The following is a 72,089-nucleotide window of genomic DNA, read 5'->3' on the forward strand; positions in this document are numbered from 1 at the left end:
CAGTTTAATCTCTGTCCCTCGTGCCCGAGAGAAGTAGATGGAGCGAGCACGAGTGTTTGCATGAATTGCAGGCTTCCCTATGCAGGGTGCCATTGAGTGCATGCACATTGCCTTGCATGCTCCTCATGTGAACTCTGCCATTTTCATGAACCAAAAGGGATTCTACTCCCACAATGTGCAGTTGGTGTGTGACCACAGGCAAGTCATCATGCAGGTGAATGCCCGTTATCCTGGCGGTAGTCACGATTCCTGCAGCAGTTCCACAAGATGCACTGCAGCAACTTGCCAAAGCTCCTTCAACAGCACCTTCCAAACCCGCGACCTCTACCACTTAGAAGGACAAGGGCAGCAGACGCATGAGAATATCACCACCTACAAGTTCCCCTCCAAGCCACACACCATCCTGACTTGGACCTGTATCGCCGTTCCTTCACTGTCGCTGGGCCAAAATCCTGGAACTCCCTTCCTAACAGCATTGTGGGTGTACCTACACCATATGGACTGCAGCGGTTCAAGAAGGCGGCTCACCACCATCTTCTCAAGGGCAATTAGCGATGGGCACTAAATGCAGGCCTAGCCAGCGACGCCCACATCCCATCAATGTATAAAAAAAAGTCCTCTGTGGCAGCTGTATTTGACCCACCACAGCATGTCAAAGGCTGGCTACTGGGCAGCAAGGATTATTCACTCATGGCATGGCTCATGACCCCAGTCCAGAAAACATGCACACGTGCACAGCAGGCCTACAATGAGAGCCATGCTGTCACAAGGAACATTATAGAGCACAGCATCGGCATCCTCAAGCAACACTTCTGCTGCCTGGACCCCCTGGAGGAGCCCTGCTGTACTCGGCTGAACATTTATCAAGATTTGTGGTAGTATGGTGCATGCTACAGAACCTGGCCATTATGAGAGAACAGCCCTTGCCACCACCTATCAGGTGAGAAGATACGGAGCAGGAGCACGAGGAAGAGGAGGAGGAGGAGGAGGAAGTGGAGGAGGTGGAGGAGGAGGGAGTGCAACAGGAAGTGGAGGAGAGGAAGAGGAAAGGAGGCTACATCATAGACAACCCCTTTCTGCCCGAGATCTAGGTGATCAAATAATTCATGAGCGCTATCCGTAACCTCAACCAAACCTCCCCACACTCCTTACCTTTCCTCTATCACTGACCATCACATTGTCCTCTTTCCGACATGAAAATAAAGACCAGAAAATTCCAATCACATTTTATAAATTCAATCATTATATAATGCATACAAAACCTTTATCACCCTTGTGCATTTCCTTGGTGCCTGTCTTCTGTGTGCCTTTGCCTCTCCTGCTCCTATGAGGTGCAGCCCCAGTGGCTGCAGCGCTGGTATTGGAAAACTGCTGCCCTACAATTAATGAGACTGCAGATGACCTTGTAGGAGGACCTAGAGCAGCTCTAGGCCTGTAAGGCTGAGCTTCAGACTGGAACAGCTCGGCCTGGGCTGCAGCCGTCTAGGCTGGCTAGCTGACAAGCAACAGTAAGCAACACCTCCCAAACCCATGACCTCTACCACCTAGAAGGACAAGGGCAGCAGGCGCATGGGAACACTATCACCTCCAAGTTCCCCTCCAAATCACATACCATCTTGGAACTATATCGGCGTTCCTTCATAGTCGCTGGGCTAAAATCCTGGAACTCCCTCCGTAACAGCACTATGGGAGTACCTTCACCACACGGACTGCAGCGGTTCAAGAACACGGCTCACCACCACCTTCTCGAGGGCAATTAGGGATTGACAATAAATGCTGGCCTTGCCAGTGACACGTACATCCCAGGAACGAATAAAAAAAAGGGCACTGGTGGGTGGCAGGGATGGAAGTTGAAATGCTCGCATCATGAGAGAGGACAGCAGGTTAGTGCTCCATGGAACCTCTACCACGGTCCTGGGTCGGCGCCTCAACAATTCTACTGATCTGATGGAGAACAGATTGATGGATTGCTGTGATGCCCTGGAAGCCCCTTTGAACAGTGGTATCCAGAGCCATGATGGCAGCAGCCTCAGCTTGCAAGGCAGCAAGCTGAGCTTCCATTACAGCACTCAGACCTTTGATAGAAGCTATTTATGCTGCAATGGAAGCTGTTTGTGCTGCAATACAAGCTGTGACATCAGCCATCAGACGCTGCATCGTGGTCGGTTCCACAGGTGTGCTGATGGAGGTGACCACCTGTTCTATGTTGGAAAGGATGAGCTCCAAGTTCTGCGCAAAGCCCTGTGCCAAGTTAGTGCTGGACTCCTCCATGCTCCTTGATATCATGCGTAGGCTTTCTGGCAGGCTTTCCAGTGCACCAAGCATTTGGCTTAGTACACCCAGCAGCCTTCTTCTGTAGCCTGGCCCATCAAAGTCCTCATCAGATTTCACTGCAGCAGAACTAATGTGCAACCTTGCCTTCCGGCGAGCTGGGACCTACGCTATCCTTTCCCCTCCACCTTGGCTCCTGTGCATTTGTGCCTGGAGTCACACCATGTGCAGATCCCTCTGCTATCCGAGACTTTAAAATACGGGCAGTGTCCGTCCCTGAGCTGCTGGCTGCGAGTGTAAGATCGAGTGACGGTGTCTCTTCATCTTCACTATCTTCTTCATCGTCCTCCTCTGGCATGGACGTTTCGCGTTCTTGGGTATCTGAAACGAAAAAGGGACATGGTTTGGGTTGTGGTGAGTGGAGAGGAAAAAGTGAGTAGTGTGTGCTTCCACCCTCTGTAGCTTGTGAGTCAGAAAAGATTGTGGGATGAGAGAGAAGTGGGATGAAAGAAGGAGGATTAGGTATGCAGATACCCTCATCATCGATTCCTCGAGCCCCGCCAGTGGTCACTGTAAAGTCTGTGGGTTGTACAGTTAATAACGGCACAGGCTTCAGGAATAACAAACAAACAGGTCTTTACTATTCGAAGGTCAGGGCGAATCTGCCCAAGGAATCATGCCACAACACTTATATACCGGTGTGGTCACCGTTGGTATTACAGTATACAGAAGCCAAACAAGTAGTGCCACACCTAAAGTAGTTCTCTTAAAGGTGAACGGTTACATACAATAGTTCTCTTAAAGGTAGATGGGTACATACACTACAATCCTCCCTTTTTAGCTTATTACATACAGAGTCCCCATTAAACATAACATATCTTCAACTTCATATAAAACAATTTACAGACATAGTCTCGGTGGGAAACAGTTCACAGGTTCAGTCTCTGCGGGAACAGTTCACAGATTCAGTCTCTGATCTTGACTCGGTCCGAACAACATCTCTTTGGTGTAGATGGTTCACATTGCTAGCGTGACTCCTCCATATCCTTTTCTTGACGTAACAGCTTGAACTTTCATCCTGCTGAACCAGCAGTGCTGACTTTTACAACAACTGGGTTGCCTTGATATTTTCCTACTTCCCAACTGATTTAACTCCTTTTGTAGGGTCCACGCATGATCTGGTAGAAGTGATAATATTTGCGATAGTTATCATCTTCTGCTTCTTCTTTTTCTTTTCTGCTTTTTGGAGACTCTCGGGGCTCCCTTATCAGCTGCCAGCTGTAGCACCACCAACTCTCTATGTTCCTTCGACTTTAAGTGCTTCATCCTGATTTCGGCACTTTGGGAGTTTTCATCACAAACTGGGCAGACCACATCCTCGTAATATTCAGTGTCACTCAACAGGTCATGGTAATATTCGGGTTTGTCCTGAGTTAGGCCAGCGAGAGGGCCTTCTACTTCCTCCTTACCCATCTGGACGTTAGCTGACTGTGGTTCGTTCCCTAGACATCTTTCTTGAAAAGACTTCTTCATGCATTCATCTTCATCCCGCTCTTCCTGGGTTTCCTGCAAATCCTTCACTAATGACCTCATTTGTGATTTCAACACTTCCCCTTCCCTCGGGGATTGATTGATCGGGCTATTCAATCCTTCTACTGGAGCAGCTGTTTCAACATTCTGTTGTTCACATAGACGTGATTCAGCGTACTTTTGGCATCCCAGTAAAGTCTGTTTTGCAACCTCAGCTATTTCCCAAACTTTTGAGAGCTCTGAACTCCTTCCCGTTGAAGATTGAAGCTCGTGTTCAGATTGTTCCCATTGCAGAGTCTTTTCCCTCAGCATATGAAGGAGTTGGCTGACCGTTAACTCTTCCACGGGAACACTGTGGATCAGAGTCTTCTCCATTTCATCCAACTTTTCCTCCAATGCTTCCACCTTCTGTTCCTCTTGTACTTTGGCTTTCAGCGCTCGGAAAAGTTGCGCCCTGATGCTCTCTAGCTCATGTTCAGGGACCATTCTTACAGTCTCTGTGTTTCTTACAGTTTCCTTTTCTTCCACTGAAAGGATTCCCAGTTGAATCTGTTCTTCAAGTTGTTGAACCTCGGACATTGCCGCCTCATATTTGTCTTGGGTTTCCTTCAATATTTTTATGAGTTCTTGGACATCTTGTCTTTCATGTTCTGCCATGTCTTTCACCTCTAATTTCTCATCTATGGATGGAACTTCTACCGATGAGTCTTTCTTGGCCTTGAGCTCATCAAGAATTTCCTGCAGCCTTTGGACTTCTTGCTCATGTTCAACCTTTAGTTGTTCATATGCTTCTACTGAAACTAGCTTTTCGGAGGTTGCCGAGTTAACCCCCTCCAGAATTGTAGCCTGGGCCTGTTCATGCTGTTCTTTCAACTTCTCACACTCTGCTTGTAAGGAGTCGTAGAGAAGAACTGGAATAACATCCTGGCTTCCTGAAGATTCCTCTTCATTTGCTTCTTTCGCAATTTCCTGTTGGAGTTCAGCCAAGGCTGCTATGCTATCTGCCTCTCGAAGTCTCACTGCCATCAAATCTTCTTTATTCTTGCAGTCTATCTCAGCCATTTTCCGATTACTTTCATTTAACTGAGTGAGTAGTCCCTTATTCTGGGCTGAGAGATATTGCACCTTCTCATGTAGACCATAGCACTCCTTCTCTGCTCGACATAGCTGGTTACTGCTGATTTGGTTCTGTGTTTCAAGTTCCAACATCCTTTGCTTAGCTTCTTTCAGTTTCGCCCCTATAAGCTCCTCTTGCAACATGGCCACATTATTCACATCAGGTAAAGAAGCGTTTCTCTTTTCCATGTCCAAGATTTTTTTCTGCATATCTTTAAGTGCACACTGCGATTCAGCTTCTCTTAACCTTGCTTGCACTAGCTCTGTCTCCAATTGCAGAACAAAATCCTCAGTGTAGCGTGGTTTGCCTTTATGCTGTATCTCTAGATCATGCAAATATTCTAACTCCTGAACATCATAAGGGAGATGTGATCGGTAATTGGTCACGATGGCTCTATGGTCGCTCTTTGCTTGAGCTAGCTGCCTCTGCTGTCTTTCCAGGTTCTCCCATTCGGTGTCCCAGAACTTTTCCATTGTTTTCATCTCTTGTACGAGACGGTAACTCAACTGTTCTAATTGTTGTCGTACTTTGAAATAAGTTTGAGTCCGAGTTCGGTGTTCTTCCGTCGTGGATAAGTCCTTAACTTGAACAGGCTCAGAATTCTCTGTCAAACTGGAGTTCTGCTCTGAAGCTTTATTCTTCTCGGTAGCATAAGCCTTTATGCATGTCTTCGTTTTCTCCACCATAGTCGGCAAGTTCATTTTAGCCTTGTCTTCCATATTTGAGTTGGTCTTATCGTCATCCATTTCAGAATCTGAGCTGATAGCTTGCACCGAGTCCTCACTCATTATGGCTTTTAGATAGTGCCATTCCATGTCTATTTTCTTGATCCACTCTCGTCCTAGAAGTGGTGGTCCCCCCTCAGATAATACGTACAAGTTCATTCTTGGGTGTTCTTTACCCCTATCGCTCACCTTGACTCTTATCTTCCCCATGGGGTATACCTTATGCCCCGTGTATGTCTGCAATACGAACTTGGTATTTCTTAAGGGTATGTGAGAGAATAGCCGGTGGTAGTCCCTTCGATTTATGACTGATAGAGCTGATCCAGTGTCCAACTCCATTCTTACTTGGACTCCAGCTATTTTTAGTATGACCCAGATAGTTTGTAGGTCAGCTTCCTTACTCACATTGTGAATTCTCAGACTACCCAGCTCCTGGCTGTTTGGGTCTGAGTCTGAATTCTGTTCGTCTGAACTCTTCTCAGCCACCTTGTGTACCTTGTTGTACTTTTCTTGTGGTGGCTTCCTTTGGTTGTTGGTCTTCTTCCCTGACCGGCATACCTTAGCGTTGTGACCCAGTTTGCCACATTTCCTACATTCTTGGTTCTTAAACCAGCATTGATTCTGGTCGTGTGTTGTCTTCCCACAACGATAGCATTTTGTTGTACTTGAGGAAATTTGGTCCACCCCGAGTGCCGCCGCCTTGAGCTGCATTTCCGCCGTTCCTTTCGCTGCGGCTTCGTGCGATGCGGCTATAAGGACAGCCCTGTCAAGTATGAGGTCGTTCTCTTCGAGTAGTCGCTTTTGTGTCCCTTCCTTGGACAATCCGCATACGAACTTGTCTCGCAGTGCCTCTGTCAGATTCCCTCCGAACTGGCAGCATTTCGCTAGCCTACGCAGTTCGACCAAATATTCCGCGTTGCTTTCGTCTTTCCGTTGCGTTCTTGCATAGAATTTGAATCGTTCAGCCAACATCAACGGTGTGGGGTTCAAGTGGTCCTTCAGAACAGCCACAATCCCTTCGAAAGTCTGATCCGCCGGTTTAGCTGGTGCTAGTCGATGCTTCAAGAGCCTGTATGTCTTTGCGCCCATCGAGTTTAGCAATGCTATCGCTTTGTCGTCTTCCTCTATTTTGTTGGCTTCACAATAGATCTCGATGCGTTCCACGTACGTGGCCCAGTCTTCTATCTCAGAATTAAAATCGTTAATATTCCCTCGCTTAGGCATCTTCCTTTCCTTGGGAGCAGCACAAGTATTTCTTTAAATTCTTATTTATTATTTATTTATTTCTAAGATGGCGGTTTTTCCCGCGAAAATGGCGGTTTCCCGCTCTTTCCTTCTCTCCCCGCCCCTTCAATGGCGGTCTCCCGCGTCTGTCGTCTTCTCCGCCTAATGGCGGCTTCCTGCGTTTCTTCCCTGGTGGGAGGGGTACGCTTTCCCCACAGCGGACAGGTTCAGCCGCTGGGCTGGCTTCCGCACAGCTCCCCTTACTCGGCTCTGTCTTTCTCTCCCGCTCGCACGGCTCTACCGGCGCTGGGTACCCCGTTCACGGAGAACAGTTCAGCCGCTGGACTGGCTCTCACGCAGCCTCCTTTGGTCGGCTCTGCCTCTCCCACACGCCCGGCTCCCGTTCGCCTCCCAGCCCTCACGCAGTCCGATGCTTCCCTCCCCGGCTGCGGCTGAGTTTCTCTCTTCCCGCGCCTGCTCCCGGTCTCAGCGCTTCGTGGCTTCGGTCGCTGCCCAGCTTTTCCCGCCGATCGCGGTCCGGCTATCTCACGACGCCGTTGGACCCGCCTTCCTGACCAGCTCTGCTCCCCCTCGACCGTGGTCGAGTGCACAGCCCTTATCCTCCGGATTTCGTTACACTTTTCCCTACTCACAGTCTCCACGGCCGCCTTGTTTCCTGCTGATCGGCTCACTCCGCACCGTGGTAGAAGGGTAGTCAGTGCCTGTTGCTGATGGAAGCTTTTGTTGCTAAGTCTTCCTCCTTTCTATTGCTGCAGCCTCGTGTTTTCTTCCAGCAGAACGACGAGGGCGGTTGCCTCTCTTCGACGCTCTTTAGTTGCTTTGGTAGTCTTGCCGCAGGGTATGATTGGACTCGTCGCCACGGTAAAGTCTGTGGGTTGTACAGTTAATAACGACACAGACTTCAGGAATAACAAACAAACAGGTCTTTACTATTCGAAGGTCAGGGCGAATCTGCCCAAGGAATCATGCCACAACACTTATATACCGGTGTGGTCACCGTCGGTATTACAGTATACAGAAGCCAAACAAGTAGCGCCACACCTAAAGTAGTTCTCTTAAAGGTGAACGGTTACATACAATAGTTCTCTTAAAGGTAGACGGGTACATACACTACAGTCACGGCCTCACTGATTCCCATGATGGCCAGCACTGTGTTCTACATGCAGGTTAAAACATGCAGATCCTCTCATCCTCCTCCAGATCTTTCCTGCTGCCTCCTGTTATGCACCACCTTCTCTTGCAAGAAAGAAGGAAGTATGTCAGTGAGTGTGCTGCAATACATTTGGGTGGTGTGGCTGTCATGGTTGAATAGCTGCCAGTGTGTGCGAGTTGTGAGTGTGAGGCTTGCAACAGTGCTAAGTGTGTGAGGGTGAGATAAAGCACATGAATTGAGGACTTGAGTACTGACTGATAGAGATTGTTGATAGGTGGGTGATGGGGTGTAGTGAATTGAGCAGTTGGTAGGATATGCCATTTGAAGGTGAACTCGCTCACCTTGGCAACTTCTTCCTGCACTGCATCCATGTTCTTGGAGCTACACTCCTGGCATTGACCTCCGCCGTTGCTTCTTCCCACTGCCTCCTGAGCATCTGACTGGAGGGCCTCCTGCTCCCGCTGTGGATACAAGAAGTCTCTCCTTCTCTCCATGTCTTGCAACAAGACCGCCAGTGCATTGTCAGAAAACCTTGGTGCTCACTCTCTCACGTGTTTAGCCATTCCTCAAAGTATCACAGCCCAAATTCACTTTTCAAAAAATTCTCACCACTTCTTGCAGCTGCAATGCGCCTGCCCTTTGAGAGGTGCAGGTTGTCTTTAAGTAGCGTTAGCCACTCGCGATATCAGGACTCCTGCTGATGCGTGCAGCCAATGAACAGTATGGGTAATGCTGGCTGCACGCTGCAATCATTTAAAACAGCAGGCAGCACAAATTGAATGTTCTCCCTGCAACGCAATGAATGTGTGCGGGTTAATCGCGTACCGCAATTCCCACACCTGTTTGCTGGGGTTATCCAATTTAACCCCCTATAGGTAGAGTTAAGGAAGAGCAAAGGATGCAAGACTCAGGAGTTGCCTACAGACCTCCTGATTATCGTGATGTGGTGAGGTGATGTATAAATATGGAGATTCGGCCATCATGTCGCAAAAACAATATGGTTGTAATAGGAGATTTTAATTTCCACTTAGACTGGGAGAAGCAGAACAGCTCGTAGTGAGCACAATAAATTTCTAGAATGTTTGCGGGACAGTTTTCTAGAACATTGAGCCAAAATTTACCGTCAAAATAACAGTGAGGCTAACGACGCTCGCTGTTATTTATGCACAAATTCGCACAGATCAGGTGAGCACAGATGCGTGGCTTACCACGAAAATCCAGAAGTTGCTGTCTGAGTTGCGCCACTCCACCTTCGTGAAAATAGCATTTCATTGTCTGATTCACCATTCAAATGAATTGAACGGTGTGAAGTTGCTGTATTTGCGCGATAGATACAAACTAAACTCATCACCAAAAGCCAGGGCTTGTCCATTTCAGTCTACGTACCCTTTTCAAAAGCATGATCGGTCTTAATTACTGCCAAACAACCTCGATGGTGTATAAAATTAACTTTTACAAGCGTGGAGTCTGATTCAGATTTTATTTTTGTTTGAGATTTTAAAATAAATTAGTTTTTTAAAACTTTTTCTTTTGGTCTCTTTTCTCTTTCTCTCTCTTTATTTTGCTTTCTGTGCCTGATTTGACATTGAATTCATTATTCTAACTTACACTTCCTGGTTCAGACTCTGCACTGTTCATTAACAATACTTTAATCTGATTGGTTGAAGAGATACACAGTTGCTTTTCCTGTTCACATGGGTCCCAGATGGTCTGTAGAGGGTGCTGGGCTGTTTCAAACTCACACTGCCAGTGCAAATGCTCATGGAAATAAAATGGGCAAGGGCAAGTCTAATGAATGGCAGGTGTCACTCATTCACTGGCTACAGTAAATTCTGGCTCAATGTGTTTTAGAACTGACAAGGGAAGAGGACAAACTAGATTAAGTGCTGAGTAACAAGCCAGAATTAGTGAACAATATGACGGTAAGGGTGCATGTTGCAAAATAGTGACCGTATTATGATTGAATTTGATATTAAGTTTGAGAACATAAGAACATAAGAAATAGGAGCAGGAGTAGGCCAATCGGCCCCTCGAGCCTGCTCCGCCATTCAATAAGATCATGGCTGATCTGATCCTAACTGCCAATCCACTATCACAGAACCATCTCCTGAATCTAACAGAATTAGATACACGAAATAGGAGCAGGATCAGGCTACACGGCCCCTGGGCCCGCTCCGCTTCCCACAGGGCCATGACCGATCCGAACCTAGACTCATATCCAAATTCCTGCCCGCTCCCCGTAACCCTTAATTCCCTTTACTTCTAGGAAACTGTCTATTTCTGTTTTAAATTTATGTAATGATGTAGCTTCTACAGCTTTTTGGGGCAGCATATTCCATGGACCTACCACCCTCTGAGTGAAGTAGTTCCTCCTCATCTCAGTTTTGAGAGAGCAGCCCCTTATTCTAAGACTATGCCCCCTAGTTCTAGTTTCACCCATCATCGGGAACATCTTCCCCGCATCCACCCGATCCAACCCCTTCACAATCTTATATGTTTTAATAAGATCGCCTCTCATTCTTCTGAACTCCAATGAGTAGAGTCCCAATCTGCTCAACCTCTCCTCATATGTCCATCCCCTCATCCCCGGGATTAACCGAGTGAACCTTCTTTGTACTGACTCGAGAGCAAGTATGTCCTTTCTTAAGTATGGACACCAAAACTGTACGCAGTATTCCAGGTGCAGTCTCACCAATACCTTGTACAACTGAAGCAATACCTCCCTATTTTTATATTCTATCCCCCTAGCAATGAAAGCCAACATTCCATTGGCCTTCTTAATCACATGCTGCACCTGCATACTAACCTTTTGAGTTTCGTGCACCAGGACCCCCAGATCCCTTTGTACTTCAGTACTTTCCAGTTTCTTGCCATTAAGATAATAACTTGCTCTACGATTTTTCCTGCCAAAGTGCATAACCTCACTCTTTCCAGTATTGTATTCCATCTGCCAAATCTCTGCCCACTTACTTAGCCTGTCGATGTCCCCTTGCAGGTTTTTTATGTCCTCCTCACTCACTACTTTCCCTCCCATCTTAGTATCATCTTCAAACTTTGAGAGGGAGGAAGGAGAGACACAAGCCAAGGTTTTAAATTTAAGTAAGACCAACTTCAAAGGGATGAGAAATAAACTGACCAATGTAAACAGGCCTGACCTGTTGGGTAAACCTACAGATAAACAAAGAGAAGTATTCAAAGAAGTACTTGGTACAATGCAAAACCAGTACATACAACTAAAAAGCAAAGGATCCACTTGTGTAGATAAGCAACTAGGTTCAACAAATCAGGCAACAGACAGTATCAAGCTAAAAGAAAAGGCTTACATAAATGCAGGAAAGATGTGAATCCAATGGACTGTGAGAGCTATAAAAAGCAACAAAGGGATACAAAAAAATTAATAGGTGCAAAAAGGAATATTAAAAAATTGTAAGGGGTATTAAAGCTAACAGCAAATGTTTTTTATAAATATAGTAAGAGAAAGAGAGTGGTAAATATAGATGCAGGCAAGACTATAATAAGTAAATAGCAGACTTGTTAAATGAGTACTTTGTATCCATTTTCACAGTTGAGGAAGAGGAAAAGTGTCATTAGTAAAGCAGAATTTAGTGATTTTAATATAAGTAAAACAGTGGTAATAGAGAAAATAATGGGACTTAAGATAAACATATCTCCAGAACCTGAAGGTTTAACTCCAGGGTAGTAAAATAAATAAGTGAGGAAATTACAGATGCAGTAGTCATCATCTTCCTAAGATCTCTAGATTCAGGAATTGTGCTTTTGGATTGGATAATTGCAAATGTTACTTCATTATTTAAGATTAGAGGGAGAGAGGAACTAGCAAACTACAGACCTGCCAGTTTAACATTGTGGGGAAATTACTAGTCAGTCAGAGATAGAGTGACTGAGCACTTGGACAAGTATGAATTGATCAAAGAAAGTCAGCATGCATCATGAAGGGTAGGTCATGTCTGACTAAAGTAATTGAATTTTGTGAGCAGGTCATTAGTAAGGTGGATAGGAGAGTGTCTATGGATATTGTTTATATGGACTTCTAGAAAACATTTGCGAAGACATTTCTGGGCAAGTGATTATTAGCAAATATAAGAGCGCACGGAATTGGAGGTAATCTTGTGTCATGGGTCAGTCATTGGTTTGGAGGTAGGAAACAGAGAATAGGGTAAGGGATTTGTTTTCTGATTGGCGGGATATGACATGTGGTGTTCCCCAGGGATCTATACTGGTGCCTCAGCTTTTCACCATATATGTTAATGGCTTGGAAGAAGAAGTAGAGAAATAGCTCCAAGTTTGCAGATAACACTAAATTAGGAGGCACTGTAAATTACGTGGATTATCCCCTCCCTGTACTGATATGGTTCTTAATTTTGTTAGTAGTCTTTCGTGTGGACCATTGAAAAATCTTTCAGAAAATTGAGATAAATTAATTATTTTGTTTATAACATCTTTGAAGAAGTTGACAAAGTTAATCAAGAAAGATTGTCCTCTTCTAAATCCATAGTGGTTGCTTATTATTAAGTGATTGTTAAATAGGTATTCTTACAGCTCCACTTCTTAGCTTGGCTCAGTTGGAAGCACTATCAGCTCTGAGCCAGGAGGTCGTGGGTTCACATCAGAATGTGATCTAGGCTGAAACTCCAGTGTTGTACTGAGGAAGTGCTGCATTGTTAGAGGTGGTGTTCTGTGGATGAGATGTTAACCTGACATCCTGCCTGCTTGCTTTGATGGTTCAAGTGGATGTTAAAAATCCTACAGCAATACTCATAGAAGTGCTGGCTAACACCCTCCCTCAAAGAATAGCACCAAAAGTAGATTAACTGTTCATTCAGGTTATTTCATGAGTGGGATTTTACTCTGCACAAAATGGCTGCTCTGTTTGCTTAAACAACAACTATCACTACACTTCAAAGTAATTAATAGTTTGAAGCATTTTAATAATGGCTATATAAATTCAAGTCATTTTTGTTTGAATGGTATTCATTATGTTAACTATTATAGATGCTAAGCAAATTGGCCAATAGTAGCCTGGGTCAGACTATTCTCTTTGTTTAAATATAGCAAAGCATTTATATGTTTCCAACTCCAGAGAACTTCACCTGTCCCTAATGATTCTTCCCTAATTCTAACCAGTGACTTACAAATTCCCTTCCAAGTCTCATCCAGCGTCCAAGGATATATACCTTTTTCAATTCTTCCATTACTTTTACCTCCAGAGTTTAGCTTCTATCCTAACTACTGATATGATACTGAAAAAATATTTTGTTACTCTGCTTAAATTCTTGTGCTATGTTCATATCCCCTTTCCCCCCCTAATAATACTTTAGCCTGTTTCATTATTTCCTATACACCCAAAACATTGCCCATTTTTTTCCCTGTGGATTTTATAGATTGTTTTTCTTTCACTTCCATTTGAAATGAAGCTCTTTACCCATTTTGAAAATTGCTTGTTAACCATATCCACAACTCACAGTGCAGTCTCCTCCACATTGGGGAAATCAATCAAGATTCTGCAAAAGCTTTGTCGCACATTCTGTCTGCAGGTGTGACCCCAAACTCTCTCTCCAACTCGTTCTGTCTCTGACCTCTCTATCTTTGTCCTGTAAGGGGTTTTCCTTGAGAGATGTCCCTGATGTTTCTCTCTCTAGAGGCCTCTCTCTCTTGCACAGTAAAACCTTGAGTGGTTCAACCCACTCGCCCCTTAGATTCTATACTCTGGCCTTAGGCGCAGGAACTACAATGTAGAGAAAACTATTGTAGACCAAGTTTGATGAAACAAAATGAAATTTTATTGCATAAGGAAAAATATCAAATCAAATGCAAGCAGGTAAGAGAGTACATGGGAGGGAAAAACACAAAACAAATCATAACGACACAGTACTAACTAAGGCAAATACAGGCATCTTATATTCTACAAAGATCATCATGAAATAAGGAAACACACGGAACATCGAGGGACAACAACTCATGTTAATTGTACCCTTAAATCCACCCCCTTATTAAACCTATCTAGATCTGATTGTGAAGGGCCAGAAACATGCTCACCAATCCCATTAGGAAGTGCAAGGTTTTGAAATCGAGTCCGTGTTTGGTCCTTTCAGGCGTTTCGTCTCCACGTGGATCGTGGAGCCCCTGCGAGCTGCGCCACACCTCTCTCCTGAGGTGGGGGTCGGGGGCGGCTGGACACCGGCAGGCCTGGATGTCAGCGGGGTCGAGGATCGTCGGCTCGACCCTGGTTAGAGGAGCCTTGTGCTGGCTCCCATCGCTTCTTCAGTTTGTTTTTATCTCTTCTCCTTCCAACCGGGGTGGCTGGAAGGTTTCTTCTCTTGGGACTTTTATTTTTCTGTTTCTTCTCCCAAGTTGGGTTGATGGCCTCTCGTTCCGGCAACGGCCCGGGGATGGTCAATGATCTCCCGATGTGTTTCCCCGGGGCGGGACGCCGGCTTCGAGACGGCCTTCTCGATGTTGGCTTTCTTCTTCCTCCTGCGAGTGCCCGCTTCTTCTTCTGGCTGTGATTCAAACTCTCGTCAAGCTGCCACTGTCTCCAAGCTTGCCCCAACTGCCGAAAAGTCTCTCTGATATACCTTTCTCCCAGAAACTTCCGTCTCCCGCCCAAAATCAGATTAGTCTTTGTTTTACTTTTGGCGGCGGGTTAGTTATTATATTTTTTAATGTTTTAAATGGCCGGTAAAGGCCCATCTCTGGTCTGGAATGACCTCCATTGTTTTTAATGTCCTGCTGATCTCGTTATCTAGTCCTGGGTGCTGTTCTCATGAATATGAAATTGTCCCCTTTTGTCTGGGTCAACATTTAGATGGTCTCTGTCTCCAGGTCGATCTTGACTGGATCTACATCTAATCCATATGCATACGTGTGGATCTGGTTTCGTTCTCTCAGAAACGGCTTCCAGAACTTGCTGTAGGTTGAATCCATAAAGCTGTCTGAGGTTGCGCAGGAACCATTTTAAAGTGTCCCTATAAGCTGGTCACATGGTATGGTGGCCATTTTGTATGCCCCTTTTTCTGGACTTCTTTTAAAACAGTCTTTAAAAACACAGCCTCTTCTGCCATTTGACACTTATTAATACAAAGTCCAATTTTGCGAATCCTACATTCCTTCTACACTGTTCCAATGAAGTTCAATGCAAGCTCAAGGAACAGCACCTTTTCATTCTATTAGGCATTTTGCAGCCCTCGAGCCTTAACATTCACTTTTAATAATTTCATAAGAACATAAGAAATAGGAGCAAGAGTAGGCCATTCGGCCCTTCGAGCCTGTTCTGTCATTCAATAAGATCATGGCTGATCATCTACCTCAACTCCACCTTCCCACATTTCAAGCCTTAACTGTAGCTCCCACTTTCTGTATGGCATGGGATGTTGGTGATGTAAGGTGGGTATGTTGGCATATCTGGAACGGAGAGAGGTGGAAGGTTTACACCTAAAATGTTAACTTGCCTCTCCACTGATGTTGACTGAACTGCTGAGTGTTTCCAGCATTTTCTATTTTCTTTTGGATTTCCAGCATTTCCAGTTTTTGGGGTAGAAATTGGTCACCTTTGTGCCCATTTTCTTGATGGAAAATAGGGGCAAAAATGACCAAGAACGCCTGCTAAATGTCCAATGCCATATTGGCCTTGAACACTTTTCAGGCGTCTGGGGTGGTCACCTATAACAGGCATTAGGCCCCTTGCATATGCTATTGAGGGGCCGAGCACCTGTTTTAGTACTCTTCTGCGAAAGAGGCATGTTCATTCTGGGTCTGAAAATGGGCCCAGACAAAGTTCTGCCCATTTTACATTTTATTGGTACCACAACATTGGCCCCGAATTTCTGGCCGCCGTCGGGCGGCTTTTCATGCGGCCGGGGGCCGAAAATTGGTGAAAAAGCGGGCCGGGACCACCCCCCCCCGCCTGATTCTCCGCCTCGTCCGACTTTCGGACCGCTGATTCCACGCGCCCCGCTTCAGTCCCGGCCACCGTTGGCGGGACTGCTCGTCGGAGCACTAATTACCAATGATCACCTTGTTAAGGAAGATTTTCCGGGGCTGTTGCGACTTTGGAGCTTTCCCCACATGAAACACGCCTGCGGGGAACCCCGCCGATGAGAGCTGGCGTGAAAACAGCTGGCTTGCTTGCTTGCAGCAGCAGGTCGCTGAGGGCTGAAGAGATTTAAATAGGCAGCATTTGCAGGCTGCAGGACCTTGTTGATCAAGGCTTGGGGGAACTTTTTGAAGCCTTAGCAGCAGCTGTAGAAAGTTGGAGCCTCGCACACTTCTCCACAGGCCAGAAGGGGCCAGCGCTTAGAAGTGGCTTGAGAGCACCTTGCTGCGCTTTAGGGGGCCAGTGGGACCCGTTTCTGCACTGGCAGTCCTACTCAGGAGGACTTCCATGAAGATCTGGTTTCTCTGTTCAACAGATGGCCAACGCTCCTCAGGAGATGTCATTCTCTTATGAGCACTCACCATGTTTTCCGTACCCTGGCGAGTTATCTCCTGCATGGAGGTTGCCAACCTTTCCATGGTGATGCTTTCCTGCGCCAATGACTCCACAAAGGCTCTGCTCATGGTCGCTATGGACTCCTCCATTCGCTGCGATCCTGGAGACAAAACCTGCCAGAGACTCCTGCATCTGTGCATGGAGATCCATCACCTCTTCTCTTGCGGATTGACCCAGAGGCAGAGGGTCGACATGCAGCGCAGCTGAGCTGGCAGAGTCCTGCGCCCTCCGAAGAGGACTCTCCACTGCTGTCCCTGTCTCCAGAATCTGCTGAGGCTCACTTGTGAGCTGTGAAACACCAGGTGACAACACTACTCTATGTCCCGAAGGTCCCCCCAAGGTGTGAGTGTCTGCGCTGGTGCTGGGTGCGCTTGCTTCTGCTGACGCTGCGCCCTCAGAGGTTGGAGCTTCCTCTGAGGAGTCTGGCTGCACAGCCTCTTCCTCCTCCACAGTGAGGACGGGGGCTCTGGATGGTACTGTGGGGGGAGTAAAGGAAGGAGTTAGAGATGTAATGCCAAGGTTCTTCTGGTGACTCCCAGCGAGTTGGCATCTGCTGACACCTACATCCATGCAGCATTGGTCTCAGTGGGAGGCCTCTTCCTCCCTGACCTAGGGAAGACGACCTCCCTGTGGGCCCTAACCCCATCCAATAATGCCTGCAGTAAAGCCTCGTCGAATTTGGAGGCAGCTCGGGGTCTGGCACTGGCCACAGCTGCTGCAGGCTCCTCTGCCATCCTGTATGGTTCGTTTGGAAGCCTTCAGAGGATGCAGTGCTTGCTATGGACATTGAAAGCACCACAAATGATGACATCATACTGTGGGGATTTCTGACTCGAATTGGACAATTAGCAAGGCTTCCCACATGCTGGGAATTAATTGGCCACTTGAGGGAAAATTGCATGGAGCTGGCTGACACTTTTTTATGTGTCAGAAACCCCACATTCGGGGAAACCCGACCATTCCCCACACAAGCTGAAAATCGGGGCCATTATCTTTAAACCTAAGAATCCCCACAAAGTGCACCACCACAGTCTCACAGTTTCGATTACTGCCTCATTTCAGCCCGAAGACTCGACACTGATTCAGCCCCATTGACAATTTGGAGAAGGGTTATCTCTGACCACAGCCCTGATTGAGCTGAGCCGGGTTATCTCTGACCACAGCTCTGATTGAGCTGAGCCAAACTGAGCTGAAGCAACAGAGATTAGGGATGAGCTTTGTGAGACTGTGTCAATCATTATCAGGGACTTACTGGATACAGGAAAGGTAGATTGGAAACAGGCTAACACAGTGCCCATATGCAAAAAGAGTAACAATATAGACACAGACAACTAAAGACCCATTAGTCTTAATTAAATTCCTTGTAAAATAATGGGATTGGTTATCAGGAGTACATTTGGGAATTTTCAATACAATAATAACCTAATAAACAACAGTAAACATGGATTCGGAAGGGAAAGACTCTGTCTGACCAACCTCCTAAGGGAGTTACTGCAGGATTTGGACGTGAGAATATGCAAATGTACTCGCAAATGGGGTTGACATTGTGCTGTGCAATATGAATGAATGTTTCAATACATCTGAATGAAATTCCTCTGTCCATTATTTAACAAAGGCATCAAACCCTTTGAAAATGTATTAGTGCATATATTTTCAAACAGCACATTCCACAGTACACAACATCTTGCATCAATGCATCCAATCACTAAGCCCCAGTTTACTCCAGTGCATTTATTTTCCATAAGGAATCCTTTATTATTGTGCTTCCTTCATTCACAGTGGATATACAAATGCTCTCTCAGATGCCACAATAATTGACAGCATTCATGATGTGTGCTAATAAGACATTCTTATTGAAGCAGGTTTCTAAGGAAGCAATCACATGAATTGCTAAGCTGAAGCTTTTATACAGTGTTTTTTTTAAACAATGAACAGATTGCTTAATTAATAGGGGCCGTAGCCTTGGGAAGGTGTCATCACTTGGGGCACAGGGAAGGTGATCGGTCGAGGGAAATTACTTGTTGCCTTGGAGACACAGAATAGCAATGCTTATGCAGAACAGCAAGGTTCAAAGAATGGACATTTCCAAAGTGGGAGGTAATAAAAAAGCAGATGGAGGGAAGCCAGCAATGCTTTCAATTAGGCATGCAAATGAATTGTGAACCTTGTCTTTCAACTTTAGCATTTGTTAGCAATTTGGAATTAAACCGTGCACACAAACCTAGAAATAGCTGTCAGTGTGCTATTCAGCTATAAACAGCAGATTGCTAGTTGTTTCTGGGAGAATTTATTCCTTTTGGTTTACTCGCATTATTGCAGTTTTCGGTCTGTGGACAAAACTTTAGGAATTCTCTCCCGCAGAGTAAGCCAGCAAGTGCGAACTGAGCAGCACAGATCCTCTGCATCAGCTGCGAGCTGCAATATATCTTTTCCCATTTCTTCCACAGTGTCAAAAGAAAAGAAAGACTTGCATTAATATAGCACTTTTCACAACCTCAGGACGTCCCAAAGTGCTTTACAGCCAATTCAGTACTTTTGAAGCATAGGATCTGTTGTAACATAAGAAATGTGGCAGCCAATTTGCGCATAGCAAGGCCCCACAAACAGCAAGGTGATAATGACCAGATAATCTGTTTTTTAGCGCTGTTGGTTGAGGGATAAATATTGGACCGGACACTAAGGATAACTTCCCTGCTCTTCTTCGAAACAGTGCCATGTGGTCTTTTACGTCCACCTGAGTGGACAGATGGGGCGTTGGTTTAAAGTCTCATCTGAAAGATGGATGTCTTACGTGTGCTTACGTGTGAAGTTCTCATCCTCAAATTTGTTACTGTAGCTGGACGTACCACCATTGCCATTGCTATTTGTGAAGTCTCCACCCTGGCACATAAAGCCAGGAATTATTCGATGGATAATTGATGCTTTGTAGCCTTTACCTGTTTCCCTGGTGCACAGTACATGGTAGTTATCTGCAGTCTTTGGAGCCACATCTTTTCTTAGCTCAAAATTGATATGGCACATGGGCTGGTAGTTAAATCCAATGTCGAAAAAGACTCCAGGGTTTCCCCTTGCCGGCAGCTTGAAATGAGACAAAACCACTTAGAGTCTGGGAGTACTGCAAAAGAGATTAAGCATCTGAAATATCACTGGAGAGGTAACGCTAGGTGATTATTCACTGAATTGCTATTGGTTTGAGTATTACTGGTGGAGAAAAACTGCTTTGATCAGGGAGATGTCTAATGACACTGGAATCCCAGCAGGCTGCCAGTGAAAGCTGTAACCAGACAGCAAATTTAGTCCTTCCGCATGAGAATCACATAGGAGATGTGGAAGCAAAGTACAAGCACTAAAGACAGTATTGGATGGACTCAAGCTGCCAACATTCACATACTGTACAACAGAGGAAATAAAAGCCCTGCCCTTGATCAGACCAGCATATTTTTCTGTAATTTTCCCACTCCTTCCCTCCCCCCCCCTGCTTTCCTTTTGTTTCTCTCACACCTGGCAGCTATCTCTTGCCCTGCCAGTACACTTTACACCTAATCTCAGCCTATTACCATCTCGTCTAGCTTCTAATACCTTTTATTGTCTCTTTTACTTCTTTTGTTTCTTTTATTCTTTTGTCCGATCGCAGCCCTGCCTTCGATTTATTTTATTTTCTTTCCAGTTTTGAAGAAGGGTTCGACCCGAAACGTCAACTCAAGTTTCTCTCCATGGATTTTGCCTGACCTGCTGAGTTTTTCCAGCATTTTCTGTTGTTATTTCGGATTTCCAACATCTGCAGTATTTTGCTATCGTATAAGATGGCAAGAGTTTGTATCTGAAGAACTGAATATGTAGAGAGACTTGCATTTATATAGTGGGCCAGAAATTCGGGTCCCCACGGGTGAGTACGCGTTGTGTACTCACGTGTAGGGCCAATGAAAGTGCCGGTTTCGTGCATGCACTGCGCATGTGCTGGAAACCAGAACTTCCATTCCCTTGAAGGAAGGGGTTCACAGGTCAAACGCGTGTGCCGGAGAGGCAGCGCGTACGCCTGGAACTTCTGTTATTTTACAGGTTTCTCCGGGAGGGTAAGTCTCTAGCAACTACGCTTTTAAAAAGCAGTCGCAAGGATTGCTTTTAACAGGGTAAGTGGTGAATTAAGTAAAATTAAAACATTTTTTCCACAGGTTTATTATTTTTAAATACTTTAAAGAAAGGTAAGTTTATTTTTAGCCCCATTCAAAACTGTAATTAATTTTTGCAAAAATTTAAATTATTGTTTAAAATAGTTATTTTATGTAATTTATAGTTATTTAAAAAATGTGATTTAAAAAAAAAATTATTTGAAGTTTAAGTTAGGTTTTGGGGCCGATCTCTATTCATAGATTTGACAGGTCTTCCTATCAAAACTATGAATAGAGATTCCCTGCTCCGATTGGCTCGCCATGGTCCACGTGATCCCAAGGGATGCTTCGAACTAACTGCGCCCCTGGGATACGCGAGCACTGCACGCCAGCAGCTGGAGGAGGCCCAGGATCGGAATCCCACGCGGGCCCACAGCACAACGGCAGGTGTGCTATGTAAGTGCACGTCGGGGGCTTGCACCCGCGGGAAGCCGCCGACCCGAATTTCTGGGCCATTGTCTTTCATGGCCTCAGGACATGCCAAAGCGCTTTACAGTGATGTTCTTTTGCAGTGTAGTCACTGTTGTTATGTAGGAAACGCGGCAGCCAATGTGATAATGACCAGATAATCTGTTTTAGTGATGTTGGTTGAGAAATAAGTATTTAACCAGGACACCGGAGAGAACTCCCCTGCTCTTCTTTGAAATAGTGCAAAGGGATCTTTTACGTCCACCTGAGAGGACAGGCAGGGCTTCAGTTTAATGTCTCATCAGAAAGGTAGTTTGGGCACTAAGCAGATGTGGTCTGCCTCTTAAAGAAATGGTGCAGCACTGTTACCCTGTGAAAGGAATTGGCACTAGTTGCACCAGACTTCTTGCTGCACTGCTGATGTTGCTACTAATTCTTCAGTACATTTTCATCATCCTACCGTACCATGGCTTTGACATCCTGGTCATCAAAATATATGCTGAGGTTCCATTTCAGGAACACTTAGCAGATAGCAGTCATACTGGAATATTCATTTTAAGGGGGGGGATGTATTGTAAGGCTGCCTACAATCAGCTCAACCATGTGAAGCACTACCTCAAGATACCAATGGTATTTGCGGATTCTGGTAGGACAGGGGCTTTGTTGCACATGCTGTGCGCTTCTGCCTGTGGTTGGTGCATGGGTATCATGAGCCACAAATATATAGGCTAGCCTTTAGACCATCTTTGCATTCATTATTCTTTCTTCAAATAAGGATGTCACAGATGGGTAGCCTTAAAAGGCATCATGAGGGCTTTTGAGGAAGCAGACATTAATTACCCTACATGATTCTCTGTTGGTGGGTGTATTCCTTGTCAACATTCAATTAAAGAAATCTGTTTGGGCTCAAATGCCAACAAAGGTCCAGGTAGTGACCCTCTGGACTCTGGAACAGGCAGCAGTTAAGCAGAGTTGTGCTGGGCTCTCATATCACTGCTGTTGGCTAGTTGCAAATGCAATGAAGTATTTGGCCATATTGAATAATGCATCTGCGACCTCGATGGGAAACAAACTGTATGATACTGAAGTTGCCCCGTGCTAGACTGAGAGGTGCCTGTGCTTAAAAATTGGGTACCATGCTCACTTTGGCACTACCGGCAGTGCAGTTCTGATGTGCATGTGTTTTTGTGCAGGGACAGCTTTGTCACAATAGAGGTCTGAATCTAGCCCCCATAATGGATAGAAGTTTAAAAACATCAGTAAAAATTTCAGTCACCTTACTTTTAAATAAAGATTTCTTCTTGCAGCCTTTCCCTTAATGCTTGTTTAATCTGAGTGAGATGAATATATAAACACTAGTGATGCATTCCAACAGCAATATAAAATACTCTTAAATACCTTATCTGCACCCCGTAATTAGTTGACCTCACAATTCTGCACACATTACTGCCCACACTTGATTTTTGGTTCCTGGCAACATTTGGATTGGGAAACGTGTGTTACCCGAGCAACACTGCATCCCCCTCATTCAATTGCTGCCAGTATTGCCCTTTGTGCCAACTGTAATTCCAAGGTTATAGATTCTGGAGAAATGTTTTTTATCCCAAAGGCATTGTCCTCACAGAATTTCCTTTGAGCAAGGATAGTAAATGAGCTTGAAAAGCAGTTACATTGGACACGAAAGTGTATCAAATCTGCAGATTAGGAACCAGACAATGAAATGTGTCACATGCATCTGATTAATAAACAAAGGACAATGGGTAAGAAACAAACCCAGAAGAAAAGATATTTCCATCAAACAAGATTCGGTTATTGTCTCATTTAAGGCATTAACTAATTAAACATTTCTCTTTTTATTCATTTTCTTTTCCGTTAGGAAGTACTATCCACCTGATTAACTGCTCAGTGCCCCAGTCGCATAATTACTAATTCAAGAAATCCTGTGCTGCTAACACTGATTATTCAGCAAAAGAGCAAATGTAACTCAGTTGTGACTGGAGCTTGTTCCATTGGGATACTGGTAACCGAATCAGCAATAAGTGGAGTCAGTGTATCTGGGGAAGGTAGGTAACTAAATGCAAGTGCTCCATATGGCAAGCATGTTGAAGGTGCAATATTCAATATGAGGGCACAATAGAGGAATCCTAGCATTAATCACTGAGCATAAAGAGCATGTCAAATGAGCTATTTCATTAATCAAACCATTCTATTACAGCAGAAGATAATAGCCATGATATTAATCAAGAGGGTTTAAGGATAAACCTTGTGAACATAAGAACATAAGAACTAGGAGCAGGAGTAGGCCATACAGGCCCTCGAGCCTGCTCCACCATTCAATAAGATCATGGCTGATCTACGACCTCAACTCCACTTTCCTGCCCTATCCCCATTACCCTTGATTCCCCTAGAGTCCAAAAATCTATCTAGCTCAACCTTGAATAAACTCAAAGACTCAGCATGCACAGCCCTTTGGGGTAGAGAATTCCAAAGATTCACAACCCTCTGAGTGAAGAAGTTCCTCCTTATCTCAGTCTTAAAAGGCCGACCCCTTATCCTGAGACTATGCCCCTTAGTTCTGGACTCTCCAGCCAGGGGAAACTATTTCTCAGCATCTATCCTGTAAATCGCCCTCAGAATCTTATATGCTTCAATGAGATCTTCTCTCATTCTTCTAAATTCCAGAGAGTGTAGGCCTAATCTACTCAATCTCTCCTCATAGAACAACCCTCTCATCCCAGGGATTAGTTTAGTAAACCTTTGTTGAACCGCTTCTAAGGCAAGTGTATCCTTCCTTAAATAACGAGACCAAAACTGACCACACAGGTGTGCTCTCACCAAAGCCCTGTACAATTGTAGCAAGGCTTCCCTACTCTTGTACTCTAACCACCTAGTAATAAAGTCCAACATGCCATTTGCCGTCCTAATTGCTTGCTGTACCTGTATGCTAACTCTGTGTTTCCTGTATGAGAACACCTAAATCGCTCTGAATACCAACATTTAATAGTTTCACTATTTTAAAAATATTCTATTTTTCTATTCTTCCTACCAAAGTGAATAACCTCACATTTCCCCACATTATACTCCATCTGCCACCTTATTGCCCACTCACTTAACCTGTCTATATCCCTTTGCAGGCTCTTTGTATCCTCCTCACAGCTTACTTTCCCACCTAGTGTTGTATCATCAGCAAACTTGGATAGATTACACACTGTCCCTTCATCTAAGTCAATAACGTAGCTTGTAAATAGCTGAGGCCCAAGCACTGATCCTTGCGGCACCCCACTAGTTACAGCTTGCCAATCTGAAAATGACCCGTTTATCCCAACTCTCTGCTTTCTGTCCATTAACCAATCCTCTATCCATGCTAATACATTACCTCCAATCCCATGAGCCCTTATTTTGTGTAATAACCTTTTATGTGGCACCTTATCGACTGCCCTTTTGAAATCCAAATATACTACATCCACTGGTTTCACTTTATCTACCCTGCTAGTTAAATCCTCAAAAACTCTAATAAATTTGTCAAACACGATTTCCCTTTCATAAAAACATGCTGACTCTACCTAAATGCCCTGTTACCACTTCCTTAATAATGGAGATAGCCAGGTCAGGATACTGAAGATATCTAAAACTTAGCTCCTTCAGTTTGATACAATATTGCATTGCACAGAGTCAAAATCAAGCAAAGCAGCAGCAAAGAGTTACATCATTTAAAATAAAGTCAATTTATTTATACAAGCTAAGTTTTACATTGTGTATTAATAAAGAAGCAAATTTTCAAAAGTAAAAATTAAGCAAAATTCATTTTTTTTCATTCATTCATAGTAAATTTCCAAAACATTCATTAAAAATCTTAGTCTCCCACCCCATCATAATACTTTTTGGGTGGAAACAAATAATTTGCCAGAGCGGCACATCGAGAGGCATGCCCCATGAGTTGCATTGTTTTCCTCACCCTTCAGCTCAAATATATGTTGTGCTGCTAATTGCTGGAAGTGCGAGCTGATAACGGTGCAGCGAGGCTAACGGGGCATCTGGGACCTTGGTGAACAATGGGAGAAAGAGCCATCTCCTTAACCAATGAGATAAAGGATAGAGAAAGAAATAGAGTGAATGACAGAGAAGAAATTAGAGTGAATTAGAGTCAATTTAGGAACAAAAAGAGAAATAAAGAGAGGGAAAAAAATATTGGATTAAGGGAGAGAAAAATGATACAGAAAGGAAAAGTATTTTAAAAAATTTTAATTTAAAATTTAAAAAGCCTCTATTTAAAAAGTCTCATTGCGGCAATTTACTACTTTCTGCAATGAGACTTTACACTTCCACTTATACCCATTCTGGGTCTCCGAGGTTGAATGGCAGTGCAGGAACATAAATCTCGTCATTAAAAGGATCTTTACTCCATTAAATACCAGCCCTAACTCTCTATGGTGAGTTTAATTGGTACTTACAGTGGAAATCCAACAATATCTTGACACTCATGGGCAGGTTGAAGGCGAGCTCTCGTTCCTGCGAGGGTAACAGCGGAGCGGCGCAAATCGTTCAGCAATTCGCAACTCACACCGTATCCCTTCCTCACCACAAATTATTGGGTTTTTTGTGTACTAATAACAGCATGCGCATTTATCTCGCCATTATTGTCCCAGCAAATTCTGCACCAATTATTCCTTATTCATTACATTTGCACTCAGGATAGTCGATGTCGTTGTTTTCCTTTCATCATTATTTATATTGTGCTTACCCCAATGTAAAAGAAAGCTTTCTTATATAGCTTGGCTCTGTTTAATCTCAAAATTATTTTGCAAATGTATTCATAACAGTAATGTAACTGTCAATTTCAAATAGTCACACATTTACTGTCCCTTTTATTTACAACAAGTTCCATTGCTTCTTTTCTCTGTTGCGGGTTCTTTTTTTCTGCTTCATCATATTCTGAGACGCTATATAGTCAGAAGCTCTTTCTCATTTCTTATGTACTCAGACTAATATATCCCATATCCTTTTAACTCCAGCTATAACAAGCAATGTTATTATCCAAGGTGCACAATTGTAGCATATGCATTAAACAAATACCATTACAAAGCGCCCTGTTCTGCTTTTTGTCACAACCGGCTGAGTACAAGGCCTGTTCCAGCTTCTAAAAGGGGATGAAGAAAAAAATCATCTTTCCACAAATTGGAGATGACAGATGTCAAGAAATTGTCAAAAGGATCAGAGGTGAACTAGTTTGCGACACCAGAAACAAGGCCCTTGCTGTAGATCCTTCCTTCAGTGCTGTCTCAAATCTCTTCAGGGACCAGACAAAGGCCACATAGAGCAAGCCCTGAAGTCTAAAGCATCCAAAATGTCACTACACCTTAGGCACAAAGTGTGAAGTCTGGCACCGGACCATTTACAGCTTCTTCAATGCAATTTTCATGCAAAGTTCCTCTCTGCGCTTACTATATCAATTCAGTTCCATATAAAGGCTTAAAGCTTAATATTGATATAGGGACTCATACTCAGTCACAGGGATTTTCAGCTAGAGTCAGCTATCAGTTCTGCACTGTTCATTATCAGCTGCAACTCAAGTCTGGGAAAGGTACATGTTAAGAGAACAAAGGAATTTTTGACAAATGATTGCTGAACTGGCGCTGTGTTTTTTTGCCACTCTCAGGAGATGAGGGGTGGGGCATGGGCTGAATCCAGCAGAAAAATTAGATGAGCATATCTGGGCCTGATGGCCTTTTCTTGTCCTAGGTGTATAACATGACATATCATAACATATACATCAAATAACACTAAGTTCTTAGAGCTCATGATGTAGTAAACAACATTAATATTATGATATGTCACATCCTGAGTTCCACGCTCAATGCTATGCGCCACCACATGCACTCTCTCGACATCTCTCTTCAGCAGCACCGATCCACTCTATCTCAAGGCTGTCCTGGTCCGCAGTTCCATTTCATCTTTCGCCTCATCCGGTGGTTTAACAAAAACTTTTTTTCTTCCTTTCAGGTGTCAAGGATCGTAAGCTTCAACAACTCTTGGACACCAACACCCCTCCGGAACCTACTTCCCCTTCACTTTCCTCTGACCCCATCCCTTCTTCCAATCTCACCCCCTGCCGTGTTTTCATTATCCCCTCTGACCTGCCCCTCTCCGACCCTGAATGATCAGTCCTCAGCAAAGGCCTCAACTTCATCCCCTTACACCCCCACCTCAATGAATTTCGAGCTCGGCACGATGCTGAGCACTTTTTCCGTCGCCTTTGTCTCTGTGCCCACTTCTTTGGCCAGGAGTCTTCCCCCCGCACAGTGGACCTTTTCTCCGATTTCAGAATTCTCGTTCTACCTGGCACCCTCCCTCTGGCCTCTTACCATCTCTAGAACTTTTCATTGCTAACTGCCGGCATGACATCAGCCGTCTCCAGTTCTTTGCTCCCCTCACTCACTCCAACCTACCTCCCTCTGAACTTGAAGCACTCCGTTCTCTCAGATCCATCCCCAACATTGTTATTAAACCTGCTGACAAGAGTGGTGCTGTTGTTGTTTGGCGAACTGACCGCTACCTTGCAGACGCTGAACGCCAACTCTCTGACACCTACTCCTACCTCCCCCTCGACCATGACCCCACTACCGAACATCAAGCCAACATTTCCAAGACTGTCACTGACCTTATTTCCTCTGGAGATCTTCCCTCCATGGCCAGCAACATCATAGTCCCCAATCCCGCACAGTCTGCTTCTACTCCTTCCCAAGATCCACAAGCAGGACTGCCCTGGTAGACCCATCATTTCAGCCTGTTCTTGCCCCATGGAACTAATTTATTCCTAGCTCAGCTCTATTTTTTCTCTTCTTGTCCAGTTTCTTCCCACCTACATCCACGACTTTCCGACACCCTCCGCCAATTTAACAGTTTCCAGTTTCCTGGTCCTAACTGTTTCCTTTTCACCATGGGCGTCCAATCCCTCTACACCTCTATCCCCCAACAGGACAGCCCCACTTCTTCCTTGAACAGAGGCCCAACCTGCCCCCCTCCACCAACATGTTCTCACATTAAACAACTTCTGCTTTGACTGCACTCACTTCCTCCAAATAAAAGGTGTTGCTATGGGAACCTGAATGGGTCCTAGCTATGCCTGCTTTTTCGTAGGATATGTGGAACATTCTTTGTTCCAGTCCTACTCAGGTCCCCTCCCTTGCCTATTTTTCCAGTACATTGATCACTGTATTGGTGCCATTTCCTGGTCTCACCCTGAACTGGAAAATTTCTTTCACTTTGCTTCCACTTTCCACCCTTCCCTCACCTTCACATGGTCCATCTCCGGCTCTTTTCTTCCCTTCCTTGACTTCTCTGTCTTCATTTCTGGGGATATGCTATTGACAAACATCCACTATAAACCCACTAACTCCCACAGCTACCTGGACTACACTTCCTCCCACTCCACTTCCTGTAAGGATTTTATTCCATTCTCCCAGTTTCTCCATCTTCGTCCCATCTGTTCTGACAATGCCACCTTCAATGCTAGTGCTTCCGATATGTCTTCCTTTTCCCTCAATCGAGGATACCCCTCTACCGTAGTTAACATGGCCCTCAACCGTGCCCCTTCCATTTCCCGCACTTCTGCTCTCACTCCTTCCCCTCCCTCCCAGAATCACGCTAGGGTTCCCCTTGTCCTCACCTTTCATTTTACCAGCCTCCACATTTAATGGATCATCCTCTACCATTTCCACCACCTCCAGCATGATTCCACCACCAAACACATCTTCCCCTCCCCTCCCAGCATTCCGAGGGAACCGCTCCCTTCATGACACCCTGGTCCACTTCTCAGTCACTTCCATTACCCCCTCCCCTTCCCACAGCACCCTCCTGTGCAAGTGCAGGAGATGCAACACCTGCCTTTTTACCTCTTCCTTTCCCACTGCCCAGAGCCCCAAACACGCATTCTAGGTGAGACAGTGATTTACTTGTACTTCTTGCAATTTAGTATAGTGTATTCATTGCTCACAATGTGGTCTCCTCTACATTGGGGAGACCAAATGCAGATTGGGTGACTGTTTTGCGGAACACCTCCGTTCAGTCTGGAAGGGTGACCCCTAGCATCCGGTCGCCTGTCACTTTAATTCTCTGCTCCACTCCCACTTTGACCTCTCTTTTCTCCGCCTCTTACACAGTTCCAACGAAGCTCAATGTAAGCTTAAAGAACAGCACCTCATCTTTCGATTAGGCACTTTACAGACTTCTGGACTCAACATCGAGTACAACAATTTCAAACTATAACCTCTGCCCCTATTTTTTCAGATGGCAGCTGTTGGTGATTCCCATTCACACCTCTTCTAGACCCATCTTTTGTTTCTTTACTTGTCCCATTACCATCTCCTTTTGCTTCATACAAACTTTTGTCATTTAAACACTCCTGCCCTCCACCCTATCACAGACCTTCCCTTTAGTTCTTTCCTCCCTTCACCCCTTTCACTGCCCCTACACTTGCTTAAAATCTGTTACATCTCTAACTTTTCTAGTTCTGATGAAAAGTCATTGACCTGAAACGTTAACTCTGTTTCTCTCTCCACAGATGCTGCCTGACCTGCTGAGTATTTCCAGCATTTTCTGTTTTTATTTTAATGTTATGGTAGCTCAGTGATACCCAGGCTCTAGTGGCTGATATACAGTTTTGTTTTAAGTCTGGATCAAATAAACATAAGGACATGATAATATAACAACTATGGCTTCCCCAAGTTCACAAATAGGCCTGTGACAGCAAATACTTGCTGCAAATAAGCCAGGAGGGGAAGGGCATGGTGAAGGCTAAACAAGGTGAGAGGAATTGGAAAGCTGGAAAGTAGCAAAGGGTTCCAGAGAGTAGGGTAGAGTGGCTTAAAGAGCAATTATCAATGGTGAAGCAGAGCAAAAGAAGACAAAAAAAATTGGTTTCACATTGTGATGAAATATTCCATTCATCACTCATCAGTATTCCTCTGCCTGTGACTGTGGTTGGTTTCAGTTTCATTTCCATTGTATTGTACTGTGTGTAGGGCTCCACCCATACCTGGCTCCTATGTAAGCTGGCCCAGCCTGCAGCACATCCAGTACGGCAGACCTCTGAATGGAAGATACATTCTCCTCTGTGTGTTACCTTCTAAGTCAATAAAAGCCTTGTTTTGTTTCGCTAACATCGAGTCTCGGATTTATTGAGGCACATCACACATACAAGTGATTATTTGAAGTGCAATGTCTGCTAATTCGGCAAAATGCAGCATTTCCGTTTGCACAGAAGATCCCACAAACAGCCATGAAATAAATAGCCAGAGGGATTGGAAAACAAGATCAAACTAGTGTCAGATATGCATGCAAGGATTTAAGGTTGGAAACAATTACCGAGGTAGGGTGGGATAAGAACATGGAGGGGTTTGAAGGGAGGACAAGGATCTTCAAGTCAAGGGAAGCACAGTGGTAATGATTTTTGACTAGTAATCCAGAGGCCTGGACTAATGATCCAGAGACGGGAGTTCAGATCCCACCACGGCAGCTGGGGAAGTTAAATTCAGTTAATTAAATAAATCTGGAATAAAAAGCAAGTATCAGTAATGGTGACCATAAAACTATCGGATTGTCTGTTGTAAAAACCCATCTGGTTCACTAATGTCCTTTAGGGAAGGAAATCTTACCTGGTCTGGCCTATATGTGACTCCAGACGCACAGCAATGTGGTTGACTGCCCTCTGAAATGGTCTAGCAAACCACGCAGTTGTAAAAAAACTGCTATGAATAAGAATAAACAAACCGGGCGGACCATCCGGCATCGACCTCAACACCAGCTATGGACATGGACGCGGCTGCGGCTATGGACATGACAACGGCACACCCAGCCCAGTCGACCCTGCAAAGTCCTTTGCCAAAATTGGGAGAGCTGCCCCACAGACTAGTCAAGCAACAGCCTGAAATAGTCATACTCACAGAATCATACCTTTCAGCCAATGTCCCAAACTCCACCATTGCTATCCCTGGGTATGTCCTGCCCCACTGGCAGGACAGACCCACCAGGGGTGGTGGTACAGTCGGGAAGGAGTGGCCCTGGGAGTCCTGAACATTGAATCCAGACCCCATGAAGCCTCATGGCTTCATGTCAAGCATGGGCAAGGAAATCTCCTGCTGATTACCACCTACCGCCCTCGCTCAGCTGAGGAATCAGTACTCCTCCATGTTGAACACCACTTGGAAGATGCACGGGCACAGAATGCACTCTGGGTGGGGGACTTCAATGTACTTCCTTAACGCCACTACTGACCGAGCTGGCCGAGCCCTGAAGGACATAACTGCCAGGCTGGGCCTGCGACAGGTGGTGAGAGAACCAACATGAGGGAAAACCCTACTTGACCTCATCCTCACCAATCTACCTGTCGCAGATGCATCTGTCCATGACAGCATTGGTAGCATTGACCACCGCACAGTCATTGTGGAGACGAAGTCCCGTCTTCACACTGAGGACACGCTCCATCGTGTTGTGTGGCATTACCACCATGCTAAATGGGATAGATTCAGAACAGATCTAGCAGCTCAAAACTGGGCATCCATGAAGCGCTGTGGGCTATCAGCAGCAGCAGAACTGTATTCCACCACAATCTGTAACTGCATGGCCCAGCAAATCCCTCACTCTACCATTACCATCAAGCCAGGGGACTAACCCTGGTTCAATAAGGAGTGTAGAAGAGCATGCCAGGAGCAGCAGAAGGTGTACCTAAAAATGAGGAGTCAACCTCAGAAAGCTGCAACACTGGACTACATGCATGCTAAAAAGCGGAAGCGGCATGCTATAGACAGGGCTAAGCGATCCCACAATCAATGGATCAGATCAATGCTCTACAGTTCTGTCACATCCAGTCGTGAATGGTGGTGGACAGTTAAACAACTAACGGAAGGAGGAGGCTCCATAAATATCCCCATCCTCAATGATGTTGGAGCCCAGCACGTGAGTGCAAAAGACAAAGCTGAAGTGTTTGTAACCATCTTCAGCCAGAAGGGCCGAGTTGATGATCCATATCGGCCTCCTCCTGAGGTCCCCACCATCACAGAAGCCAGTCTTCAGCCAATTCGATTCACTCCACGTGATATCAAGAAATGGCTGAGCGCACAGGATACAGCAAAGGCTGTGGGCCCCGAGAACTTCCCGGCTGTCGTGCTGAAGACTTGTGCTCCAGAACTAGCTGCGCCTCTAGCCAAGCTGTTCCAGTACAGCTATAATACTGGCATCTATCCGGCAATGTGGAAAACTGCCCAGGTATGTCCTGTCCACAAAAAGCAGGACAAATCCAATCTGGCCAATTACTGCCCCATTGGTCTACAACTCTCAATCATCAGCAAAGTGATGGAAGGTGTCGTCGACAGCGCTATCAAGCAGCAGTTACTCTTGAAGAACCTGCTCACTGATGCCCAGTTTGGGTTCTGCCAGGACCACTCAGCTCCCGAACTCATTACAGCCTTGGTCCAAACATGAGCAAAAGAGCTGAACTCAAGAGGTGAGGTGAGAGTGACTGCCCTTGACATCAAGGCAGCATCTGACCAAGTGTGGCATCAAGGAGCCCTAGTAAAACTGAAGTCAATGGGAATCGGGGGGAAAACTCTCAACTGGCTGGAGTCATACCTAGCACAAAGGAAGATGGCTGTGGTGGTTGAAGGTCAATCATCACAGCCCCAGGACATCGCTGCAGTGTCCTAGGCCCAACCATCTTCAGCTGCTTCATCAATGATCTTCCCTCCATCATAAGGTCATAAGTGGGGATGTTTGCTGATGACTGCACCGTGTTCAGTGCCATTCGCAACTCCTCAGATAATGAAGCAGTTCATGCCCGCATGCAGCAAGACCTGGATGACATTCAGGCTTGGGCTAATAAGTGGTAGGTAACATTCGCGCCACACATGTGCCAAGCAATGACTATCTCCAACAAGTGAGCATCTAACCTGTAGGGGGGGCATCTATTCTTTGGTTTATGGTAACATACCTGGGCAGCAGCCTTTTGCCTGCTGCACTGTAAACCAATTTTAACAGCGGTTCCGAATCGCTACCCCACCTTTCAGTTCTGACTGGAGGACTTACAATTAATGATGTTAAAGCAGACAATTGGTTTGGATATGAGCAAAGTCAAAATTTATTAAACTAAAGAACCATAATAAAATATAAACTATACCACATGAACATAGTAAATGCAACAAAAGTATATAACAAGGGGGTACACACGGCAAAAATGATGGATACAATGGCTACAATGTTATTTAAACAATCTTAGCAATTCCCTTAAATCACCACCCCAAAGTCCTTGCTAGGTTGTCTTGTTGAGGAGTCATAACACTCTGCTCACCTGTGATCCAGCGAAGTAAAAAGAGACCCGATAGCTTCTCAGTAGCTATCTTTTATACCTGTTGCTGCTGCCGCTCTGTCTGGAAAAATTCCCGCCTAAAGTTCCAGTACACAAACAAAAAGGACTGTGATTGGTTGCTGAATTGCTTGTTTAAACATAACCGGCCTCGGGTCAAGTGGGCAACTCCTGACCTCGCTGGTTTGATTGACAGGTCTTTCACACAAACACATTACAAGCTGTAAACCTCTGTGTTTGACCGGGCTCAAAAGCACAAGCCTTAAAAGATGTTCCTTCTCAATGTGTGTGAATACTTCCACGAATTTCCTCAACTCCGTTGTAGTCTAGTCCAGCAGTCTTTCGTGGCTCTGAGCATGCTTCAAAACATTGATCTGACCCAGAGGCAATTCAAAACACATAAATCTTCATCCGCGATGTGGACCAATGTTTCTCTTGTTTTCAGGGGAATTTTGCGAAACTCTTACAAACCACCGCCCCTTGACATTCAATGGCATTACCATCGCTGAATCCCCCACCAACAATATCCTGGGGGTCACCATTGACCAGAAACTTAACTGGACCAGCCACATAAACACTGTGGCAACAAGAACAGGTCAGAGGCTGGGTGTTCTGCAGTGAGCGTCTCACCTCCTGACTCCTGAAAGCCTTTCCACCATCTACAAGGCATAAATCAGGAGTGTAATGGAATGCTCTCCACTTGCCTGGATGAGTGCAGCTCCAACAACACTCAAGAAACTTGACACCATCCAAGACAAAGCAGCCCACTTGATTGGCGCCCTATCCACTGTTAAGTCTGTGTGTTCTAGTTGTAATTACCACACAGACTACAAGATTAAAGTTCAACAGGTCTTTACTGGTTGGAGGTCAGGACTATACTAAATACAATATTACTACACAGTGCTTATATACCGGTGGTCACCATCGGTATTACGTATACAGCAGCCAGAGAAAGTAGTACATCTCTTAAGGTGGAACAGGCTTAAGTTCTCTTAAGGTGGAACAGGTTACATACACCACAATCCTCCCTTTTTAGCTTAACAGTCATATCCCCATTTAACATAACATAATAACATATATAACTTCAGGTATAAACAGTTCAAAGTTTCAGTCTCTCAGGAGGCCTTCTGATTCGGTTTGGATAACGCCTTTCAGTGGTCTCTGATTCCTGTTGCTGAGGTGACTCCTCTAGTTGGTCTCCCATGCATTGGGTGTTATCATCATCAGGTAGATTCCCTGCCGAGGTAGATGCTTCAGGTTCATTAACGTCTTCCACAGTTGTCTCTGTCGCAACCATGGGTTCGACCCTTGCTCTCGATTCTACCAGTTGATCCGCATGACGCCTTATCACATTGTTACCAATATCTACTGTGTACATCAGAGGTCCTTGTCTGGCCCGAATTGTTCCGGACTGCCATTTTTCGTTTCCATAGCCCTTTGCCAACACTGGTTGTCCTACGTCGAAACTTCGAGTGGTCTTGTTATTAATATGCCGGAACTGTTTGTTTTCCACTTCCCTCCGCACATTTGGTTTTAACAAGTCCAACCTGGACCGCAACCTCCTGTTATAAAACATCATGGCAGGACTTTGGTTAGTCACTGCATGAGCGGCGTTTCAATATGCCATTAGGAAATTGTCCACCTTGTGCTGTAGCGGAATCTGATCATCGTTCATGGCCTTTATTGCCTTTTTGAATGTTTGGACAAATCTCTCGGCCAACCCGTTTGTCGCCGGATGATATGGGGCAGAGGTATAATGTTTCACCCCATTCTTCTTTAAGAATTTTTGGAATTCTTCCGACACGAACTGTGGTCCGTTGTCCGAACAGATCTGTTCTGGCAATCCGTTCCTTGCGAATATTGTTCTTAACACCGCAATTGTCTTTTCTGAAGTAGTGGTATTCATCTTGATCACTTCTGGCCATTTGGAATGTGCGTCCACCGCAATTAGGAACATGGAGTCCATGAATGGACCAGCAAAGTCAATATGTACGCGTTGCCATGGGGCTGAAGGCCATTCCCATGGGTGTAGTGGTGCGATCGGAGGTGCATTTTGCACTTTTTGGCACCCAGCACAGCTTTTCGTCAACTCCTCTATCTGTTGGTCAATACCCGGCCACCATACATAAGCCCTAGCAAGACTTTTCATCTTAACTCCCCCCAGATGACCTTCATGCAGTTCTTATAGAACTCTTTCCCTTAACTTGGGAGGAATAATCACTCTTGTCCCGTACATCAAAGTACCATGGCAGACGGACAGCTGGTCTCGCCTTGCCGAGAATGCCGGTAACAGAGGATCACCACGTGTTGGCCATCCTTTCACTGTCACCTCGTAGACTCTGGACAGTGTCGGGTCGTTCCTGGTTTCTCTTTCAATACTTGCATTGGTGACTGGTAAACACTCGATGATGGTCGAATGAAATAACTAAACAGGGTCAACTTTCGTCGTTTCTTCTTCTTCAGGTAGTGGCAGGCGCGACAGCCCATCAGCATTGCCATGCTGCTTCGTACCTTTGAATTCTATTTGATATTGATGTGCCCCTAGGAAAAGGGACCATCTCTGGAGACGCTGTGCTGTCATCACTGAAACACCCTTCTTAGGGTTAAAAATGGATACCAACGGCTGATGGTCTGTCAGAAGTGTGAATTTTTGGCCCTGCAGGTAATGATTAAACTTCTTCACTCCCCATACAAGGCTGAGAGCCTCCCTATCGATCTGCGCATAGTTGCGCTCAGCGGAGGTCAATGATCTGGATGCAAACGCGACTGGCCTTTCCGTGCCATTTGGCAACTTGTGTGAGAGTACTGCCCCAATACCATATGGAGAAGCATCACAAGCCAGCCAAATAGGCAGTGTCGGGTTGAAGTGAGCCAACACTTCCTCTGAGGTGATCAATTCTTTGCTTTTGCGAAATGCCTTCTTACAGTTTTCGCTCCATTCCCATGGTACCCCCTTCTGTAAAAGAGCGTTTAGCGGGTGCAGTACCGTGGATAGATTTGGTAGAAATTTATGGTAATAGTTAATCAATCCTAGAAACGACCTCAACTGAGAGACATTATCCGGAGCGGGAGCCTTTACAACTGCCTCTATCTTGTCAGGAGACTTATGAAGCCCCTCCCGGTCAATGACATGGCCACAGTACGAGATCCGCTTCTGGAAGAACTCACATTTCTGCCGATTAACTCTAAGTCCATACTCTTTCAGTCTGTTGAGCACCAGTTCCAAGTTTGCGAGGTGTTCTTCATCACCATCACCTGTAATCAGAATATCGTCCAGGTAACACTGTGTGCCTGGAATTCCCTGTAATACCTGCTCCATGGCCCTCTGCCAAATTGCTGGAGCCGATGCCACTCCAAAAACCAGCCTATTGTACCGGTACAAACTTCGATGCGTGTTGATCGTGAGGTATTGGCGTGACTCTTCTTCAACCTCCATCTGCAAGTACGCCTGCGCCAGGTCTATCTTGGTGAAGTGTTTCCCACCAGACAACGAAGCAAAAATATCCTCAATCCGCGGAAGCGGATACTGCACCGTGTGAAGCACCGGATTAACGGTGATTTTGAAATCTCCACAGATGCGAACCTTCCCTGGTTCTCCTGGCTTGTTGCTCGAAGGACGTTTCATAACGGGAACAATGGGCATAGCCCACTCACTCCAATCTACCTTAGACAGTACACCTGAACGTTCTAGCGCTTCCAGTTCCGCTTCTACAGTAGGTCGTATTGCATAGGGTACCGGTCTGGCTTTAAAACATTTTGGGTGTGCATGTTCATCAATCTTGATGTTTGCCGTAATTCCTCTCAGTGTTCCCAGTCCCTGCTGGAACACCTCTTTAGCATCATCCAATATTTTGGACAATCGTTTAGGTTTGACATCTGTTTCCCCGGAATCTACCGTTAGTGCCTTCAAGGAGTGCCAGTCCATATTCATTTTCCTAATCCACTCCCGTCCCAGTAGTGGTGGACCTCCTTCAGGTAGCACATATAAGTCCATTACTTGGCTTTCTACGCCCTTGTGGACCACTTTTACCTCTATCTTTCCGATGGGGTACACTCTTTGCCCCGTGTATGTTTTCAATATAACATCCGTATCCTGTAGGGGAATATGTTGGAATAACCTTTTGTAATCTTTCTTATTCATGACCGTCAATGCCAATCCAGTGTCCAATTCCATCTTTACTTGGACTCCTGCTATCTGAAGGGTGACCCAAATTGTCTGGAGATTTGCATCCTTACCAACGTTGTGTACTCTTAAGCTACCCAGTTCATTGCTGCTAGCGTCTGAATCTGACTTCTGTTCGGTCGAACTGTTCTTTGTCACCTTGTGTACCTTTATGTATTTTCCTTGCGGTGACTTTTTGTTGCTGGTCTTCTTTCCTGACCGGCATACTTTAGCTATGTCGCCAAGCCTGCCACACGTTCTACATTCTTGGTTTTTAAACCAACACTGGTTCTGATCGTGCGTTGTCTTTCCACAACGATAACATTTTACAGTACTCAAACCCAATTTATTTGTACTGAGTTCCGGTGACCGTAGCTGCATTACTGCCGTGCCTCTCGCTGCGGCTTCGTGTGCTGCTGCCATAGTGACCGCTTTCTCAAGCGTCAGCTCATTCTCCTCGAGCAGCCGCTTTTGTGTATCTTCTTTTAATAAACCACACACAAATTTATCTCGTAGCGCCTCTGTCAGTCTCGTTCCAAACTGACAGTACTTTGCTAGCTTACGCAATTCCATTAAATATTCAGCATTGCTTTCATCCTTCAGCTGCCTTCTGCTGTAAAATTTAAATCGTTCCGCTAGCATCAGCGGCGTGGGGTTTAGATGATTTTTCAGGACAGTAACAATCTCCTTGAACGTCTTATCTGTCGGTTCATCTGGTGATATAAGGTGTTTCAATTGCCCGTATGTCTTCGCACCCATTAAGTTTAATAATGTTAGTACTTTCTCTTCATCTGGGATTTTATTTGCTTTACAATAATTTTGTATGCGTTCTACATACATGGCCCAATCTTCGATGTCACTATCAAAGGTATTAATGTTCCCATGTTTAGGCATCGTTGCAATTTAATTTATTTTAATTTTTATCCAAGATGGTGGCTTCCTGCTCTTGTCTTCGTCCTCCGCCTACAAAATGGCGGTTTTCCCATGCTTGGCGGTCTTCACCCGTCCCCCAACGCTGTCTCCGCTTCACCGCAGCTCTCGTGCCTTCAGTTGCCCCAGACGCTGCGCCTTTTTAGCCCGAATGCGGCCCGGCCCTTATCACCAGCCGCGATCGATGTCCCCGCGCTGCGCCTTTCGGCCCGAATGCAGCCCGGCCCTTATCTCCGGTCACGATCGATCTCACCGCCCTTATTCCTCCGTCTTCCCTCCCCGCCTGTACAGCCAACGCGGCCGACTTTCTGGTCGCGTCGCTGCCCGGCTTACCCACCACCGAGGTAGAAAGAAGATAGCTGACAGCCGCTGATGGAGGCTTTGAGTTCAGGATGTCTTCTGCACTCTGGTTTCTCGATGTCTGCCGCGCGACGTGTCTTCCAGCAGGGTGATGAGGGTGGAAGCCTCTCTTCGACGTCTGTTCTGTGGACGAAGCCGCCGTGGATATAAACTGCCGCAGGGTAAGAATCGGACTCGTCGCCACTGTTAAGTCTGTGTGTTCTAGTTGTAATTACTAACACAGACTACAAGATTAAAGTTCAACAGGTCTTTACTGGTTGGAGGTCAGGACTATACTAAATACAATATTACTACACAGTGCTTATATACCGGTGGTCACCACCGGTATTACGTATACAGCAGCCAGAGAAAGTAGTACATCTCTTAAGGTGGAACAGGCTTAAGTTCTCTTAAGGTGGAACAGGTTACATACACCACATCCACCATCTTAAACATTTACTCTCTCCACCTCCGGCGTACCATGACTGCAGTGTGTACCATCTACAAGATGCACTGCAGCAACTTGCCAAGGCTTCTTCGGCAACCCCTTCAAATCCGCAACCTCTTGCACCTAGAAGTACTAGGGCAGCAGACGCATGGGAACACCACCACCTCCAAGTTCCCCTCCAAGTCACACATCATCCTGACTTGGAAGTATATCGCGATCCTTCATCGTCGCTGGTCAAAATCCTGGAACTCCCTCCCTAACAGCATTGTGGGAGTACCTTCACCACACAGACTACAGCGGTTCAAGAAGGCAGCTGACCATCACCTTCTCAAGGACAATTAGAGATGGGCAATAAATGCTGGCCTTGCCAGCAATGCCTATATCCCATGAACGAATAAAAAAAATAACTGGAGCTTGGAAAGGATGGGTGTTGGGAAAACAGGAAAATGGGTGAAGATGTGACCCTTAATCATATGAATAAGGCTGTAATTTGTGGCAGATGGAGGCAAATTGACAGGAAGGAAGGGATTAGAGAAGTTCAGCCTCACCATGATAAAGGAGCATATTAGGGCTGCAGGAGAGGAAGTGGTAGAGGTAGAAAATGCAACAAAAGTAGTTAAGAGTGAGCTTGTTAAGAGATTACATGTGGGGAAGAAAGCACAGCTCATGGTCGAGCAATTCACCTAGGTTCTGCACCTTTGGATTTGGACTGAGGTGACAACCAGAGTGATTGAGGAGTCAAGACTAGAAATGGAAATGTACTAACAGGAATTTAAGATAATTACTTTGGTTTTGCTGAGGTATTTTGGTTCAATCAGGTTTTAATGCCAGATAGGCAATTGAAGAATGTAACAAGAGCTTCGGGATCCATGGAGGAGGTAAAGAGGGTATGCTTCATCCTGGAAAGCAAAGATAAACCTTGGTTTCTTTTCTCCACTACCGACCATCTCCTTAAAACTCTCCCCCATCCCCTTCAACATCACCTCCAAGCATATGTGACAAGGTCATAGACTTCTTGTCCATTATTGAGACCATTTATTCAGCAGCCTCTGCTGATTTCCTCTGTTCTACTTGTCATCAATCCTAACCTTTCCCCAGCCTCTCTCCTTCCCTAGCCCTGAACCCATGTCTCGCTCTAGGTTGTCTTCCCTCTCCCTGCATACCTTCTCAAAGCTCATCTTGTCTATGAGACTCACCTCTTGCTCCTTTGACCCCATTTCCACTAAATTGCTGACCACACAACTTCCCTTTGTGGTCACCATATTATCTAACATTGTAGATAGTTTTCTCTCCTCAGGTACTGTCCCCTCCCTTTCAAAACTTTCATCATCCTCTCTTCGAAAAAAAACATCTTTGCTCCCTCTGCGCTTGCAAACTGCTGTCCTATCTCCAACCTTCCCTTCCTCTCCAAAGATCTTCAATGTGTTATTGCTTCCCAAATGCATGCTCATCTCTCTTGCAACTCCATATTTCACTCTTTCCAATCAGGTTTTCATTACTGCCATAACATTGGAATGGCCCTAACTAAAGTCACAAGTGACATCTTCTGTGACTGTGACCATTATGCATTAACCTGTTCAACCACATCAACATCTGCAGCTGTTAAAGTGGTTGACCACAACATCCTCCTCCAATGCTTCTCCTCAGTTGTCCAACTCATAAGGCACTGCCCTGACTTGGTTGCACTCTTACCTATCTGATCATAGCTCGCCTCCAGATGTGACTATTCCAATGTTCTACTTTTATTCTATTCCACACCAAGTCCCATTCATCCATCACCTCTTTTCCTGCTGACATTAATTGGCTCCCTGTTTCCAACACCTCAAATTTAAAATCTCTTAACATTTAAATCCCTTCATGACCTCGCTCCTCCCTAGTTATATGATCTCTTCCACCTCTACAACCCTCCTCTGAACTCTACTACTCTGACTCTGACCTCTTGTACATCCCCCACTCCCTTCACCCCAACATTTGGGGCTGTGCCCTCAGCCACCTCGGCTCCACACTCTGGAATTCTTTCTGTAAACTGCTCCTCCTCGTTCCTTCCTCTCCTCCATGAAGACCCTCATTAAATCACACCTTTTTGACCAAGCTTTTTGTTACTGCTCCTAAGATCTCCTTCTTTGACATTGTGTCCATTTTTTTGATTTTGCCTCTGTGAAGCACCTTGGACATGTTTCTCATTTAAAAGGCATATAGAAATGCAAATTGTTGTTATTGTTGCTGTTAGCATATATGTCGATGATATCGGCAAGGCATATATTATAGCATATAAATCTAAAGGAGGAGACCCATGATGGAGTTCTAGAAACACTTGAGGTGATTGTATGGATAAGATAAATATTGAAGGAGGTATTTCCCTCGATTATCCCGAGTCACTGCCCATTTTAGGGTGGTTGCAATGCCTCGATTTTAAAATTCTCATCCTTGTTTTCAAATCCCTTGTGAAGTGCCGTGGGATGTTTAACAATGTTAAATGCACCACACAAATATAAGTTGTTGCTGTTGTGGTGGATTGGGGCAGTAAGTAGAGGAATATGCATTCTTGAAGGCTGTCGCTTTAAATTCACACAAAGAAACGGTGCCTGAACTTTGTTTCCAAAATAATTCCAGTTGTCATTAAGACTTGCCATGAGTTTCAATAAGGCCAAGAGAGTGTGGATAACCTTTCATCCCATTCCCCTCCATTTCTGCCCCGACCACCGCCCCCTCCAGTACTTGCTGCAACTATATCAGTAGCAGTAAGAGCTGCTGCAAGATAACCTTGATGCAGAATTCTTATTACGGAGGCTCTTTTGTGTGCTGGTACTGAAGGTTTGTGTCACCTTGTCTGCACAGTCATATTTTTAGTACTTTGGTAGTTGAATCATAGAATCATATGGAATCTTAAAGCACATAAGAACATAAGAACATAAGTAATAGGAGCAGGAGTAGGCCAATCGGCCCCTCGAGCCTGCTCCGCCATTCAATAAGATCATGGCTGATCTGATCCTAACCGCCAATCTACTATCACTGAACCATCTCCTGAATCTAACAGAATTAGACACATGAAATAGGAGCAGGATCAGGCTACATGGCCCCTGGGCCCACTTCGCTACCCACAGGGCCATGACCGATCCGAACCTAGACTCATGTCCAAATTCCTGCCCGCTCCCCGTAACCCTTAATTCCCTTTACTTCTAGGAAACTGTCTATTTCTGTTTTAAATTTATGTAATGATGTAGCTTCTACAGCTTTTTGGGGCAGCATATTCCATGGACCTACCACCCTCTGAGTGAAGTAGTTCCTCCTCATCTCAGTTTTGAAAGAGCAGCCCCTTATTCTAAGACTATGCCCCCTAGTTCTAGTTTCACCCATCATCGGGAACATCCTCCCCGCATCCACCCGATCCAACCCCTTCACAATCTTATATGTTTCAATAAGATCGCCTCTCATTCTTCTGAACTCCAATGAGTAGAGTCCCAATCTACTCAACCTCTCCTCCTATGTCCATCCCCTCATCCCCGGGATTAACCAAGTGAACCTTCTTTGTACTGACTCGAGAGCAAGTATGTCTTTCCTTAAGTATGGACACCAAAACTGTATGCAGTATTTCAGGTGCGGTCTCACCAATACCTTGTACAACTGAAGCAATACCTCCCTATTTTTATATTCTATCCCCCTAGCAATGAAAGCCAACATTCCATTGGCCTTCTTAATCACTTGCTGCACCTGCATTCTAACCTTTTGAGTTTCGTGCACCAGGACCCCCAGATCCCTTTGTACTTCAGTACTTTCCAGTTTCTTGCCATTAAGATAATAACTTGCTCTACGATTTTTCCTGCCAAAGTGCATAACCTCACACTTTCCAGTATTGTATTCCATCTGCCAAATCTCTGCCCACTTACTTAGCCTGTCTATGTCCCCTTGCAGGTTTTTTATGTCCTCCTCACTCACTACTTTCCCTCCCATCTTAGTATCATCTGCAAACTTTGATATGTTACACTCGGTCCCCTCCTCCAAATCGTTAATATAGATTGTAAAGAGTTGGGGACCCAGCACTGACCCCTGTGGAACACCACTCGTTACTGATTGCCAGTCCGAGAATGAACCATTTATCCCAACTCTCTGCTTTCTATTAGATAGCCAATCCTCTATCCATGCCAGAATATTACCCCAAATCCCGTGATTTTTTATCTTAAGCAATAATATTTTGTGTGGCACCTTGTCAAATGCCTTTTGGAAGTCTAAATACACTACGTCCACTGGTTCCCCTTTATCCACCCTATATGTTACTTCCTCAAAGAACTCCAGCAAATTTGTCAAACATGACATCCCCTTCATAAAACCATGCTGACTTTGTCCTATTAAATTATGATTATCCAAATGTCCTGTTACTGTCTCCTTAATAATGGACTCCAATATTTTACCTACGACAGATGTTAGGCTAACCGGTCTATAGTTTCCAGCCTTCTGTCTACTGCCCTTTTTAAATAAGGACGTTACATTAGCAGTTTTCCAGTCTGCCGGGACCTTTGCTGATTCCAGGGAGTTTTGGAAAATTATTACCAATGCATCCACAATCCCTACCGTCACTTCCCTCAAGACCCTAGGATGTAAGCCATCAGGTCCAGGTGATTTATCTGACTTGAGTCCCATTATTTTACCGAGTACCACTTCCTTCGTGATTTTGATCATGTTTAGCTCCTCCCCCCCTTTAGCCCCCTGTTTGTCCAGTGTTGGGATATTCTTAGTGTCTTCTACTGTAAAGACTGATACAAAATATTCATTCAGTGTTTTTGCCATCTCCATATTTCCCACCATTAATTTCCCGGTCTCATCCTCTAAGGGACCAACATTTAGTTTAGCCACACTTTTTCTTTTTCTATAACTATAAAAACTCTTACTATCTGTTTTTATATTTTTTGCAAATTACTTTCATAATCTATCTTCCCTTTCTTAAACAATCTTTTTGTTACTTTTTGCTGTCTTTTAAAGTTTTCCCAATCCTCTATCCTCCCACTAGATTTGGCTACCTTATATGCCCTTGTTTTTAGTTGAATACTATCCGTAATTTCTTTACTTAGCCATGGATGGCTGTCTTTTCTTTTACACCCTTTTCTTCTCAGTGGAATATATATTTTTTGGAAGTTGTAAAATAATTCCTTAAATGTACACCACTGATCATGTATCGTCTTACCCTTTAATCTATTTTCCCAATCCACTCTACTCAATTCCGCTCTCATACCTTCATAGTCTCCTTTATTCAAGCTTAGCATGCTTGTTTGAGATCCAACCTTCTCACCCTCTCATTGAATATGGAATTCAACCATGTTATGGTCACTCATTCCAAGGGGATCCTTTACTAGGACATTTTTAATTAATCCTGTCTCATTACACAGGACCAGATCTAAGGTTGCTTGCCCCCTGGTCGGTTCAGTTACATACTGCTCAAGAAACCCATCCCTAATACACTCAATGAACTCATCCTCAAGGCAGCCCTGCCCAATTTGATTTGTCCAATTAATATGATAGTTAAAATCCCCCATAATTATAGATGTTCCCTTATTACAAGCCTCAACTATTTCCTGATTGATACTCCGTCCAACAGAGTTGCAACTGTTCGGCGGCCTATAGACTACGCCCACTAGTGTTTTTTTCCCCTTATTATTCCTTACCTCCACCCAAACTGTTTCATTATCCTGATCTTTTGACCCAATATCATTTCTCTGTATTACAGTGATTCCTTCCTTTATTAACATAGCCACCCCACCTCCCCTTCCTTCCTGCCTGTCCTTCCTGATCGTTAAATAACCTGGTATGTTTAATTCCCAGGCATTGTCACCCTGCAGCCATGTTTCTGCAATGGCCACAAGATCATACCCATATGTAGTTGTTTGTGCCATTAACTCGTCTATTTTGTTACGAATGCTACGTGCATTCAGATAGAGAACTTTCAAATATGTTTTGTGACACTTAGTTCCTGCTTTTGCCCTTTTTATTTCTTTACCTTTTACTCCATACCTCCTGCCCCTTCCTGACATGCTCTGGTTTTAAATTTCCCCACTGCTACCTAAGTCTATGACCTTCTCTGTTGTCATTTGTATTATTTGCTCTCAAGGAACCTCCCCCCCCCACTAGTTAGTTTAAAGCCCTCTCTACAGCCCTAGTTATATGATCCGCCAGGACTCTAGTCCCAGCACTGGTCCCAGGAGGCCATTCTGCCCATCATGGCTGTGCAGGCTCTATGAATTTAATCCCACACCCCAGCATTTTCCCCATAATCCTGCAAATTAATCCTCTTCAAGTACATATCCAATTGCCTTTAGAAAGTTCCTGTGGAATCTGCTCTTTCAGAAAGTGCATTCCAGATCTTAACAACCCTCTGTGTGAAAACAATTCTCATTTCCCCTCTATTTCTTTTGCCAATTGTTTTAAATCTGTGACTTCTGGTTACCGACCCATTTGCCAGAGGAGAGAATTTCTCTCTACTTGCTCTCGAAAAACACCTCATAATTTTGAATATCTCTATTAGGTCTCACTTTAACCTTCTCTGCTCTAAGCAGAACAATCCCAGCTCCTCCATTCTCTCCACATTACTGAAGTCACGCATCCTAGTATCATCCTGGTAAACCTCATCTGTACCCTCTCCAAGGCCTTGACCTCCTTCCTAAAGTGTGGTGCCCAGAATTGCGCAAAATACTCCAGCTGAGGCCTAGCCAGTGAATTGTAAAGGTTCAGCATGACTTCCTTGTTTTTATATTCAATGCCCCATTTACAAAGCCAAGTATCCCTTACGCTTTCTTAACCACCTTACCACTTGCCCTGCTACCTTCAAAGATTTGTGAATATGTACTTTACGATCCTCAGTTCTTTCACCACCCTCAAAATAGTACCAATTAGATTATGTCACATCTCCATGTTGTTCCTCCCAAAAGGCATCATTTCCACTTATCCACATTAAATTGCATCTGCCATGTGTCTGCCCATTTCACCAGCCTGACTAGGTCCTCCTGAAGTCTACTGCTATACTCCTCACTATTTGCTATATTGCCAAGTTTTGTGTCAGGTGCTTACTTCAAAATTGTACTCCCTATACCCAATTCCCGGTCATTTATACATAACAAGAAAAGCAATGGTCCTAATACCAACCCCTGGGGGACACCACTGCATACTTCTTTCCAGTCAGAAAAACATCCATTCACCACTACTCTCTGCCTGCTATCCATTGGCATGACTAATAAAGATTCTGGTAGAAAATAGTGATGGATTATCAGTGGTTCACGTTGGCGGGTGTTCAGACCGCCCTGTCACAAACTCGCAACCACGAGGAGAATTCAGGCCATTACGTTTATGTTTTCACATGTAGGAGTGGATTAGGAGAGACAAGTGCCACCGAGGTGTAATGCAGAAGAGAGATTTTGCAAGAGGATGGTTGTCTGTTTTGAAGGCAGTGTAGAGGATGAGAAAGTAACCTTGGTAACTAGTTATTGGACTATTCCTGCAATATATAAAGGAAAGACTTTCACTTATCTCATCTACATTTGAAAATTGAGAAAGATCCTGGGGGAAAAATTCAGTATCACCTCGTTTGAGGCGCGATTATCGGCCGTGCGCAAAGTTTAGCGCCTGGCGCTAATTATTGCCTCCAACTGCAAACTTGGCTTTTATCACCCCTGGAGTTGATTGGAGCACTAAATCAGGCACTACACATCTCTCCTAAGGCACTAAGGCTGAGGAGTGAGGTGTTACCTCAGAGCGCTGGCGAAGCTCATGTGATGTCAGTCACTAATGGAACACAGACACAATGGTGCCAGCCAGTTATTAAAGGGGAGGGTTGATTTTGCTCTCCATCCACATTGTAGGGGTTCGCAAAATCCCCTAAATCCCCAAAGATCGGAAAATATTGGTCCACATCGTGGACGAAGAATTGTGTGATTTGAATTGTCTCTGGGTAGGACAATGTTTTAAAATGTGCCAAGAACTGCAAAAGGCTGCGTTGAGATGGACAGCACATGGACAATACTAGAATCAAGGAACTTCATGGAAAAATTCACACACTTTAAGACAGTACACTTTATTAATAAAATTGTTCCCTGGAGTTTGGTAAATGTAAAGGGGTTTAACAAATGGCCATCAGAAAGCATGGCCAAAAGACAAAAGCAGCTCGCAGCTCGTGGATGTCTGTGTAAGTGGGAGGATCAAGCAGTGGCAGTCAGACCTGTCAATCAAACAAGGGAGTTTCCCTTCTCAGAAGCAATCGATGTTTGTTTATTGACTTAAGGGATTATCCACTTGAGCAGTAACCGCAGAACAATCGGTTTCTGTTTACATAGTAATCCAGCCCCATTCAAAGCCCTTACACACATTGAGACACAATGAAACTCTGGAAAAGGACTTTTGAAAGAGAACACTTTGGATTGAATGGGTTTTTGAATCAACCATCACTGAGCAATAGGGCAGTTGGATTCCCTTTTGTTTTAGCCCAGGTGAACTCTGGATGTGGGCGGGTACACTTCGGCCCCAGAAGGTAGACACATCCAAACCACTCCAACCACTTTCAATCAGCCAATCACAGCCTTTCTCTTGTGTATTCGGACTTTTGGGCGCAAATTTTGCACACAGACCCTTTCAGCCAAACAGCAGAAGTTGGCAGGATATAAAGGTAGCTCCTGAGAAGCTATCTCTCTCTCTTACTTCCTTGGACCCCAGGTGAGCAGGTTTCTGACTCCTCAGCAAGGCAACCTAGTAAGGAGTTAGGGGGTGGTAATTTAGGGGAAATTGCTAAGATTGTTTAATTAACATTGTAGCCATCTATCCCTCATTTTTGCCATCTGTCTTCCCCTGTTAAGCAATTTACTGTAATTACTGTGTTCGTGTCGTATAGTTTAAATACTTGATTATAGTTTCTTTAGTTAATAAAAGTTGACTTTCTCACATCCACATCAGTTGTCCATTTTTAATATATCATTAATTATAAGTTCCTCCAGTCAGAACTGGAAGGCGGGGTAGCAATTTGAAACCGCTGTTTGGAAATTGGTTTACAGTGTAGCAGCAAAAGGCTGCCTGACCAGGTGAATTATTGTAAACGAGGTAAAAATTTGGAATTGGTAAGAGTGCAGGCAAAGGCTGCTGACCAGATAAATTACCGTAAACCAGGTAAAAGATGCCCCCCTACACATTGGCAACCGCGGCAGGACTGGAGGCAGTTCTTGATATGATAAGTGGTCTGGATCTGGAGAAAGCATCAGCTCTTGTTTCTCTCATTTTCAGTATGTGGGTAGCCCTGCGGATGTTAGCGGCAGCATGTAGGCTGACCTATCATGGTATAGGTGGCTGGGTTAAGGAAGGTGAGATGAGGGTGCAGGAGGAGGTTAAAGAGGCCAAGAATCAGGTGTCCCAGCTTGATAAATGCCAGGCGGAGGTAGAACACTTCATAAGAGAGGTGAACAAGGCCAGAGATAGTAGGATGAGGGTGCGGGAAGAGAATGCACGCCTCACACTAGAGGTCACGAAATGCCAGGCATTTATAGAGCGCCTTCTGCAGGAAGTCACAGAGGTGAGGGACAGTGAGATGAGGCTCCAGGAGGAAAATGCACACCTCACCCAAGAAGCTAGCGAGGGCAAAAGCCACGCGAGGAACAAGATAGAGTTCCTAAAGTGCCAAATTTACAGTTCAAAGAGGAACGAGATGAGACTGCGGGAAAAGAATGCCCACCTCACCTCAGAAGTCACAGAGCAGGAGGAGAAGGTTAGGGAAGTAAAGGCAGCTTATAAGCTGGCCTGCGACCAAAGGATTAGTGGAGCAGATCATACCTCATGTAACATAAAGATAGAGGCCTAGAAATTGAGTTTTGGCGCAGCCAGGGCTTTAGCGCCGGAAGTTAGTGCCGGAGCTAAGTCGCGCTGGTCGGGCCCAAAATTCAATAGTTCTGCGCCCAAACGGCTGCCGGCGCTGCTGAGAGCTGTTTGCGCCTGAAAACTGGCGCTACGCGCTGAATTTCGGCGCTATTCCAGCGCTGCGGCGCCCGCTGCGGTGCGGCAGGTTCGGGAAGTGCAGGCCTCCTCCTTCCCTTAAGGAGGAGCTGGCTGCACCCGGCCGCGGCCCGCGAAAATCTTTTTAAAAATGAGCCCGGCACCTCGGACAAGTGCCGGGCTTGCTTCTGTTCCGGGGGGGGGCGGGGGGGAAGTCCGGGGAGGGAGCTGCGGCCAGGCGGCCGGCGGGAAAGCGGCCGGCCGCCGCGGGGCCTTTAATGCGCCGGCGCAAAGTCATGTAAGACTCTGTTGCCAGAGTCTTAGTTGCGGCTGCCACGGGCGAGGCGGCCGCAACTGAATTTCGGCGCTGGGGCCCGTCGGCATGGCAACCGGGATGCTGCGCACACTGATGGCGTCATCGGTGCCGGCGCAGCGCTACCGGTGCAACGCCGCTTTAGGGCCCCAGGGAATTTTTGAACTGGCCATAACTCTGGCGCTAGTCCCTCTAGCGCCTCAAAAGCGGCGCTAAGGCAACTCAATTTCTAGGCCAGAGAGTTTGGGTATGGAGTTAAGGAGGGCTAAGCTGCTTAAGCAGGGGAACAGGGAAGGAGAGTTCTGGGACCCCTGTAGAGCATGGCTGGCAGCAGAAATCCGGGACAAGGGAGGCACACAGGGGATAGTTTTGGCCCCAGAGCAAAGGCAGGTCCAAGTCCAAAATTCCCCATTTAAAGCCACCCGGGTAAGAGAACATGAGTTTGCTGACCAGACAAGTTCAAGTTTACAGCCTGTAAAGACAGGCACTGTGGCTTGTTTCCAGGGAAAAGTTGTCCAGCCCACAAATTGGGACACTTCCCCACCCCAGTGGGACCTAAATTTTGGCCAAAGCTTAAATTCGAACCAAAGTTTAAATTTAAACAAGTTATGTGGCTCAGAAACAGAGAAACAGCAACCTGAGATTAGAAATCTGCAGGCTGCTGCAAATCCATTCACAGAAGATCGCTTGGAGACTGCCCGCTCATGCACAGTCGTGGTCTGAAGACAGGAATCCCCCAGTCTTCTGAACTACAGGTCCGCGCAGGCGCAGTCACGCGCCTGAGGGGAGAGGTTTCCCAAGATCAGGTTCGTGCAGGTGCGGTTCCCCAGCTTGTAACCCAAGCGGCTCCTCTTCAGTTTTCCCACGCAGGCGCAGTCGCGCACCTGTGAGGAGAGTTTTGCCAACAGGAGGTTCGCGCAGGCGCAGCCGCACGCCTGAGAGGAGCGGTTTCTCAACACCGGGTTAGCGCAGGCGCAGTCACGGACTCGGAACCCCGAGCGGCTCTTGCTCACTGTGAGGCCGAGCGCGCAGGTGCAGTTGGCCGTTTAAAGGTCCCCGCTTCCCAATCCATACACACAGGTGCAGTAGCCTGCTTGGAAGACTCAGCGGTTCTTCCTATCTTTTTTAAACAAATTGAACGTGCAGGCACAGTTGCCTGTGAGTGTAACAGTTCCCCGGCCCTTTGAAAAGATTGCTCGCGCAGGCACAGTTGTCTGCGGGACCCCAGCGGCTCCACATCAGTTTTCCCGTGCAGGCGCAATTGCCTGTTTGAAGCCAGAGGCTTCACAGCCTCTGCCGAGGGACTCCGGGGAGGAGGTGTGAGCAGGTGCAGTCGCCTGCTTGAAGACAGAGGCTTCACAGCCTCTGCCGAGGAACTCAGGGGAGGAGATTCGCACAGGCGCAGTCGCCTGTTTAAAGGGACCAGCTTCCCAGCCCGCTTCTAGAGTGGTCCCCCCCATGATGTGGGACCCTGGGGAGGCAGGGATAGCAATTCCTCTCGCAGGGGAGCTGGTAACAGGTTTTGGACATGGGGAGGAAAATTTCCAACCACCAGCAGCGGGTGGTGAGGGAATACCTGCCCCCAGGACAGGAGTGGGTAGGGAAAAGGAGACAAACCCGGAGTACCGGCAGGCTGCCAGGTATATTATACAGTCCGGGCTGTTTGCACCAGGGGGAGAAGGTTCCCAGCCAGCTAGGGCTGCGACTCAGTCTCAGCGGGTCCGCCAGCCCAAGAAAGCATGGTCACCCACTTTACAGTGGAGTAGGGTGGTCTCCCGAACCGGGGAAAATCCAAAGAACAGGGGTCCCCAATCAGCAACCATAAGCTGCAAGGGACCAGAGGCAGGAGGCAGTCCAGCTTCGATGCAGCCAGCAGTAATCTGCGACAGTGCCAGAGATTAGCCTGGCCATCCGGAGATGGGTGGCATTTGTATTATAGCTATGTATGAATATAGCGTGCTTTTAAGGTGAGTTGTAAGTTTAGAGCTAATGTTAAGTTTAAGTTTAAGTTTAAGTTTATAAGTGTGCCAAATGTTTGTATTTTTGGTCCGAGGTCGAGGGACCCGACCACGCCTCCACGTAAGGCAGCAGGTCAGTCAGAGACCTGGCTGCATGTCCTTTTAAGTTTTTGCAGAACAAGAAGCAACCCCGTTCGCCCAGCCCAAGCTGGGCATCGAATGAAGATATGGAGATACAGAATGTTGGGGATCACCTCGCCACTGGACAAATCCAGAGGAAACCCCGCATCGACCTTCAGGAGAAACTGGACAGGATCCGGAGGAACTTGCCTACTCCTCCTACATGGAAGAGATGTCCCCAGCTGGGTGGGGCACGGCCCCCAACCCAGCACTATCTTGACCAAAGTTCACTTGCGGGAGACCTCGCTGTTGAGGAGTCATGTCCCCCGGGAGTGGGTAGTGATGGCCCGGGAAAGATTGTAAAGGGGAGTGGGAGACCCAAGAGCCACGTGGTGCGTTCGGGGAAGGGAGGAACTCAACCGGGGGCCCACGGGCAAAGTTAGAGTGAAAGTGTGGCTGGGGAGGATGAGTGGGTGGCCGGATCTGGGATCCAAGTTTGAGTGTGGGGCCAGGGAGAGCCGCCACACAGGCACCCATCATTTTCTGCAGCCAGTTGAGGGAAGACGGGAGGGGGAGGGACTGGGAGTCACGATCCCATGCTCCCCGGTCTCGGTCTGTGCCAAGGTAATTTTAAACATGAGGGGTACCCCACTTCCACAAAGGGACAAGGGAACGGCTCGGGGCTGGTGGAGCAGGCTGGTCTGTAAATCCATTCTGTATGTTTTAAAGGTTTAAGACCATTCAAGGGGGGTGGAAGTTACATTTACTGCCCGGGTGGGAGGAGCAATACCCACTCGAATTTCGTGACCTATCATTGGCACGTGATGGTCGGGGTTTGTTTAAGCATGTTGTTCAGATATTTTTTTGTATTTTGTGTTACAGCCCCAAGTTGAGCAGAGGCATAGGATCCTCTCCGTGCTTGGGATCATTTTGTGGCAACTCCAAGTTGAGCAGAGGCATAGGACCCTCTCCGTGCTTGGGTTCATTTTGATTACATTGTATAACTAAGATTGCAACATTTTGTAATAAGTTATAATGTAACAAGTGATTGTAAATTTTGATTGCATTGTATAATGTAACAAGTGATGCAGGGGTATGAGACCCCTTATCGAGTGGATACTACAATCAAGTTGGAAGTATCCAAAGGGTGGACTGTAGGGGTTTGCAAAAATCCCCTAAATCCCTGAAGATCAGAAAATATTGGTCCACATCGTGGACAAAGAATTGTGTGATTTGAATTGTCTCTGTGAAGGACAATGTTTTAAAATGTGCCCAGAACTGCAAAAGGCTGCATTGGGATGGACAGCACGTGGACAACACCAGAATCAAGGAACTTCGTGGAAAAATTCGCACACTTTAAGACAGTACACTTTATTAATAAAATTGATCTCTGGAAATTGGTAATTGTAAAGGGGTTTAAAAAATGGCCGTCAGAAAGCATGGCCAAAAGACAAAAACAGCTCACAGCTCCTGGATGTCTGTGTAAGTGGGAGGATCAAGCAGTGGCAGTCAGACCTGCCAATCAAAGGGAGTTACCCTTCTCAGAAGCAATCGATGTTTGTTTATTGACTTAAGGGATTACCCACTTGAGCAGTAACCGCAGAACAATTGGTTTCTGTTTACATAGTAATCCAGCCCCATTCAAACTTCTTACACACAATGAGGCACATTGAAACTCCGGAAAATGGACTTTTGAAAGAGAACAGTTTGGATTGAATGGGTTTTTGAATCACCCATTTCTGTACAATAGAGCAGTTGGATTCCCTTTTGTTTTAGCCCAGGTGAACTCCGGATGTGGGCGGGTACACTTCGGCCCCAGAAGGTAGACACATCCAAACAACTCCACCAACTTTGAATCAGCCAATCACAGCCTTTCTCTTGTGTATTCGGACTTTTGGGCGCAAATTTTGCACACAGAGCTTTTCAGCGCCAAACAGCAGGAGTTGGCAGGACATAAAGGTAGCTCCTGAGAAGCTATCTCTCTCTCTTATTTTCCTTGGACCACAGGTGAGCAGGTTTTCTGACTCCTCAGCAAGGCAACCTAGTAGGAGTTAGGGGGTGGTAATTTAGGGGAAATTGCTAACATTGTTTAATTAACATTGAAGCCATTAATCCCTCATTTTTGCCGTCTGCCTTCCCCTGTTAAGCCATTTACTGTAATTACTGTGTTCATGTGGTATAGTTTAAAATTTGATTATAGTTTCTTTAGTTTAATAAAGTTTGATTTTCTCACATCCAGACCAGTTGTCCGTTTAATATATCATTAATTATAAGTCCTTCAGTCCTGGAAGGGTGGGTTTAGTGATTCGGAACCGCTGTTTAAATTGGTTTACAGTGTAGCAGCAAAAGGCTGCCTGACCAGGTGAATTACTGTAAACGAGGTAAAAGGTTGGAATTGGTAAGAGTGCAGACAAAGGCTGCTGACCAGGTAAATTACCATAAACCAGGTAAAAGATGCCCCCCTACAACATCCTGCTCATTGCAGCCTTGAATCTCGGCCTGGAGAGACCTGTACATCAAATCTGCTGGAAAGAACAATGGAGAGACCCAGGGAAAGAGCTCAGAGTGCAGCCCCCCCAGTCTCTTCTAAATCGATACAAGGACGGGTAAATCAAAATGAATCTGCAAAGTGCTGCTCATTACCCAAAACTCCTTCACACAGCGTTGAATCTCTCCAGATGTCTCTCTCTCTCTCTCTCTCAGAATGCGTGGTGCAAAAATGTCACCAACAGCAAAAGGCAGGAAGCGGTCGCCTTTAAATAGCGCTCCCCCAGTCCCTTCCTGACTGCAAAACGCTTCCCTCAACCTGTGGTTGCTAGTGGCAGGCGGTAAGGCAAGGGGCGCCACTCAATATCTGGTTAGGGGTGCTACCGGGGTGTTGCACACTCGACTGGCGTCACGATCTGCCGGCGCAGGAGATCGTGGCGGTAGCGTTTAGTGCCGCCGCAAAATGTTTAGTTAATTTGGTGAGCGGCTCAAACATCGCTGTGCACGGGCACTAATTGCTTTTCGCCCCATCAGCGCTCTCTTAAGGCGCTAACGGGAGGCGCAAACCACCTGAATTTCCCCCCCTATCTAATGAGGGATATTTATATTACACTGCCCACTTCCTTGGACAAATTAAATGTTGAACTACAGGAAAAAAACTATCAAAACTGTAAATCCTCTTTCAGATTTCAACTGGCCTGTTGTCCACTTGCCGCATTTTCTGTTTTATTTTAGTTTTGTAACTAGTTTGTGCTGTCCTTTCGAAAGGATTTTTTTTTGGGACTCACAACCATGCATTGTTTTTGCAGCAGCAATCTCTTCGATAATCTGGAACTTTTTTCATTGTAGAGATGTTTGAACAAAATTATATTCTCAGTTACCTAAATTACAATTACGCATTATATTGAAGTAAAAGGTTTTCAATAGCAGATTCCATCTCCCCACTACTGAGCAGTGGTAAAAATGGTAATGTTATTATTTGTGGTACTTTTCATATACATCTTATACATATGAATTATCCTGTGTTATTTTCCTCTCTTAATCTAGAATGGGAGACCTGAAAAACTGAAATTTATGAACTGCATGCTGAAAGGAAGCCATACTTTTCAATTTGGCCACCCAGGGAGCTATCTTCTATTATTTGGAGTGATATGTATGTGGGGTTTTTTGCAGGCGTTTACGATTTTGCTGCAAATAGGAGAAGGTCTCTGAAAAGTAATCAGTGTGACAGTTTTATTGGGCCATATTTTGCGACCCCTAAGGGTGCGTACGAGGTGTGTACGTGCACGTAGGGGCCGCGCAAGTTCAGGGTTTAGGCAGGCGAAGCACATGCGCTAAAACTTGCCAGATCCTCTTGACAGAACCTCCGCATCCCCAGCAGCTGGGACTCTGCGGGTGGAGAGTTGCGTTATTTGCACTACTTACGCCCGCTGAAAGCCTATCAAATGTTTCTGCCTGGTAAAAGCAGGCGTGAGGCCTGCTTTTACCAGCATAAGATTTTTAAAAAATAGAAAAATAACTTTTTAGCACTCATTTATAAATTAAAAATACTCTTCAATAAGGTAAATTTATTTTTAGCCCTGTAAAATCATATAATTTTTTCCAAAAAATTAAATTTTTGTATAAAATATTTAATTAAATGCCATTTTAATTAATTTTAAATATGCAATTAAAAAAAACCTATTTCATGTGTTGGTGTATTTTTTAAGTGATCTATATTCATACTTATTGGAGGTCCGTATGTACAGAACTCCAACAAGTATGAATGGGGATTCCCTTCTTTTATTGGTTGGGCCGGGCCACGTGATCCCAGGGGCGGCTACGAACCGCCTGCGTCCCTGGGATACGGGGACATCTGCCCGAGCAAACCCGGAGAGGCCCAGGATCACAAGCCCCTGTATCTCCCAGGCCACACCAGGCACATTCATAGAATTTTTGCAGGTCGGAGGACTCTGCCCCGCGGGACGCCTTCGATCGCAAATGTTGGCCCAATATTTCTTTGATATCATATTTAGAACTAGGCAGCAGCAACATAAACAGCGAGTTAGCGTAAGTGATTGGAGAAGGGCTGGAAGTGGTTTTTACCCCCGGGGACAGTGCTGGCTTCATTTTTGTTCTCGGTATACACTGATGATTTACACTTGGGCATAAGGAGCATAATCTTGAAATTTGCCAACAGCATAAAAATAGGGGAGCTGGCAAACAGCAAGGAGGACTGTAAAATACTTCAAAAAGATGTGGACAGGTCAACAGAGCAGGCAGACAAGTTGCAGGTGCAATTTAATTTGGGAGGAAAAACAATGAAGGGTGCAGATGAACAGCAAGACCTAAGAATTCAAATTCAAATACAAAATTCCCTGAAAGTGTAAGCGCAGGTAAATAAAAAAAGACTTACATTTATATAGCGCCTTTCACAACCATCGGATGTTTCAAAGTGTTTTTTAGCCAATGAAGTACTTGTGGAGTGTAGTCACTGTTGTAATGTGGGAAACGCGGCAGCCAATTTGCGCACAGCAAGCTCCCACAAACAGCAATGTGATAATGACCACATAATCTGTTTTTGTTATGTTGATTGAAGGATAAATATTGGCCAGGACACCAGGGATAACTCCCCTGCTCTTCTTCAAAATAGTGCCATGGGACCTTTTGCGTCTACCCGCCAGATCAGATAGGGCCTTGGTTTAGCATCTCATCCGAAATACGGCAACTCCAACAATGCAGCACTCCCTCAACACTGCACTTGAGTGTCAGCCTAGATTTATGTGCTCAAATCTCTGGAGTGGGATTATGAACACGCAACCTTCTGACTCAGAGGCGAGGGTGCTACCCACTGAGCCACAGCTGCTACTAAATAAAGCCATAAGCAGGGCCAAGGGCATTTGGACTTTGTAAATAAGGACATAGAGTATAAGGAGAAACAGGTTGTAATAAATTTGAAAAGGCATTGGTTAAACCACTATCAGAGCACTGTCTGCAGTTTTGGGTGCCCCATTAAAGAAAAGGCATTAAAGCCATAAAGATTTCAGTGTAGATTCACAAGGATGATGTCAGAGATTGGAAACCATCATTATGAGGAGAGACTTCAGATACTGGGACGATTTCCACTGGAGTAAAGAAGGCTAAGAGGAGATAAAATAAAGGGTTTTATAGTGATAGGGAAAGATTATTGCCTCTGGTCAGCGAGTCAGTGACAAGGGGGTCATTAATTTAAGATTGTCACCAAAAGAGCTAGGAGAAAATTCTTTACACAGAGGGTCTTTGGAGCATGAAATTCCTATTGCATCGTTCAAGAGAAAATTAGATAAATATTTGAACTGGAGGAAGATACAGGGCTGTGGGAGGAGTGCAGGCGGTAAGATTAGTTTTGGATTGCTCTAGCAAAGAACTGGTACATGTCTTCTGCTCTGTACTGCTTAATGCTACATCAAATAGTGCCTTTATCTAATAGAACATTTTGGGGAACTGGGCACATGATTTTTTTAATATACTCTGTTCCTTGCCCTGACTGTCTATAAACAGAGACCAAAGGGATCTGCCGAAGGGAAAATGGGTATCTTGTCAGTGCTTTCTAATATGCATGTTCTGTACAGACTTTTACAGGAAAAGGACATTTTATGGATCTAAAATGCTAGTAAAAATATAAATTATTGAGCATAGTCTTGTATGCATTGAACTGTTGTGTGACAGTCCTTGGGAAAAGAATTGATGACTGTTTCATGGGTGAAAGATTATTTTTAAACTGCAGCCAGCTTGGTTCCTATAGTAACACTTTCTGTGATGGAGAAATAATAAAAGGGGTTCAGCGGAAAAGAAAAAGCTATCAGCAACTGAGTCAAAAAATGTAATTCCAATTAAAAATTGTTTTTGACTTTTATTATAGAAACAGTGTTTGGAAAGTCCAAAGCTACGTAACAATTTATCTTGTCAGCCTCATTCTCTTTACGTGTGTCCTTCAGAATCTCTGCACAGAATGAGGGGAGATTACTTACTATTTTGCTGTGTCCTATGAAGCCTAAAAAACGCTAACAGGCATGACAAATGACAGAGTTTGTATCCATCTAAGAAATACTTGAATTCTATCAGCAGATTTTTGATTACTGTCTTTTTTTCTATTTGATATACATTCTGGGGTATTCAGGGTGACACATTGTGAAGATGAACAAGTCAATTAGTGTCCATTTGTCTGTAATGTCGTCTCTAAGTCATACTCTCAACTGCTACACACTGTTTGGAGCGCTCCACATTCCTGGTGAACATTTTGGGTTGTCTACCCTCAACCTCTTGTACACTGATTACTCCACATCTTCTCCACTTACTTTTTTTTTAAATGTTGCATCTTTAAGAGATGAAGGCAGAGATTATACTGCGCATCTGGTCTGACACAGGTAGCTTAAAAAGTCATTGACAGCTGGTAGTAAAGGAATTACATTGCAGGCTGCCTGGGGCTGCAAATCCTGCCCCTCCACCATAGGAAAGCCCAGAGCGTTACGCAGAGCTCAGTCCCCAGGCTGAAATGTTTTGACATGGCAGGAACACTTTCTATTAATGAAACAAAAATAAAAGCATTGCTTCAGTTTATAAAGTTCTCAGGTGGTTCAACAGTGACCCTTTGAGCATTTTGTACACCTGGATTGACACCACACTGGGATCTATGACTGACGTGAAATGAGGGCAAATAGAACCATGACATTTTCAATGGAAAGGAGCTTGTGCACATAACTTTCATTACATTTTATTATTCAAATTGTTTAAAAAGGTTTTGCTAAAGTGTCTGTAACAATAGAACACTTATCCTTTGCCTGCCATGGATGCATTTTATTTCATAGTATTCAAAAGCAACATAATAATTATTGCGGATTGGAATCCTCAGGAGAAATGGTAGAGCTGTTCTATATTTGTTTCCCCCATTACAATCAATAAGCTTTCAATTTCGCCAGCAGGAACTTCCCATCAGAAGAACAGGCAAAAGGAATTGCTGAGTCCTTGAATTATTCTGTTGACAAAGCTGTTATATGGATCAATGAGTGGGTTAAGTCTTTATGTCTGCAATACTGACGCTAAACTGGAGGTGCTTTAGTTCTCCCCGAGCTTAAAACTCTCTGTCCTGTTCAGTTGAGGATTTACAGAACTCATTCTGTGAGAAGTATTTAGCCAAGAGAATGCAATGCCTTTATATCATCACTGCCATCAACTGTTCTGCCATCTGGTTAGTCACTAAATATGGCCCGTATTTTCTGATCACAGGCTTCCCGCCGGCGGATGCCTGCGATCTGGAAAAATCTGCGCCCTTACCTGAGGGCTCCCGGGAGATGCACAGTTCTGATGCTGTGCCTCTCCAAACTGCCAGTGCGCAGGGCCCACATATCCCAGAGGTGCAGGTAGTTCGCAGCGTCCCTGGAATCACATGGGCCATGGGGAGCCAATCACAGAAGGGAATCTCCCTTCATACATTTGATAGGAAGACCTGTCAAATATACGAATGGAGATCACCCCCAAAACATAGTAAAACTTCAAATGATTTTTTTTTTTAAATCACATTTTTAAAATGACTTGAAAGTACAATAAATTAACTATTTTAAACAAAAGTTTAAATTTTTCAAAAAAATGATTAAAGTTTTTTACGGGGCTAAAAATAAACTTAACTTTTTTTAAAAGTATTTTTAAATGATAAATCAGTGGAAATTTAAAAAAAAAACTTTTTTCAACTCTTCTACTGGTAAAAGCAGGCCTTACACCTGCTTTTACCAGGTGCAAGAATTGTAAGTGTTTTCTGCAGGCGGAGGGTCTCCAAAAAGCGGAAGTCTCCGCCCGCAGAGGCCCTTCTCCCGGGCAGCCGAAGGATCTGTCAAGCGCTTTCTTGACATAGAAACATAGAAGATAGGAGCAGGAGTAGGCCATTTGGCCCCTCGAACCTGCTCCGCCATTTAATGAGATCATGGCTGATGATCCAAATTCAGTACCCTGTCCCTGCTTTCTCCCCATATCCCTTGATTCCTTTAGCCTTAAGAAATATATCTAACTCCTTCTTGAATATATTTAATGAATTGGCCTCAACTGCCTTTTGTGGTAGAGAATTCCACAGGTTCACCACTCTCTGGGTGAAGAAATTCCTCCTCATCTCTGTCCTAATTGGCTTACCCCTTATCCTTAGACTGTGACCCCTGGTTCTGGACTCCCCCGCCATCGGGAACATCCTTCCTGCATCTAGTCTGTCTAGTCCTGTTAGAATTTTATAAGTTTCAATGAGATCCCCTCTCATTCTTCTAATCTCTAGCGAATATAAGCCCAATCAACCCAATCTCTCTTCATACGTCATTCCTGCCATCCCAGGTATCAGTCTGGTGAATCTTCACTGCACTCCCTCCATGGCAAGAACATCCTTCCTCAGATAAGGCGACCAAAACTGCACACAATACTCAAGGTGTGGTCTTACCAAGGCCCTGTACAACTGCAGTAAGACATCCTTGCTCCTGTACTCGAATCCTGTCGCTATGAAGGCCAACATACCATTTCCCTTCTTAACTGCCTGCTGCACCTGCATGCTTACCATCAGCGACTGGTGCACAAGGACACCCAGGTCTCGTTGCACTTCCCCTTCTCCCAATCTGTTGCAATTTAGATAATAATCTGCCTTCCTGTTTTTGCCACCAAAGTGGATAATCTCGTATTTATCCACATTATACTGCCATGCTTCTGCCCAGTCACCCAACCTGTGCAAATCATACTGGAGTTTCTCTGCATCCTCCTCATAGCACACACGCCCACCCAGCTTTGTGTCATCTGCAAACTTGGAGATATTCCATCCAGTTCCCTCGTCTAGATCATTAATATATATATTGTGAATAACTGGGGTCCTAGCACCGATCCCTGTGGTACCCCACTAGTCACTGCCTGCCACTTGGAAAAAGACCCATTTATTCCAACTCTTTGCTTCCTGCCTGCCAACCAGTTCTCTATACAAGTCAGTACCTTACCCCTTGTTGTATCTATTCTTTAATGCGTTCAATCAAGCATGTAGATACGTCGAATTAAATCAGAGTCAGGCAGACAGGCTTATAACTGCGATGTTCACTTTGTTGCGTAAAATGGCCGACTGCCGTTTTCCCGGGTAATTCCCATAATGCAATGCACATTACATTACCGTATTTACTGGTGTCAAACTCGCACATTACATTACCATATTGACTGGTGTCAAACTCGCAATCAATACACGACATCCCCCTTTTCCTTGGAAACAAACTTGCAGTTTACAAACAGTTGCTTACAATAACACTGCATAACATATTTGGTTTATAAACTTTTTACAAACTTGTGTCTTACCACATAACTAAATAATTCCCAGGTTTAAACATTTAACATCACCCATGCAGTGCTCGCACAGTTTATGTTGTGACATAATCAGAAAGTCTTTGGGGTTTTCTTTTAACCCTTTGAGGTCTGGCTGTATTGGGTATGTCTGACATGTTGGGGTCAGTGGGTATTGCCTGTGTCACAGTGGTATGTGTGTCAGGGTCTACTATACTGTCCTCAGTCCCTTGTGTTTCCTCCTGCTCATGGAGTGTCTCCTTTGGTCCATTGGTTTTGTATTTCTTCACAAACGTAGTGTTTCTCGAGTAGCGTGCTCCGTCTGGAGATTCTACTACTACTTGACTCCCTGTTTTACTCAAAACTTTGTGGGGTGTGGCATTAAAAGGAGTGGTGAACTTGTCCACTTTGTACTGCCGTACCAGCACCATGCCGCCAACTTCCACCTCTGAGTATTGTGTTCTCCGCTGCTCATCTGCGTACAGTTTGGACTTGCCTTTTTGTTCTGCATCCTGGTCACGTACTTCCATGTCTGCGCGCGACTCTGTGATGTCTGGAAGCTTTCCTCTCATTTTCCGTTTAAAGAGCAGCTCTGCCGGGCTCTTTCCTGTCGTGGTATGGTCAATGCTCCTGTACACAGTCACATATTTCCTAAGTTCACGTTTCCAATCTAGTCCTTCTGACTGAGCAATTCTGATTCTCTTCATCAGTGATGCATTCTGGCGCTCGACTTCTCCGTTAGCCTGAGCCCATTTTGCTGTCGTTTTCACGTGTTTGATCCCGTTGTTTTCACAGTATTCTTTGAATAATTCAGATCTGAATTGGGGACCATTATCAGATTTGCAGGTGATTGGCAAACCATGACGTCTGAAGATTTACTCTAAACTATCAATAACCTTCTCTGTTGTTGTGGAGGTCATGATGTCGTATTCATAGTAGCGACTATAATAATCAACTACCACAAGAATGGAGTGGTTGGATGGCAATGGTCCCATTAAGTCTATAGCTTCATCCTGCCAGGGGCCCTCCGGTAATTGTGTTGGTCTTAATGGTTCAGGTGGGTCGGGTCTGGCTACTATCTGACAGCCGTGGCATGCTTTACAGTGTTTTTCAGCTGCCTCGTCCATGCCAGTCCACCAAACCTTGGTTCTGACATGTTGCTTTGTTCCAACTATTCCCAAGTGTCCTTCATGTGCTAACAACAGGGCTCATGCGTGTAACACTGTGGGTAGCACGATGCGTGTTCCCCGAAGAACTAGGTACCCACTATGCACAGCTCATTTGCAATTGCTGCATAAGCTTTACAGTTCTTAAAATGTCCATTTGTGATTGCTTTCCGTACCTCAATCAGCTCTGGGTCAGTAGCAGAGGCTTCCTCCACCTCTCTAGTAGTGAGTGCTTTTGGTGTCGCACTCACAGCTACAAATCTCACGTATTCATCTGAGCCATGAGAATGTCTCTCCTGTTTTGCTGTCTCCCCCAGCAATCGTGACAGTGGGTCTGCAATGTTTTGCTTGCCTGGAATGTGCATCACCTTAAAATCGTACGGCTGTAATCTAAGTACCCACCTCTTTATACAGGCACAGGGTTTTGAGTGTGGATCGTATATCACTTGCAATGGCTTATGGTCTGTTATCAAGTTAAATTTTCAGCCATACACATATGGATGCAGCCTCTCACAAGCCCATACAAGAGCTAAGGCCTCTCTCTCTGTTTGAGAGTATTTCCTCTCACAGTCTGTTAAACTACGACTTACATAGCATATTGGCACCTCTTGACCCTGTTGGTCCTGAACTAGTACTGCGCCTAAACCTACAGGACTGGCATCTGCTATCACCTTGGTTGGTGCGTCCTTATCAAAATATGGCCAACTCTTCCTTGAGTGCACTGAATGACTGTCTCTGTTGTGATCCAAATTTAAATGGTGTGTCGTTCCTCGTCAGGCGTTGCAGTGGCTCTGTTAGCGTTGCAAACTGCGGGATGAATCTGCTACTGTACCCAACGAGTCCCAAGAAACTCCTCACCTCTGTAGCATTCTCTGGTTCCCGAGCTTCTGCCACCGCTCACACTCTCTCTGCTGTTGGTCCGATGCCCTTCTCAGACAACAGGATTCCCATGAAAATCAATCGGTCCATGTTGAATTGGCACTCCTCTGAGTTTAGTGTCAGTCCACTTTCCATTAGTCTGGTCATGACAGCGTGCAGGCGTCTGTCGTGCGCTTCCTGGTCGTGTGCATGCACGATAATGTCGTCTGAGATGTTTTCAACACCCTCTATTCCAGCTAAGGCATTAGCTATCTCGTGCTGATATTGTTCACTAGCTGAAGATACACCGAATATCAGCCTCTTCTACCTGTATACTCCGTTATGTACTGCAAACATTGTGATTTCTCGTGAACACAGGGGTCAGTTCTAGCTGGTGATAACCCCATTTCAGGTCTAGCTTATTAAACACCGTCGAGCCGGTCATACCTTGGAGTATCTCATCAATGGTGGGGATTGGATATCATTCCCTCACTATTGCCTGGTTTGCTCGTCTCATGTCTAGGCATAACCTTACATCCTTATCCACTTTTGGTACAATAACCACAGGATTTACCCATGGGGTGGGACCAGTTACAGGTTCGATAATGTCCATGTCCCTTAATTGTTTTATTTTGGCCTCTACTGCCCCCCTTAAGTTGAATGATATACACCTGAGTGGCTGGGCCAGAGGCTTCACTTGTGGGTCGATATACAAACTGATCTGTTTTGTGTTCAGCCTTCCTACTCCCTGGACCACTTTTGGATACTGCTGTTCTAGTAGCTGTCTTACATCTACCACAGCTGAGACATCTGCGCCTATTTTTAAAACTCCCAGTTTCATGGCTGTCTCCCTTCCTAGCAACGGCTCTCCATGGCCTTTAACCACAATGAACTCCGTCTGCTCAGTTCTCTTACCTATTGTAATCCCACATGTGAATACACCTTTAACTGACAGTGGTCGGCTAGAGGCATAAGAGAATAACTTTCTCTCTGTCTTAGGGACATGTGACTGACACTTAATGTGTTCTGACTTTAATCCTTCCCATGTATTCTCATCTACACATTATTAGTTGCACCCGAATCAATCAACATTCTCAGGTTTACTCCCCCCACATAAAAGGTAAGTCTCTCTGTCACGTTATTTCCAGTAACAGCAAATGCAAAGTCATTTTGTTCCTCTACATTGTTCACACTGTGTTTCTTTGTACCCTTTGTGCGGCATACTTTGGAGAAATGATCCTTTCCCTTGCACTTATGACACGTCTGTCTGCGTACTGGGCATTTCGGATCTCTGCCCATGTGGTCTGTGTGTCCACATCTGTAACATTGCCTTTCGTTCCTATCGCCATTTCCCTTTGGTTTCCCTGTCGAGCTTTTCGCATAATACCCTCTTTTCTGTGTAACACGATGAACAGTATCTGTCTCTGCCTTCTCTGTACATGACATGGCTGACATCTGCTTCTCGACGTTTTCACATTGTGAGGCCAATTATAACGTGCGGGCGAGTGTTAGACCTTGCCCTTCCTCTAGCAATTTCCTCCGCACATAGGCTGACGTGTACCTACTCAGGATAGCGTCTCTTATTTGATTATCCGCATCCCCCCAAAAGCACAGTCTTTAGCAGTCTGCCGCAAGCGAGTAGCAAATTGTTGCACAGTCTCACCTGTCTTCTGGGACAACTTATGAAAAGTCTGTTTGGCAAATGCTGCGTTGACCTGGGGCACGAAGTAGTGATTCAAAGTACTAACCGCCGCCGTGTAGTCTGCTGGTTCTCCTGTGTCCGGTAGAGTTGAAAAGATATCCTGGACATCTGGTCCTGCTAGGTGTAGAAGTAGAGCTCTTCTCCTCTGCTTTGTGGCACCTGTAGAGGTATCGTCGATAATGAGTCCTTTGCCGTCGGCATAAAGCTCAAAAGACGTTAACCACCTCATCCATCTTGGACCCAACGTGGCTGGCTCGGCGAAGCATGCAAAATTTTGAATGCCGGTCTTCTCCATCCTAGCTAACTAAAACTTGGGCAACTACCTATTTTAAATGATTCCGTTCGCTATCCTCATCGCCAATGTTGTATCTATTCTTTAATGCATTCAATTAAGCATGTAGATACGTCGAATTAAATCAGAGTCAGGCAGACAGGCTTATAACTGCGATGTTCACTTTGTTGCGTAAAATGGCCGACTGCCGTTTTCCCGGGTAATTCCCATAATGCAATGCACATTACATTACCGTATTTACTGGTGTCAAACTCGCACATTACATTACCATATTGACTGGTGTCAAACTCGCAATCAATACACGACATCCCCCTTTTCCTTGGAAACAAACTTGCAGTTTACAAACAGTTGCTTACAATAACACTGCATAACATATTTGGTTTATAAACTTTTTACAAACTTGTGTCTTACCACATAACTAAATAATTCCCAGGTTTAAACATTTAACATCACCCATGCAGTGCTCGCACAGTTTATGTTGTGACATAATCAGAAAGTCTTTGGGGTTTTCTTTTAACCCTTTGAGGTCTGGCTGTATTGGGTATGTCTGACATGTTGGGGTCAGTGGGTATTGCCTGTGTCACAGTGGTATGTGTGTCAGGGTCTACTATACTGTCCTCAGTCCCTTGTGTTTCCTCCTGCTCATGGAGTGTCTCCTTTGGTCCATTGGTTTTGTATTTCTTCACAAACGTAGTGTTTCTCGAGTAGCGTGCTCCGTCTGGAGATTCTACTACTACTTGACTCCCTGTTTTACTCAAAACTTTGTGGGGTGTGGCATTAAAAGGAGTGGTGAACTTGTCCACTTTGTACTGCCGTACCAGCACCATGCCGCCAACTTCCACCTCTGAGTATTGTGTTCTCCGCTGCTCATCTGCGTACAGTTTGGACTTGCCTTTTTGTTCTGCATCCTGGTCACGTACTTCCATGTCTGCGCGCGACTCTGTGATGTCTGGAAGCTTTCCTCTCATTTTCCGTTTAAAGAGCAGCTCTGCCGGGCTCTTTCCTGTCGTGGTATGGTCAATGCTCCTGTACACAGTCACATATTTCCTAAGTTCACGTTTCCAATCTAGTCCTTCTGACTGAGCAATTCTGATTCTCTTCATCAGTGATGCATTCTGGCGCTCGACTTCTCCGTTAGCCTGAGCCCATTTTGCTGTCGTTTTCACGTGTTTGATCCCGTTGTTTTCACAGTATTCTTTGAATAATTCAGATCTGAATTGGGGACCATTATCAGATTTGCAGGTGATTGGCAAACCATGACGTCTGAAGATTTACTCTAAACTATCAATAACCTTCTCTGTTGTTGTGGAGGTCATGATGTCGTATTCATAGTAGCGACTATAATAATCAACTACCACAAGAATGGAGTGGTTGGATGGCAATGGTCCCATTAAGTCTATAGCTTCATCCTGCCAGGGGCCCTCCGGTAATTGTGTTGGTCTTAATGGTTCAGGTGGGTCGGGTCTGGCTACTATCTGACAGCCGTGGCATGCTTTACAGTGTTTTTCAGCTGCCTCGTCCATGCCAGTCCACCAAACCTTGGTTCTGACATGTTGCTTTGTTCCAACTATTCCCAAGTGTCCTTCATGTGCTAACAACAGGGCTCATGCGTGTAACACTGTGGGTAGCACGATGCGTGTTCCCCGAAGAACTAGGTACCCACTATGCACAGCTCATTTGCAATTGCTGCATAAGCTTTACAGTTCTTAAAATGTCCATTTGTGATTGCTTTCCGTACCTCAATCAGCTCTGGGTCAGTAGCAGAGGCTTCCTCCACCTCTCTAGTAGTGAGTGCTTTTGGTGTCGCACTCACAGCTACAAATCTCACGTATTCATCTGAGCCATGAGAATGTCTCTCCTGTTTTGCTGTCTCCCCCAGCAATCGTGACAGTGGGTCTGCAATGTTTTGCTTGCCTGGAATGTGCATCACCTTAAAATCGTACGGCTGTAATCTAAGTACCCACCTCTTTATACAGGCACAGGGTTTTGAGTGTGGATCGTATATCACTTGCAATGGCTTATGGTCTGTTATCAAGTTAAATTTTCAGCCATACACATATGGATGCAGCCTCTCACAAGCCCATACAAGAGCTAAGGCCTCTCTCTCTGTTTGAGAGTATTTCCTCTCACAGTCTGTTAAACTACGACTTACATAGCATATTGGCACCTCTTGACCCTGTTGGTCCTGAACTAGTACTGCGCCTAAACCTACAGGACTGGCATCTGCTATCACCTTGGTTGGTGCGTCCTTATCAAAATATGGCCAACTCTTCCTTGAGTGCACTGAATGACTGTCTCTGTTGTGATCCAAATTTAAATGGTGTGTCGTTCCTCGTCAGGCGTTGCAGTGGCTCTGTTAGCGTTGCAAACTGCGGGATGAATCTGCTACTGTACCCAACGAGTCCCAAGAAACTCCTCACCTCTGTAGCATTCTCTGGTTCCCGAGCTTCTGCCACCGCTCACACTCTCTCTGCTGTTGGTCCGATGCCCTTCTCAGACAACAGGATTCCCATGAAAATCAATCGGTCCATGTTGAATTGGCACTCCTCTGAGTTTAGTGTCAGTCCACTTTCCATTAGTCTGGTCATGACAGCGTGCAGGCGTCTGTCGTGCGCTTCCTGGTCGTGTGCATGCACGATAATGTCGTCTGAGATGTTTTCAACACCCTCTATTCCAGCTAAGGCATTAGCTATCTCGTGCTGATATTGTTCACTAGCTGAAGATACACCGAATATCAGCCTCTTCTACCTGTATACTCCGTTATGTACTGCAAACATTGTGATTTCTCGTGAACACAGGGGTCAGTTCTAGCTGGTGATAACCCCATTTCAGGTCTAGCTTATTAAACACCGTCGAGCCGGTCATACCTTGGAGTATCTCATCAATGGTGGGGATTGGATATCATTCCCTCACTATTGCCTGGTTTGCTCGTCTCATGTCTAGGCATAACCTTACATCCTTATCCACTTTTGGTACAATAACCACAGGATTTACCCATGGGGTGGGACCAGTTACAGGTTCGATAATGTCCATGTCCCTTAATTGTTTTATTTTGGCCTCTACTGCCCCCCTTAAGTTGAATGATATACACCTGAGTGGCTGGGCCAGAGGCTTCACTTGTGGGTCGATATACAAACTGATCTGTTTTGTGTTCAGCCTTCCTACTCCCTGGACCACTTTTGGATACTGCTGTTCTAGTAGCTGTCTTACATCTACCACAGCTGAGACATCTGCGCCTATTTTTAAAACTCCCAGTTTCATGGCTGTCTCCCTTCCTAGCAACGGCTCTCCATGGCCTTTAACCACAATGAACTCCGTCTGCTCAGTTCTCTTACCTATTGTAATCCCACATGTGAATACACCTTTAACTGACAGTGGTCGGCTAGAGGCATAAGAGAATAACTTTCTCTCTGTCTTAGGGACATGTGACTGACACTTAATGTGTTCTGACTTTAATCCTTCCCATGTATTCTCATCTACACATTATTAGTTGCACCCGAATCAATCAACATTCTCAGGTTTACTCCCCCCACATAAAAGGTAAGTCTCTCTGTCACGTTATTTCCAGTAACAGCAAATGCAAAGTCATTTTGTTCCTCTACATTGTTCACACTGTGTTTCTTTGTACCCTTTGTGCGGCATACTTTGGAGAAATGATCCTTTCCCTTGCACTTATGACACGTCTGTCTGCGTACTGGGCATTTCGGATCTCTGCCCATGTGGTCTGTGTGTCCACATCTGTAACATTGCCTTTCGTTCCTATCGCCATTTCCCTTTGGTTTCCCTGTCGAGCTTTTCGCATAATACCCTCTTTTCTGTGTAACACGATGAACAGTATCTGTCTCTGCCTTCTCTGTACATGACATGGCTGACATCTGCTTCTCGACGTTTTCACATTGTGAGGCCAATTATAACGTGCGGGCGAGTGTTAGACCTTGCCCTTCCTCTAGCAATTTCCTCCGCACATAGGCTGACGTGTACCTACTCAGGATAGCGTCTCTTATTTGATTATCCGCATCCCCCCAAAAGCACAGTCTTTAGCAGTCTGCCGCAAGCGAGTAGCAAATTGTTGCACAGTCTCACCTGTCTTCTGGGACAACTTATGAAAAGTCTGTTTGGCAAATGCTGCGTTGACCTGGGGCACGAAGTAGTGATTCAAAGTACTAACCGCCGCCGTGTAGTCTGCTGGTTCTCCTGTGTCCGGTAGAGTTGAAAAGATATCCTGGACATCTGGTCCTGCTAGGTGTAGAAGTAGAGCTCTTCTCCTCTGCTTTGTGGCACCTGTAGAGGTATCGTCGATAATGAGTCCTTTGCCGTCGGCATAAAGCTCAAAAGACGTTAACCACCTCATCCATCTTGGACCCAACGTGGCTGGCTCGGCGAAGCATGCAAAATTTTGAATGCCGGTCTTCTCCATCCTAGCTAACTAAAACTTGGGCAACTACCTATTTTAAATGATTCCGTTCGCTATCCTCATCGCCAATGTTGTATCTATTCTTTAATGCATTCAATTAAGCATGTAGATACGTCGAATTAAATCAGAGTCAGGCAGACAGGCTTATAACTGCGATGTTCACTTTATTGCGTAAAATGGCCGACTGCCGTTTTCCCGGGTAATTCCCATAATGCAATGCACATTACATTACCGTATTTACTGGTGTCAAACTCGCACATTATATTACCATATTGACTGGTGTCAAACTCGCAATCAATATACGACACCCCCTATTCCATGTGCTTTAACTTTACACTCTAATCTCTTATGCGGGACCTTATCGAAAGCCTTCTGAAAGTCCAAATACACCACACCCACTGGTTCTCCCTTATCTATTCTACCAGTTACATCCTCAAAATATTCCAGTAGATTAGTCAAGCACGATTTACCTTTTGTAAATCCATGTTGACTTTGTCCGATCCTGTCACTGTTTTCCAAGTGCCCTGCTATTACATCTTTTATAATGGACTCTAGCATTTTCCCCACTACTGATGATCGATCGGAAATGCCGGTTTCCAGCGCATGCGCAGTGCATGCCTGAAACCGGCATTTCCGATGTCCCTATGGGTGGGTACACAGCGCATACCCACCCGTAGGGATCGGAATATCCGGCCCATTTGTTGCACAATGGATATCATTTAAACTTCACTACCTGTAACTCAGAATGCAGTTCTCAAGAGTGTCTACCTTTTTTGGACTTGGTGTACAAAGCTCCAATTGCTGTTTCAGCCTGAATCAAGGGGAACGATCTGAGATTGATAAATGTTTGTTAGGCAAAGGTATTAAGGGTTATGGAACCAAGGCGGGTAGATGGAGATAAGATACAGGTTAACCATGATCTAATTGAATGGTACAGCAGGTTCGAGGGGCTGAATGGCCATTTCCTATTCCTTTGTTACTAACTTGCTTCTCCTGATTTTTTGGCAGTGCCCTGGTTTAAGCCATTGTTTTTCAGGATGGCTTGGTAAGGACTTAGTAGGCAGCTAGCATTTCTAAAGTCATGCAGGTTCTCTAATCCACAACTTTTCTAATTGTTGACTTTCCTTTTCATAGCGGTACAAGCACTTCCCTGAGTGCACTGTCAAACTGTTTTGAAGAGTTCACCTCTGTATCTGCTCACAGCCGAAGCTTGTCTTCAGAGAATGAAAGTGCAAACACCTATTTGATTTCTGTACTACAGTTTACAGCTGCCACTACGAAATGCTGTTCATTGCTAATCTTCTGGCACCCTTTCACAACTCTTGTTCATGTCATACAGAACTTTCCAGGAGAGAGCAGGCCATTAGCCTCTTTTAACACTGCAACTAGCTCAAGACCATTTCCTTTCTCCTTATTAAATCCCTTGGAGGTTGCACTTTGCTTCAGTCCCCTCCATGCATATAGCAGAAAGACTAAGCTGAAGAATGAAGATTACCTTAATAGCCAGACCAAGAAGTTCTTGTCTTCCTTTTTCATCAACTGAGGATTCCCTTCCACCATGGTTGACTGGACCCTCGATCGTGTCTGTTCCATTTCCTGTACTTCTGCTCTCACCCCTTTCCCTCCCTCCCAGAACCATGATAGGGTTCCCCTTGTCCTCACCTTCCACCCCACTATCCCCTCCCCTTTCAGCATTCCGAAGGGGCCGCTCCCTCCGTGACACCCTGGTCCACTCCTCAATCACCCCCAACATCCCCTCCCCTTCCCACAGCACTTCCCTGTGCAAGCGCAGGAGATGCAACACCTGCCCTTTTACCACCATCCAGAGCCCCAAACACTCCTTCCAGGTGAAACAGAGATTTACTTGTACTTCTTTCATTTAATATACTGTATTCGCTGCTCACGATGTGGTCTCCTCTAAATTGGATAGACCAAACACAAATTGAGTGACCACTTTGCGGAACACCTCCATTCAGTGACCCCGAGCTTCCGGTTGCCTGTCACTTTAATTCTCCACTCCAGTCCCACTCTGGCCTCTCTGTCCTCGGCCTCTTACACTGTTCCAATGAAGCTCAATGTGAGCTTGAGGAACAGCACCTCATCTTTCGATTAGGCACTTTACAGCCTTCCAGACTCAACATTGAGTTCATCAATATTGG

Source organism: Somniosus microcephalus, chromosome 10 (assembly GCF_052327205.1).
Source record: "Somniosus microcephalus isolate GS21.2 chromosome 10, FLI_Smic_1.0, whole genome shotgun sequence".
NCBI classification, from domain to species: Eukaryota; Metazoa; Chordata; class Chondrichthyes; order Squaliformes; family Somniosidae; genus Somniosus; species Somniosus microcephalus.